This window comes from Coffea arabica, chromosome 1e (genome assembly GCF_036785885.1).
Source record: "Coffea arabica cultivar ET-39 chromosome 1e, Coffea Arabica ET-39 HiFi, whole genome shotgun sequence".
Classification (NCBI taxonomy): domain Eukaryota; kingdom Viridiplantae; phylum Streptophyta; class Magnoliopsida; order Gentianales; family Rubiaceae; genus Coffea; species Coffea arabica.
The window spans coordinates 32,077,118-32,149,206 of record NC_092311.1 but is presented as its reverse complement, the minus strand read 5'-3'; the positions used below and the strand labels follow the sequence as shown (position 1 = coordinate 32,149,206).

At 36.0% G+C, this 72,089-nt stretch overlaps 3 protein-coding genes across 25 annotated transcripts; 1 reads left to right on the top strand and 2 right to left on the bottom strand.

The window, feature by feature from the left end:
• The first annotated feature begins 32,315 nt into the window (after positions 1-32,315).
• Positions 32,316-40,855, top strand: LOC113701852 (ABC transporter G family member 15). The gene is made up of 9 exons (XM_027222710.2): positions 32,316-32,656; positions 35,709-35,788; positions 36,910-37,371; positions 37,928-38,050; positions 38,182-38,313; positions 38,534-38,827; positions 39,211-39,483; positions 39,579-39,686; positions 40,314-40,855. The coding sequence occupies exons 1-9, from the start codon at positions 32,335-32,337 to the stop codon at positions 40,674-40,676; spliced, it is 2,157 nt and encodes a 718-aa protein (XP_027078511.1). The 5' UTR covers positions 32,316-32,334; the 3' UTR covers positions 40,677-40,855.
• On the bottom strand, positions 39,153-48,309 carry LOC113701859 (probable GTP diphosphokinase CRSH, chloroplastic). Of its 23 annotated transcripts, none has more exons than XR_011816631.1 (8): positions 47,664-48,309; positions 45,972-46,904; positions 45,204-45,488; positions 44,592-44,749; positions 43,429-43,769; positions 42,995-43,045; positions 42,776-42,878; positions 39,153-40,703 (listed from the first exon to the last, which is right to left on the bottom strand). XR_011816631.1 is itself a non-coding variant. In XM_027222773.2 (4 exons), the coding sequence occupies exons 1-4, from the start codon at positions 48,282-48,284 to the stop codon at positions 44,642-44,644; spliced, it is 1,947 nt and encodes a 648-aa protein (XP_027078574.2). In that variant the 5' UTR covers positions 48,285-48,309; the 3' UTR covers positions 44,503-44,641. The 23 variants fall into 23 exon arrangements, 1 of the variants encoding a protein (XP_027078574.2); XR_011816632.1 differs by having other exon boundaries at positions 39,153-40,602; XR_011816625.1 differs by having other exon boundaries at positions 42,776-43,045.
• An 8,459-nt stretch (positions 48,310-56,768) lies between these two features.
• LOC140016708 (uncharacterized) lies at positions 56,769-57,275 on the bottom strand. The gene has a single exon (XM_072070298.1). The coding sequence runs from the start codon at positions 57,273-57,275 to the stop codon at positions 56,769-56,771; it is 507 nt and encodes a 168-aa protein (XP_071926399.1).
• Between the last annotated feature and the right edge of the window lie 14,814 nt (positions 57,276-72,089).

Sequence of the window (72,089 nt, the reverse complement as noted above, 5' to 3'; positions counted from 1 at the left end):
AACGTATAAGCTTCATGGGCTTGCAAAATTTTGGGCAGAAATGATAGCTAAACCTGTGAAAACTGGTTATACTCCCATGATCACAAATGATTGATGGATTTCTTACGAGCATAATCGTCACTTTGGGTTGTCATGAAAGAATAAGTCAACGATGGACTTTATTAGCTTGTAATGTGGCTTGAAACGATAGTTAAAAGAAATAATTTTCAAGGACATTGCACCGAAAATCGCATTTTTCTCAAAATCTCAGAATTTGTTTGCATTCTTCTCATCATTCACCAGGGACTTTCAGCATCAAATCTTTTCACATTTTTCTTTTGCATTCATTTCGCTCACTTTTCCTTTTTCTTTCCCTTTTCTCAAAAGTGCCCTCGCGGAGTTTCACATGAAGAGCAGTGTCAACCCCATACCCAGGCAATTCAGAAATACAGCTAAAATTTTCGGCATCAGAAATTTTCTTGACAGGGCCATTGCAAAGAACAGAAGTCAGGGCTTCCGGCTTTCGTAATGGGGTCAGGTGAGGTGCTTAGAAAAGTTAAGGCTTGAAAGCAGATTTCAAAAGTTGTTTTAAGTAATCTGAGACCGCATTGTTGTGCCAACCCTACTTTAGGGTTAAATCAGAATTTGCCCCAGTTTATTTTCACTTGAGGCTTTTTCACTTTCATTTTCTTTCTTTTTGACTTTTCGGCCTGTTGCCATTCTTTGAAACTTCACAAAATTTGCCCCAGTTTATTTTGAACTGAGGTTCTCTTTTCTTCTTTTGCTTTTGATTTTGTTGCTTTTCACTTTTCACTTCTTGAAACTTTCTTTTCAACTCAAACTCACCCCCAGTGTGGGGTTTGCGATTCTCAGGGGTTGCCAAACGAAATAATTTATTCTGATGGCTCAAAAGGGATAACTAGGGATAGAATGTTTGATTGGAAAAGAAGATGGCCTGACTTGTATTCCGTTCCTTACAATAACTCTGAAAGGAAACTTTCATTAATGCGAAATTTCTGGCACGTATCTGAATTAACTGACTGAGGAAGACCCTTACTCATTCATATCTATGAAGCATAAGTGATCCACCGGATAGAACTTGTCTTTTTTTTCTTTTCTCTTTTCTTTTCAAAAATTGAAACCCTGGTAGAATCAAATTTCCCCAATTCGCGGTTCCCTTTCTTTTTCCTTTTTTCTTTTTCAAAATTCCCCAATCTCCTTCCCCAATGTGGGGTGCGATCATATGTGCACTCGAAAAAACCACCAATTTTTGGCTCAAATGAGGATGCAAGGGATAAATGGTGTTTAGGTTGTAGAAATGACGGCCAAAGTATCATTCTTATACCTCATGACAACCGAAGTAGCGAAATGGTCATTGAAAATCCATTCTTCTTTTGATATTTGAAAATTTTTCAATGAAGGGTAGTGATCATTAAGACCCTTATTTGAAACGAAATTATTCTTTTAGAAGCTCAAATGGGAGAGCAAATGATAAAAATCTGTATAGGTAATGAAACGAATGCTTGAAGTATCATTCCAAATTTCCCAAACAAATAAGAATAATGCACATTTTTGCTTTCACTTAGATGTGAGTTGAATATAATTAGACACAGTGAAAATTTCTCAAGCAAAGATTGCCCCAACTTGCAATTCATCAATCAATGTGACTGATTTTTTTTTTTTTGGGGTTGAAAGATATCTCATTGGGCCTTTTGAGTGATCGCTCATCCTTTTCCTTTCTGACCACTCTTATTGTATAGTTTGCCAATCTAGTGTACGTAAGGATTTTAGAAAGCATACACTTATGAATTTTCAGGCCGGAGGTTGAGGAAATCTTCAATTTGGTCTTATTTCTCAAAATTCATCATAAAAGCTCCAATGAATAAGAATAAAGAATGAAATGTACATAAATTTACACAAAACAATAATTGTCCAAAACTTTATTGCTGAAAAAGTTTGAAACAAAATTTCTCATTCAATTATGGTACAAATGAGAAGAGAGACTTGTAAAGAGCTCCACATATACACTTTTTGTCTCTTTTCTTTTGGGAACAAAATGTATTAACAAATCAAATATACAAAATTTTCCTTTGGAAAACAATTACAACATCTCTCAGAGGCTTGGCGTAGAGCTTCCAGATAAATCATTTATGTTTCCGTTGTAGGATCTGCCCAAGAATCAAATAACACTTGCAGTTTTGACACTTTATTAGATCGAAAGTGCCATCAGATATAGAAAAATATTTTCCCTTTATTGAAGTATTTTTATGAATGCAGGGAAGGGGGGAAAACAAAAGAAAAATACCCAAAGTTAGTAATCAAAACCATAAAATTCGGATGCATGCCCTATGGTGGAACCCTTTTATGCCAAGGGTAAGCCTAGCATGAAAATGCAATCCTCTAGGGTAGGCACCATACAATACCTGATGAATCCGATCAACCGCTAGAGTGAAAAATGATTTGGAAAAATTTGGCCAATTGAAGTGAAAAGAGACATTTGTCCTAAAATGAGGGAAAAGTCCGAATGGATTGCTACTTTGATCGATGCATGGAATAATGTGTAAAAGAGATTGCAATGTCTCAATTAATTTATTCGGTGACCCTTAGACTTAAACCCTAAAAAGGGAAAAAACGGGTCAAATAGATTGGACAAAATTGATGATTTATTTAAAAATGACCAAATTGCCCTAAAAATAGGCAAACTGGTCAAATGAATTAAATGAAATTTGATTTATTCAAAAATTGATCGAATCACCCTAAAAAGGGTAGATTGGTCAAATGAATGAAGCTTGATTTATTCAAAATCGATTCGATTGCCCTAAAAAGGGGTGGACTGGCCAAATGAATGAAAGAGAGATTGATGATTTATGCAAAAATCGACCAAATCACTCTAAAAGGGTAAATTGGTCAAAGGAATTGAATGATTTTTCAAAAATCGACCGGATGACCCTAAAAAGGGTAAATTGGTCAAATGAATTGGATGAAATGAATTTATTCAAAAATGATTAGATTGAATGAATTGGAAAAAAAAATGGATTGGATAAGATGGATGATTTGTTCAAAAATCGATTGAATTATTCGCCCACCGGGTGGTTTCAAGAAATCATTACAATGCCTTGGTCTATGAGCCTCTAAAATCAAAATTTGGCCTCTACATTTATCGTCTCAACAATGAGGAATCATTTGTGAATTTTCTTCGAATTAATATCCTTTTACGCAAGGGAATTTTACCAATTTTGAGAAAATGGCCAAAAAGTGATTATTAGATGCTCATATTCCAAAAATTGCTTCATGAAAATGTTCGGATCTTTACCTTACCTTGTGCACTACCCCTTTGGATGGTACCAAATGTAAACGTGCAAGTATCTTTGGATTAAGTATCCGAGACACAAGGTGGCTTATTCCTAACGCGGGATCCCCTAAATGGCATTCCCTTTTTAGGGTTTATGCATGATGCCATTTATTAAAGCGATGTAAATATGTGACAAAGATGGCCTAAAGGATATAAATAATGCAACGGGGGAAAAGGTCTAAACATGAAATGCATTTATTAAATATAATGACTGAAATTTAAACATGTGAGTTATCTAGTGGGTGAGTCACTAAAAGAGTGCCAAAGAGGCCTCTTATTGCTATGGCTCATGAATGCAAGCCAAGAAAACAAAAGAATGGTTAGTGCAATTGATAGTACACATAACACATTGGGAGCAATTAAGAAAAGAAATACAATAAAAGCAAGTAAAAGGGGTGGAACCCCTTCCCTCGTGCCTAATGTGCTTAAAAGGGTGAGGTTGACTCTAACCTAGGCAAACTCTAACATGGATGCATGAGGCTGGGGCTCACTAATGCAACTAGACTCGATAAGTCTCGGCTCCCAAGCCTTCAGACCTAAAGGCGAAGGGTCATCACTCCCAGGGCCTTTGATCGGTGGCTCGAGTGATCCCTTAGGTAGCGCTATGGGCGCAGAGCACACCAGCCGCCTACCCAAGGCAATCGATCCTAATCCTACAGGGCGGTGTGGGATGGCGCCCACGAAAAATAAAAATAAAATGGGATAAAGCAAGTAAACGTGCACGTATGAAGTGTTCCCCTATTTTGAGGGAAGGGGTGAGAACCACGCGAGGCTCTAAAGGTGACACACCCCCCCAAATGCAATGCAAGCGCGAGATAAACAAGTAAACATACATCCAATCAACCAATCACACGTACGTGAGTGAGGGAATAGTTGGATACGCGCGCGAGGCAAAAGGCCTTAAAATAGAAAATGCAACCCTAATATCCAAATGCAATGCATAAAAAGGGTAGAAAAAGGAAACGAATGGCTAAGTCAAATGCTTGGACCCACTTAGGAAGTCCCCAGTGGAGTCGCCAACTGTCGCGCCCCACTTTTCGATAATGTGTGAATGTGTGTGAGTGATGTGTGTGTGAAGTGTGGTGTGAACGTGTGCAAAATGAAAAGTAAAAGGCCATGGGACTTTGGAAAGCGACGATTTGGCCAAATGAAATTTTAAAAAGGGTTTTTTAAATATGAAAACGGAGTCGCCACTTGGTATAGATTTGGGGTGTACCAAGTCACCCAAAAAGTGTTTTTTAAAGACAAAGTAGTAAAACCCTTTTTAAAACGACTCCTAGTCCACGTAAGCCAAAGAAAAAGGTTCGGGGGTCACGTTTGACAAAGGGGAAGGCAAGGATAGAATCCAAGGCACCCCTTTGACCTAGCCAAGGCTAGTTGCGCGACTTAACCAATTTTTTCTAATTTTTCTACCCAAGGTATGTATCGCGTATTGGATATGTCTATATGAATGCAAAAACCTAGACCTAGGGGGATTGGGGGAAATTTCTCTTCAAAGGTTGAGTGGTGCCAATCACATTAATTGTGAAGCCCAATAATGATCCTTTTGGAGAGGTCACACCTAAACCTAAATGACGTGAAAAATGAGTGGAATGCATGCCATGTGAAAGTGTGAGTTTGTGTGAAGTGAGAAAAATGATAAAAGTAATAAGATAAGAGTGAAGGTGTGCAAATGTAGATGAAAGTACTCGTGTGCGAGTGAAGATAAAATGCTCGTGTGCAAGTGAAGATAAAAGGGTTCGTGTGCAAGTGGAGACAAAAAAAGTGTTCGTGTGCAAGTGAAGGTGATAAAAAGGTGCATGTGTGCAAATGAGACGAAAGTGAAAGTGTAATGATAGAGTGGATTGAGAATGCATGAGCCTAGGGAATGCAAGCAAGACGGGTACGGGGAGACCTAAATCGTGACTTGATTTTTCCTTTGATAGAGGGAATATAAGCGTGCTAAGGCTTAGAAAAAGCCACACTCATCTATATCCCATATTTAAGGGGACTCTCACGCAAATGTACCCTAACTAGCATGAGATGCAAAAAATCCTAAAATGAGGGAAAAGGGGCTCGAGGAGCATGCCAAATGATAAAACTAAGAAAAATGCATGACATGTAGTGAACATGCAAATATGCACTAACAAAAAGGGATGGCCTAATGAGCCACAACTAGCATTGGACTAGTGTGGTGACGTACATTCATCCATTCCATTCATTCATGGTTATGAAAGCAAGTAGACATGCCAAAACGCTCGTAAACACGTAGCACGTAGCACTTAGCATGCTCGACTAGATGCAAGAGCCTACTAAAGCAATTAAACATGTAGCAACAAAAACAAGCAACCAAGGGGAAGGGGAAATGGACCAGATGCTCTCCGAGCGCTATCTATTACAAGCCAAGAGGTGTACACATACCCCATAAAAGCATAAAAGGGAAAGGGTGAATGGACCAGATGCTCTCCGAGCACTATCTATTACAAGCCAAGAGGTGTACACATGCCCCATAAAAGCATAAAAGGGAAAGGGTGAATGGACCAGATGCTCTCCGAGCACTATCTATTACAAGCCAAGAGGTGTACACATACCCCATAAAACTTAAATAGAAGTAAAAGCAAGTAAATGCACGCAAAGAGGTAAGGAAAGCGGAGTAGGCATGCGTATTCACATAACACGTAGGAGCACGTAGGGTCAAATGAAGTGCAAATGAAGGATAGAGTGTACCTCCCTTGAAGCGACGCCCTAACGTAGTGAAATTACTAACTTACCCTCCAAAATAATAAAAGGGTCAAGGTACCACTTTATTTAAAAAAAAATTAAAAGAAATGTGCAAAACAAAGTTCATTTGATCATAAAGTTCCTAAAGTCATGACTTAAGCGCAATTGAAACAAAGCATGGTAGTTAATTGAAGCAAACAAACAATGAAGTTGCACAAATTAAAATTACCAAGGACCAAATTGATGAAATTATTTAATTGATTGGGTCCTAATGCCTTTAGTTAGAAGCCAAGGGGTTGATCTGCAATTTTCCAGGTTTATTTCTTCATGCAAAGCATGCAATCACGTAGGAAAATTTTCTGCAATGAGATCAATAAGACTGCTGCATTCTTTGCTTCCCTTTCCAATATCGTGATTCAGATTTAGCCAAAACTTTTCTTGATCTAACATTCCAAACTTCAAACCAAACAACAAAGCATAAACTTGGCAGTCAAACAACCCAAAAACATAGGGAAAGATCATGCAAACATTCTGGAAAAATACACAAGAATGATTCGGCACTTTGAAGATTTCTGCATTTGAAGCTTTCTGCAAATTTTCCAGCCATGTCTCCTGCCATTCTTATGTTCATTTTAATGCCATTTTCATCCAGACCAAATTAGTATTTTTATCCTAACATCAAATGCCTTGATTCCAAAACAGCAAAACACAACAATCAACGCCCAAAACCAGCCGAAGGAGAAAAAGAAAAACGGATAAATGGAAGCATACAATGTTCTGAAAAATTTTCTGGTATTGCTTCTATCCATTCTATCATGCAAATAAGTTCATGAAACAGCAAGTTTCTACTCATTCATCCTCAATTAAACACGCAACTTCACTGAAGGGTTGGCACAAAGAAATAGAGTTGACCATTAGGGGGGGGAAAAAAACTAACAGCCGTAGAAGGAACGAAAATGCAGCAAAACCTTTTGTAATTCGGCACTTTGCAAGAATCAGTCTCCATGCTCAATCAAAACTAAATACAACTATGCAAACCTCTTACTTTACATCATGAAAACTTTCAGATTTAGACACCAAAAGCCGGGCAACAAGCATGCAAAATCCAAATGATTCAAGCAACTTCAAGCAAAGTTTACAAATTTTCTGCAACATTGAAATCTTATGTAATGCGGTCCTCCTTTCAAAAGGCAACAATTAGCATTCCAAGCAAAACAAAAGACAGACTGGAATCAAAATATCAAACACCAAACTTGCCATTCATTTTCAATACAAAGACTCAAAATAAACATGCAAATCTGGAAGTAAAAAAACGCAACTTCCCACTATATTATCCAAGACATACATAGCCAACAAAATTTGCAGCCAGCGGCAACCTCTTCGAACCCAAAACAAATACGATCTTATGCATCCTATCATCAAAAATCCAGCCATAAATCATGCATCTCCCAGAAATTTCCAACCCAGATTGTGCATAAAAATCACCAAAAGAAAACAGCCATGAACACTAGAAACGAACACAGCTAAACGCAAATCCCTTCTCCTCCAAGAACAAACCAGATTCACGGATAGAAACTCGCATGAAGAATGCAATCCAGTGCAAAGACTAAGACTTTCAGCATACAAACATAACTCAGCAACTTACAAACAAATCCAAAGTAAAAAAAATGTTACCTTTAAACCTTGACCGAAAGCTTGATGTATTCCAGAAGACGAAATCTTTGCTTCTTCGTCTCTCCCGCAGATGCGCTTCCTGATTCTTTGCCTTGCTTCAACGAATCCAAAACCTTCTTGCTGCCCAAAGTTTCCTGAACCAACACCTCTAAAACTCACTGCTTTTCTCTTAATCCGCCGTAAATCTTCCTCACTCTTTTATCACTCTTTCTCAGTCGCTGATTTTCTGCTTTCTTCAGCCGCACACTCTCTGTCTTTTCCCTTCTAGCTTTCTCTCTTTGTTTTTCTAAGTTTCGGCTGTCACCTCTCTCTCGTATGTCCTCCTTTCATTCACTCCCTCAAGCCCCTAGCCGCCGTTCCAGATTTCACTCCACACTCTCTGCCCGTCGATCCTCTCCCCCGATGAAGCTCCCTGGTTTTTTCTTTTTTTTTTCTTCTTTTGCTCGATGCCCTCTCCCCCTCCTGCGGCTGCTGCTGCATCTTCTATTTATATGGGGCCACCCCAACCCTAAAACTCCCATTGTCTCCTCTAAAATTGCAGCCAAGGGCTGCCCGAGCCCTTACTTGCAAGCTGCGTAAAAACGCAGCTTGCCATCGCGTATTCCCCCTTTTTTTTTTTTTTTTTTTTTTAAGTAATTAACATTGATAATAGTAAAAACAAATAACAAAAACAATTTAATTAACATTGGATGAAAAATAAACTAGAAACGAGAAAGTGCAAATTCCAATTCATCATCTTTTCATTTTCCATTTTTCCTTTTTCCTTTAAATAATGAAACTAAATCCTAAACAACTAAAACATATTTTTTTTGAACACTTTTCTTTTCCCTTTGAGAAATTCTAGCTAAAATGGATAAAATAACTAAAACTAAAAGTAAATACAAATAAAAATAGAACAAATAAAAACGAATAGTAAATAAATAAATAAATAATAAAACACCAAAAATTTGGTGTCTACAGTACTCGTACTGCCTCACAAAAGCATTGGACAAGTCAAGCCAAGTCTTTACTTTCTCGGGTTTTAGATTGGAATACCAGTCGAGTGCATCCCCCTCCAGACTTTCTGGGAACAGCCTTAGAGGCAGATTCTCGTCATCGATGGGCCTTCCCAACTTGCTAGCAAACAGTCGGAGGTGTGTCTTAGGGTTGCCCGTTCCATCGTACTTGTTAAATTTTGGGGTCTTGAACCCCACAGGCAACTGCACATTTGGGAAGAGACAAAGTTCATCATAGTCCAGCACTCCTTGCTTGTTTAGCCCTTGACTTTTCCTCATAAATTCGTCGAAACGGTCTAGGCGCTTGAGCAATTTCATATCAACAAGAGCAGAAGATTCTCCTACCTCTGGTTTAGCTTGGACAGTATGGTCTGGCAGTAAGGGCTCTGCGGTAGCATGTGATAAAAGGTATGTGGCTCAGGTGGTATGTTTGAAGTAGCTTGGGGTTGTGGGCCTTGCATGTGAATAGGAAAAAATGAAGGATTAGGAGGGTAAGTGTATGACAAATTTATGGTGGGATAGGTGAAAGTTCCTTCGGGTGGAATAGGGAAGGATGGAGTAACGGTGGTTTGAGTCGGAGGGATGAGAAATGGCTCTGACTCAGGCTGCCTGACGGGTACGGGCTCGGGTTGAACTCCGTTGCTAATTAGCTCGTCGATTAATTTCTTTTGGGCCGCCATCTCGATAGCCATCTCACCAAACTTAGTAAGCAATTCGGTTAGCTGAACCCCCAAACTCGTAGTCTCAGGCTGGGCGGTAGTAGCAGACCTATCTGATTGTTCCGGTTGTGAACTCATGTTTACACAACTCCTCTGGGCTCGACTACGGGATCGCGTTATGATGGGGTTTCGACAAGAAGCTATGTTTAAATATTACCTGAGAATTTTGAAAGGAATTGCCTTTAGATTTAGCCCTCGCTCAGCTATTCCAATAAAAATAAAGAAAAGGAAAAGAAAAAGACAAGAGTTAGTAAACATTCAAAAAATTCAGATGCATGTCCTATGGGGGAGCCCTTTTTGTGCCAAGGGTAGGCCTAGAATGATGTAATCCTCTGAGGTAGGCACGATACCATACCTGATGGATCCGATCAACTTAGTAACATTTGATTCGAAAAGTAATTCAAAAATTTTTGATCAATTGAATATTGGGAGACCTTTAAACAAAATGAGGACAAATCCGAATGAATGATTGGTTTTGGTTGGCACAAGAATTAGTACAAATTGATTTAACTTTGAGGAGCTTGCTATTGGAAAATTTGGAAATTTCTTAACATGGATCAAAATCTTAACCTATCCAAGCCGAATGAATGCACTTTGATGATTTCCTCAAAACAATTAGCCATTATAATTATAAAATCTGGCACCGAAACCCTAAATCGTCAAATGGATCGGATGAAACCGATAATTTATTTAAAATCGATAAGATTGCCCTAAGAATGGGTGAACTAATCACATGAATTGAGCGAAATTAATGATCTATTCAAAAATCGGCTAAATTGCCTTAAAAAATAGGTAAACTAGTCAAATGAATTCAAAAACGACTAAGTTGCCCTAAAATTGAACAAATTGATAAAATGGACTGGATGAAATGGATGAACAAAACGGTCCAATGGATTGAATGGAATTGACGGCTTATTGGTAGTTTCAAAAAATTATTGCGATGCATTAGTCTATGAGCCTTCTAAAATCAAATTTTGGCCTCAATTTATTTATCGTCTCAATAGCGAGGAATTATTTGTGAATTTCTTCAAATTAATGTCCTCTTCAATTTTGATAAAGTGGCCAAGAAGTGATTGTTAGACGCTCATATTCCAAAGATCGTCGCATGGAAATGATCGGATCCCACCTTACCTTGTGCACTACCCCTTTGGATGGTACAGGAAATATAAACGTGCAAGTCTCATTGGATTATATATCCGAGACACAGGGTGGTTTATTCCTAGCACGGGATCGCCTAAATGGCATTCCCTTTCTAGGGTTTATGCATGATGCCAGTTTATTAAAGCGATAAAACATACAATTTAAATGATATCATGACCTAAAGGACCCTTTATGCCAAGGTAGGCCTAGAATGATGTGCAATTATTAATCTATGAATGCAATATACCAACATCTTTAAACGTGCAATAGCCTATCTACAAGGGTAGGTTATAAAAGAAGGTCATGCCAGACCTCTTATTTGCTAGGGTTTGTGAATGCAATGAGGACAAAACCAAGAAAGTTAGTTCAGCCAGATAAATACACATAACACATTGTAGCAACGATAAAGCAATAAAATCAATACGAAGAAATAAAGCAATAAAAAGGAAAAAGGGGTTGGATCCCTCCCCTCGTGAATAGTGTCCCTACCAGGATAAGGCAGACTCTACCCTAGGTAAACTATCATGGATGCATGAGGTATTGGCTCACTAATGCATCTAGACTCGATAGGCTTTAGGTCCCCGAGCCTTCAGACTTGGAAACCGAGGGTCATCAATTCCAAGGTTCCTTGTCGGTGGCTTGAGCGATTCCCCAGACATTGCTACGCACACATCGTGTCACGGCTACATGTCATGAGTGAATCTATCAAAAATCCTCAACCTTCGACTAAAAGCTAAAGGCTATGAACCCAAAGCTTAAAATGGAAGATTGAGTGACCCCTCGGATCAAGCTACGCACACATCGTGTCGCGATCACCAGTCCAAGTGAGTCGCCTAAAAATCCTAATAGGGTGGAGTGGCGTGACAAGCCACTAAAAGAAAATAAATAAGGGGTGAAAAAATTAAAGCGTATGCACGTATGCTAGTGCTCGTTTGGAGGGGAGGGATCAAGAACCAACGCGAGGCTCTAGGGTATGTCTCCCACCCAAATGCAATGCAAAGCGCGAGATAAAACAAGTACAATATACATCCAAACAACCAATCATACATACGTGAGCGAAGGAATAGCTTGATACGCGTGCGAGGTAAAAAGTCCTAAAAATGGAAAATGCAACCCTAATATCCAAATGCTACGCATAAAAAGGGTAGAAAAAGGAAAAGAATAGCTAAATCAAATGCTTGGACCCATTTAGGAAGTCCCCAGTGGAGTCGCCAACTAGTAAATCCAAATGGTGATATGCAAGACAATCGCTACAAATGCAGCATTGACTATTGGACAGAGCCCCCGGGGCTAGACCATCTGATCTTGGGCTTCTTCTGGAACTTCAAGGTCAAGTGGTCGAATCCCACTTAACTCCCGGTGCGCTTGGGGTGGCGGTGTACTTGGGCGCAGGGGATTAGTCGAGCCGCCTTCGGGTCTTGACCCGGACACCCCTGTGTTGACAAAAAAAAAAAAAAAAAAAAGACTATTGGACAGACATGGTGTTCACTAAGTATATATCTCGTACAGTATGCTTTTGTTACAAGGGATTAAGTTTGTAACATATGGTTGTAAATGAATTTAGCTTCTTCAAACGATAGCTGCAGGCCTTGTTATTCTATAATCTCCGTACCAATAGTCAACTCAGGCATTTTGTTTCTATTATTTAGCTGTTGTACCTCCAGCTTGTGCACAAAATTTTCACCCCACAGACAATAAGAATCAGGTGGATGATACATCAAGAATGAATCAATCTTATATTGTTATTTATGTGGATGACGTACAACTTGGACAACAAGCTCTATACCCAAATTTTGCTTTATTTATTATATTTTGTCATTATCATCTCAAGAAACACTTGCAGCACATTAATTATTTTGTTTATTAAAAATAGTATACAAAGGTGTCATCAGATTGTAACTTTTACTTGCTCATAAGTCATACCCTTGTACAAATTTTAAAATAAAAAATAAAAACCCTTGTACAAATTTTACATTCTAGCCTACGAAGTTAGCGAGCAATGGCTTGATTCTCTGATTTATAAACCTCGCCATGCATTAAGAGATTTCTTGAATTCAGCATGTACTCTCATATAATTTTTTGAATTTATGAAATAAGCAAAACATTTGAGTGGTGATTTTCTACCAAAGAAGTTATTCTTTAATGCCTTTTTTATCTTTTTCTAAAAGATAATAATACCTTCACCCTCACAAATTAGTTGCTTCTTTAGAGATGGTCTCCAAATTTAAGCATGTTTTTGAAATTTAAGCATGCTTCACCTGTTAACAATTTGGTTACATTTTTTTGAAATTGAGAACTCCATCTATTGTGTTGAGCCAATCCAATAAACTTATTAACTTCGATTTTTTGTTTTGTGAGCTAAAATTTATTTCAACGTAGCAAAATGTACGTTACAATCATTACAATAAAACTAATCCACAAAGTGGTATTAGTCAAATAAAACAAAGCAACATAAACAAACAAAACATAACCAACAATGTTTCAATGAAACCATGACAAGACCGATATTGAAAAGACGAAACAAGTTTCAACCCGCAAAGTTATACCAAGGCAAGAGAATATGAATATAAATATAGCACACCTGAATGAGTAGATAAAGGAGAAATATGGATTTAGACAAATTCCTTTTCTAATTTGACCACATTCGCCCGAGTTTAGACTTATATGAGCATTTGCTGGACTGGTCAAACCATGAACTCTGTCTGATTAAATGACTCAATAGTTTTTCGTGTCCATAATTGAGCCCGACATCGCTCATAGGTTAAGTCGTTCTCCCCGACAAACTGATCATTAAGCCCAAACTGAGTTTCTAATAATTTGATTGGATAAGCACCAAAATAAGTCAAATCTTAGGGGTGCCAGTCGGGTTTTTATGAGTCGGATTTTAGCAAGTTCAAACTCGACTCACAAGTTATATGAATTTTTGGATTTTAGACTTTCAGTCTTCGGGCTCATATTAAAAAGATTTAATCTCAACTCACACTATTATATGAGTTTCACGATCAAAACGGATTTGACCCAAACTCATAATCATATATATAATTTATTTTTTATAATTATGAATTAATACAAATTTACATATCAATTATCAACATTTTATGTCATAATATGTACTAGTATTCAAGGTACACACTAATGTATGTGCAACTATAGAAAAAATATTTGTGAAACATTTTGAATAAATTCATTGAAATCATTTTCAAGAAATTTGGTTTTATATTTTGAAAATACATATGTAAAATATTAACCAAAAAAGAGTTATAAAAAGTGGTTATTTGGTAGTTATTCATTACCATAATTGGTAGTTGCTAATTAAAATTAAGATTTACTAAATAAATTGAAAAATTGAATGTGAAGAAAATACATATTACTTGGTAAAAAATCATACTAGTAATAGGTAGTTATCAAAGATAAGTAGACTTTTATTTATACCAAAAGTTCCATCATTATCAAGGGTGGTTTAAGAAGTATATAAAGTGACAGATTTTTGTTTACCCCAAACCCCCTCCTCTCCCTTTATATGTAGTATAAATAATTGTAAATTATAGATATTATTATATATTTTTTACATATATAATTACACTCATATATGAGCCAAGTTTTAGTCAGGGCTAAGTCTAGTATTGCCCAAGTTCGACTCACAAACTCTATCTGACCCAATTAAAACTTAGGCTTAGTAACCTTTTATTCAGACCGAACAGGTCGAGCTCGAATTGGCCTGACCTCATTAACAGTCCTATCAAATCCATTTAGCCCTCAGCTTGGCCTACCTACAAGCTTGGCTTAGCTTTGACGACCCTGTGGATCTTTATTTGTGTCCCAATTAAATGCTTTTTGCTAAAGCCAAAACCTAGCATTTCCTTCCAAATATGCAAGAATCTTTATCACCAGATCAAAATCTTGGCTTGTTAACAAAATATCCATTTTTTTATTAAAAAAAAAACCCAATTTCATGAATGAAATTACTGGAAATTGTCAGGCATGGTTTGATTTGTATCATAGAAATCAACATTAATGTTAGGATAAACATGCACTAGAAATAACAGGTTGCAAATTAACAGATAAAATATTTGAAAAATTTTGAATAAAATATCCATTTAATTAATTATATTTACGTACTTTTTTTCTTGTCAAAATTATATTTATGTACTTGATGTACAAAAACTGGGAGATTTTCGCTATGTATTGTTTTAAGTGATCGCCTCTAGCAATTGCTGAGAAACCCTTCTCACTGGGAAGATCATTCTAATTCTAAATCCTCAGAAAGATCAAAAGTAGGGGAATACTTTAATGCGAATTGTCGGTTACATACACGCCTCCTGACAAGTTTGCCACAACATTGGGTTCAATGCGGCCGACTGACCCATTAAAGAAACAGGAATAGTTCTGGTCACCCAAGCCCAAGGGACGGCCTTTTTAACTCAGTTGATCTGTTTGGTATCTTTTTTGTGGAATGTTAAAGCCGACAAGGCAATAACCCCCCTCTAACCAATATTGACTTATTACTGGACATGTGAAGTTCTATAATTGAAGTCAAGACTCAACTTACTTAGTAAGGAACATTAATTAGTAAGGACATTAGTTTTTTTTTTTTTTGGTCAAATGACAATATCTACTTTACTTCTATTTCTACTCCTATTCTAGCCTATTTTTGGGGGAAGGGGGAGGCTTAACTGATCCAATTGGGAAAATTGACGAAAACTGAATCACCACTGGACCAGACATCACGTACTTATATGAATTTTTGGAGAAGCCACATATGATGGCACAATGATGGGAGGCAAGGTTCAAGGTTTGAATTCTTAATCTCCCATCCCACCAAGAATTGAAGCCACATTAGTTGAATGACTGTGAAATCCATAGTCGTCCCTCAAATCCTTCTCTTTTCTCATTCTTGTGAGGTTTGGAGTCTCCCATTGAACAAAAAATGAAGTTCTATAATTTAACAAACAAACTGAGTGCATATTTTGCATTTTATGAAGGATACAACAACTGTATCATTGACATCTCTCACAACCTAGTCATTTGTCACCCCATACACCTGCCAATTTTTTTGGGTGGGTATTAGTCTATTGAACTTGGAATTATTTGGTTTAGAATTATTGTTGGTTTATTAAAATTTTTAAGATAGGTTAATTGGAAGTCACATCCATATTCCCTACGAAAATATATTAGGTGCTAAAAAGTGCTCGGCACCCAACTTTGGTTTATGAAAGATGTTTTCGTTAATTTGTGCTATAGTTGCCGTTTTTTTCTTTTCTTTTTTTAAAAAAATTCATCAATAGATGTTGGAGATCATCCAACACGATGTGTGATTTATATCATTGTAGGTTAAATATATACCAGAACATATTTATAATTTAACATATACAATAGATCTGAAAAATTATGAACATATTTGAAAAATTTTAAAAAATTTAAAAATTTCTTCTGACAAGATAAATCGCTACAACTCACTTTTATCCATGTTGCAATCATCAGATTTGCTAACCAATGGCTTTAGATTTCAATAATGATGATGAGATCTATCAAGATAGACCCAACATCTAAAAAGATATCAAAATTGACAACTAGATCTAAAATAAATTTAGATCTAACAACAAAATAAAATAAAAAAAGAAGAAAACAACACAAAAATTCTCACTAAAAATTTATGGGAGAAACAAAGAACTCTCACTAAAAAAAATTTAGAAGAAACTTTATTAAACAAAAACATGAAATCCATGGAAGGAAGACCACTCCTCACAAAGCCAGGCTGTCCTGCTGAAACAAGGTTTTACAATTCACATGAAAAGAAGTTGAATTCAAGAACTGTTAGTTATTTTTTCATCGGTTATCCCGAAAGGTCCAAAGGATATCGATATTATTGTGCTAATCATCATAATAGAATAATGGAAACAAATACTGCTAAGTTTTTTGAAAGTGAAATTTCTAGTGGGAGTCATGATGTAAGGGAAGTGAAATTGATTCCTAAGATAAAGGAATCCAATAATTCACTCATTATAGAAATAGAAAAGAGTGAAAAAGAACTTAATCTGCCACATAATGAGTCAAATCGTGGCATCTCAGATCCCACTATTGAAAGCACTAATAATCATTCAAACACTTTACGAAGGTCAAAAAGACAAAAGAAAAGTGTAATTTTGGATGGTTATTGAGTGTACCTACAAGAATTTAGCGATATTGGCATTGATGAAGATCCGAAAACGTTTTTTCAAACCATAAATAGTAGTGAATCCAATAAATGGTTGGATGCTATGAAAGATGAAATGGCATCCATGAAAGCTAACGATGTCTGAGAATTGGTCAAATTACATAAAGGATTTGTACCTATTTAATGTAAATAGGTATTTAAAACTAAACGAGACTCTAAGGGTAATATTAACCGATATATGGCCAGAGTTGTAGCAAAAGGATTCGCTTAAAGAGAAGGTATTGATTATAATGAGATTTTCTCTCCTGTATCCAAGAAAGACTCATTTGTCATTATGGCCTTAGTAGCTCATTTTGATTTGAAGTTACAACAAATGGATGTAAAACAAATTTTTTTAAATAGGAATTTGGATGAGAAAATATATATGAAACAACCGAAGGATTTTGAGAAGCAAGGAAGAGAACAGTTAGTTTGCAAATTTAAAAGATCTATATATGGATTTAAGCAAGCCTCTTGGGAATGGTATTTTAAGTTTCATGATACAATCACGTCCTTCGGATTTTAATAAAACAAACTTGATGAATGTATATATTTGAAAGTCAGTGGGAGTAAGTTCATATTTTTTATCTTGTATGTTGATAATATTTTGCTGGCTACTAATATTTTAAATTTATTGCAAGAAACTAAAGAATTTCTTTCTAAGAACTTTAAAATGAAGGATATAAATAATGCATCCTCTATACTTGATATCAACATCCATAGAGATAGGTCTAAGAGAATTCTTGGTTCAACTCAGTGGACTTATATAAATAAAGTTCTTAAAAGGTTTCACATGCAAAATCGTTCAACTACTCCATCTCCAATCATTAAAGGTGATAAACTTAGTCAAAATCAATGTCTTCATAATGATATTAAGAGACCACAAATGTCCCATATTCCATATGCTTCTGCTGTTGGTAGTCCAATGTATGCCCAAACTTGCATGCAGCCCAATATTAGTTTTACAGTTGGAATGCATGGCAGATATCAAAGTAATCCAAGTATAGATCATTGGAAGGCCGCTAAAAAGGCGATACAATATCTTCAATGTATTGAGGATCTGATGCTCACCTATAGGCACAGAGATCATCTAGAAGTTATCAGATAATCATATTCATATTTCATGGTTGCCTTGACAGTATGAAATCCACCTCTAGATTTTATATCTCAACCCATAATGCTTTACTGTGACAATTCCGCTACTATTTTCTTTTAAAAGAATAACAAGTGCTCCAATAAGTCCAAGCACATTGAATTGAAGTATCATGTTGTCCGTGAAAGAATTTAGCAACAAAAGGTGTCCATTGAGCATATGTAGACAGATATGATGCTTGCAGACCCTTTAACGAAAGCATTGACACCAAATAAGTTTAAGGAATATACTAATTCCATGGGTCGTACTCAATTTGTGTAATTTGGACACGTAATTCTAGCACTTATTTTTGTATAAGAAAAGGTTTTGTGTATAATATGGTAAATTAAATAGGAATAATTTGGACCATCAATGGACTTTGAATGTTTAATCCTCCATTTCTTCCTCATTGAATTTATCTACATACAGTTATTGAAATTGTGATACATGGAAGGAATTGTATTGTAATATTTATACGTGACTGCCATGATCCATTACAATAATTATGTAGAATAAAATTATTTTTTTTGTGGTGGCCACCATTTGCTTGTCTTTATAACATTTATGTGATCATTTGTCCAAGTGGGAGAATGTTAGATTAATTACTTATTGTGCCCTACATGACAACATAAATGTATAAATAATAAAGTGCCACATACGTGAAAGAACAACTACTTGTATCGATAGGATCAAGGTATCATGACCAAAGTCATGTACCTAATTATTATGTCACAAAATTCAATGACCAAAGCCATGAATCTAACTTAAGTGATAAATGAATTTATCCATATATTTATGAAACTTCACATAAATGAATGTATATATATTTGTGACCGTGTATATATATCCTTGAAACAAGTGATTAATGATAAGATTTATCTTATCAAGTAGGAAAAATTAATGAGTCTTATTAATAATCAATAAGGGGATGGGTCACTTGTGCATTTATAAATAGGCTCTTGGTCCCTCTCTCCACTCAATTTTTGTCTGTGAGAATTATCCCATCACTAGAGCATACATAAGAGAAAGTAGCAGGGGGAGATCAAGACTTAAAACTATACAACTCCAAGTAGATACATATTCAATGGTATGTCATAATTCTCTTTATTCATGATTTGTAAGTCAGGGTTGAAGATCTTAATCTTATCTTCTAACAAACACTTGTTGAGATAGTTTCAAATGTTAGTTTTTTGGTAAGTTAAATTAAATTTGGAAAAGTATCTAAATGTAAAAAAAAAATTAAATGCTAATATCTGCATTCACATGATAAATTATGTATAACATATGGAAGATTTTACTACGTTTGCGCCTCACCTCCTTTTATTAATGTTCAAATATGTGAAAGAACACCTTGAACAATAACAAGATGTCTGAGTAGTGTTACTGACTTTTGTTGAATGTCGCATATACCTCAATACAAATAGTGCGAGCTATAATTTCAATAAAAAACTTTTAATGCAGATCCAATTTTAATCTCTAAGCAGGACGCAAACTCAATTACATGTTTAATCGAACAAACGATTTTCTATGTTTACTCATTTAATCAATAGAAACAAAACATTAACAACAGAACCAGATGCTATTGCGCTCAATTCAGGTTAATTAAAATTCCTTAAGAACTACAATAAAATGAGTAAACAAATTGCTAAAAACCAAGAAGAAAGCTCACTTTATAATAGTTGTATGTATTCCAAACCACGAGTGCAGTGACAACATGAACCTTCTAATTTTGGTGACTTTGATACTAAGAATGTACAATGGAAAAAGATATAAGCCTTTAATAGCTAAGCAAGACTTCCACCGAAAAAAAAGAGAGAGACAGAATTGAACACATATATAACCAGTGCCATTGAATATAGTCTATTTAGTTCGGTGGTCAAAAAAAGAGTCTTAGAGTCTTTAAGTTTCATGGTTCAAATTCTATGCTTGGCACGTGAAGGTAGGAAGGACAATTGGGGAGTGGGGGGTTGGGAGGGTTAAAAAAAAATGTAGCCTATTAGTATGTTTATCAAGTTAATTAGAAGAGAATATAAGTCAAGTGCCTAACACTATATTTAGTGAATTGTCAAAATCAGTCCTCTATAGCAAATGCTATTATTAGAAAACAAATCGTACTGCAATGGTGTGTATGAGAAAAGAACATATGTCAAGTGCCTAACACCATATCTATTGAATTGTCAAAATCAGTCCTCTATAACAAATAATAATATTGTTAGAAAGCAAATCGGACTACAAGGGTGTGCAACTGTGCATGTATGTGTATGTGGGAATGCATGCGCGCACATGCCTATACATAAGATATGTATGTGTCTATTTAAGGTTCTTATAAAGTGAAATTAATTTAAAAATAAAAGGATGTAGTATCTAACTTCATTGCAGAAAACATTATGTCGGGTTACCAAAAAAAAAAAAAAAAACTTCAACAGCAACGCTATGAGCAATTGTGTAAGACTTGAAAAAATACACACGCTTGCGCGCGCACACAGTTTTTACCCGATGTAATGAAAAAAATTAGATAAGTGCAGGTCAAGCAATTAAATGAAGAAAATTTTACCCGAGGGACTTAAGGATAATTTTTGGTAGTAGGGTGAGGATTATATGATAATTTTGATCAAGCCCTAATCATAAGCGAAGAATAAACCTGCGTTTTTCATCTTCTCTCTCTCTTGAATAAAAAGAGAAAAGCACGCCTAATTCTTTCAGTTCAAAGTGACGAAGAAGGACAGGATTTGGCGAAAGAGCGGACTATCAAGAAGAAAGCAAAAAGTTCCACTGATAAATTTTTCAAGAAAGCGTTTCTACTTTCACTGCAGTTTTGGGTACAAAGTTATTAGCGAGTCTCATTCATATGTTAGGCATCCACAGTCGCAATAATTTAATGCAACATTGCTTGAGTAACCTAACACCCCTTATCGATTAAATTGCCATTCAATTGATTATAAAGGAATTGAGGCAAATAGGTTACTGTATCCGCATTCATGGGTTATTCTGAGGATGGATTGTGGTCTTCACGTGCTTAGTTAGGTTGGGTGGTATTAATTTATTAGTCAATCACTTCACATTCATCTTAGTTCTCTTTGGAAATTTCTACCAAATGTGTACCACTGTTAAAGCTGGAAGAAGCGAAATTGCATTGCATGTGTGCTAACATGATTGGGGGTGATTAGTCATCCTCTTAGGTAAGCTAGGATTGAGCAGTATCATGGTGAAAGTGAAGGTGAAAGGTAACCAGTAGGGTGGTCAGTACTTCTAAGCAGTCTTTAAACTTAGGTTCCAATTTTTCATTGGGTTGACTTCATGGTTTTTCTAGTGCAAAGAATTTGAGGTAAGTGGCCTGTTCCTAACCAGTGTTTTCTTAAATGTATAAATTCATTTCGACTAAAGCTGTTATCGGGAACTTTGATTGTTCATGTACTCCAGAAAATGGATCATGTATGTAATTGTTAATTGTGTGACTTGTTTGGAGGCGTTAATTCTCGTGGATTTGCTGTAACCTATATTCTGTGGTTGGTTGATAAATTGATGATTGTTGAGCCGCAAATGTTGATTAAGTTGAATTAGACTTTTTCAAAATTGGCTATGGCAACCAAGCTATATTGGGGTTGGAACTTGGAAGAGTGAAGTCTAACCTATGACCCAAATTCAGAGGGTTAAGCTTGACTCCTGACCCAAGTTGCCAGTAGTTGTTGTTGAGTAAATTATTAATGGGACTTTTGTTGTGCTCTTAGTTGATTAATGTTGTACTCGTTTATTGAGTTGTAAAACTTTATTCTGTATACTATCTTAGTATATATAATGTGTATACTAATTGATCCAATTGATTAGGAGCTTGGTTGCTTACTAAACCGTGAACTCACCCCATGCTTTCACTTTTTTTTTTTTTTTTTTAAATCCTCAGGGATATTCCATTGGCGGCATTGGAGTAGAGTGGAGCAACGTAGAAGCATTTTTTTTTTTCATTTATTCATAGTGATAGTGGTTGAATAAATGTATTTCCTTTTGTTAAAGGAAACAATATCTTTTTATTTGATTATTAGACTAAGTTGAATTATTTGGTTGAAACATTCGGGAATTGATGTTTCCTTTAGAAGTTGGATAATATTCTAGACACACTTTTACATATAATTTGGTGAATAAATTTTTTCAGCTATTGGACAAGAAGGGTTATTTTATTGGAGTATAGATGCTCTATTCCAAGTTTTTGGTTGTGTAGATAAATGGTTAGCCTTACACACTTGAATAGTATTGGCGAGGGTGTGTGATGGTTGTTATGTCCTTATTTGGGGCATGACAAATTGCTACCCATCACTTGGCTACTTTAACAAATGAACCTTTAGAGAAAAACGAAGACATTGATGCAATACCTATTGGCAGATCTAACCACAAGAGGGACCTTCTCTAAGACTTCCATATAGATAAAAAGCAAACGGCAATCTTTTTTTTTTTTTCCTTTAAGTGTAAGTAGTGGGAGGTCTCGAATCTGAGATTTTTCACTTATATTCTCTCTTTTTGAATCATCCAACTCATTTCTTCTGCAAGCAAATGGCAATCTTAAAACAACTAATCACTGAAAATTTCTAGAAAGAAAAGATATTAAGGGAGATTACGAAAGGATAGTGCTCTTCGGTTCCGAATTCAGCATTTACCTAAAAGAACCGATCTCATTTTTTGTAATACCCACCAATTATTTTCCTGATACCATAATTGAAACATACACTGTTGACATGTGACAGCACTTAAAGAAATTCTATATTTTTAAATATAGGAATTACATATGGAATTGAAATGTCACATACAGATCTAAATCTATATTTTTAAACTTGGATTAAATTAGTTAGTTTGACAAGTTGAACCGAGAACCGAATAAGTATTCGGTCTGAGTCCTCCTTAAAAGTTGCTTAAAACTAATTCGGTCAAACCCGATAAAAAATCTGGTTAAAGTATGATTTAGTAAAACAGGTAAGAATTGGCTTTTTTCATTTTTCCTTCTTGCTGCTTTTTTGTTTCAAAAAACAAATTTCCTTTACCCTACCGAGATTTCATCCCTTGCAAACCCATTTGCTTAAAACTAATTCGGTCATACCCGATAAAAAATCTGGTTAAAGTATGATTTAGTAAAACAGGTAAGAATTGGCTTTTTTCATTTTTCCTTCTTGCTGCTTTTTTGTTTCAAAAAACAAATTTCCTTTACCCTACCGAGATTTCATCCCTTGCAAACCCATTTGCTTAAAACTAATTCGGTCAAACCCGATAAAAAATCTGGTTAAAGTATGATTTAGTAAAACAGGTAAGAATTGGCTTTTTTCATTTCTCCTTCTTGCTGCTTTTTTGTTTCAAAAAACAAATTTCCTTTACCCTACCGAGATTTCATCCCTTGCAAACCCATTTCTTTCACGCCCACTTCTTCCTCTTCAGTCAGCCAGCCTCGATTCCATCAAAACCAACCTCACATTAGTTTCTTAAACAAAATTTAATCATAGATCTTGTACCAAAACGCATTGTTTTGAAAATCGGATCGGATTGACTGGTTCGATCGTTGGACCACGAACTGTTCATAGCTTCGGTCTGGTTGATACTTTGGGTTGGTTAGACTTAAAAATCGGTACGAACTGTACAAATTGGATTGAACCGTTGAACCAACAATTTTTTTATTTTTGTTTATTAAATTGAAAAAAAATTAAAAGAAAAAAACGAATAGGTTTTCCATAACCCTAAAGACAAATTATTAAATGTCACACCCACTCACTTTCTTCTCATTTTTTTGCCTCTTATCAAATTTGTATCAAGTTTGCTGACATTATCTGATTTTTTGTAGTGATTTGATCAATTCAACCTTTGATACTTGAACCTAACCTCGTTTGAGTCATTGTCCAGTCTAAATTTCAAAATACTAATCTATATTGGATATCATGCATAAGAAGTGCCCTTTTGATTGAAAAATTAATCGCACGTACAATATCGAACATGTTGCCATTCTCCAACAACTTACGTTAATTCGGAAAACTATTAAGCAAATGGATCATACCAAGATCATCCTGGAACATACCATTTCTTGTAACATACTATAAACTACTAGCTGATGCAAATTTCAACACTTGTTAGAGAATACTTTATTAAGTATAGCAGTTGGTAAAATTAGCCTATTAGCTGATTTATTATCGTGCATATGATAATATATACAAAAATATAGGACAACAAATTATTAGGAAGAAAAACTTGAGAAAATCCACGAAAAAAGACTCAGTATCTAAGTCAGGACCCCAATTTTGACTCTAAAATTTAATCTATTGGATTTCGAACCATTACTTACATATTAAGTGTCTTTTTTTCATTTCTTGAACCAATGTGGGACATAATTTTCTACTCGTAAACCTAACACCTAACAATCTCTCTCTTCATGAGTAGCCCTTCAGATTAAACCCAAGTTTGAAACTCTATTGAACTAGAACATCCGGTGAAACATGTAGTTCCATTAAACAGTGTGAAACTTGTAATTCCATTAAACAGTAAAATTGAAAATTGTATATTTCTAAACGCTATGGTATTGTCACCAATCACTTAATTTCAAACAGTTAGCTAGAACCCAAACATAAGCTCTGATACTACTTGTTACAGAAAAAAAACTCAAGAGAATTCATCAAAAGAGTCCGATATATAAGTCAAAACCCAACTTTGACATAAAAAGTTATTTGGTCTCAGACCTTTACTTATATATTAAGAGTTCTTTCTTCATCTTTCAAGCCAATGACAATTCCCTATTCATGAACCTAACACGAATAAGTTTCACCGAATTAGTATTTGAGCAAATTTTTTTACGACTTAAGGAAAAAATGTGCATGTTATAATAGGAATTTTTTTAATCCTTTTTATTTGTTAAACATATTCACTCCTATTGTTCATGGACACAAGTAAATTTTAGAACTTCATTCCAAATCGATATAAATCCACTTGTATATCAGAACTTTTTAAATCTGTTAACTATTTCTAATTGGTTTCTAGCTAGATTAAGGGAACAATATTAAATATCAAAACTTTTTCATGCCACCAAAGAGCACTTACTTTAAATCTTTTACTGAATTGTTGTGTCCTTAAAATCGGATTAGGTTGGCTGGTTCAGTCAATTGATTTAGGAATCAATTTGTTGTTCATTCTGACTTTTTTGAAAATTTAGGATGGTAGAGACCTTGGTCAAATTAAAAAAAATTTAGGATGGTAGAGACCTTGAGCTTAATCTAAAAAAATTGAAAAAAAAAATTATTTATTTTTTCTTATATTGTACCTTTTTGTTTTTTTGTTTTTAAATTTTCTTTAGATTCTCTTAGCTTGAGTTTGATAGTTAAAATATACTATTTATTTTTTGCCTCTAGATAATTTAGACAACTAAAAAATCTCTCATGCACTTTTATTTTCTAGTTTCACTTACAATTTTAATTTCAATATTTTTTCAAGTTTTAAATGCATTTAGTACCCTTAACATTTCATACAATTTGTATTTTCTCCCTTAAAATTATTTTTGTTACATTTTCTTCTCTTGACTAGCGTTCAATACCAATGATTTAGAAAAAGACATTAATGCCCTCATATTAGCCTATCAGTGGAGGTAATACTCGAAAAAAATATGATTTGTTTTCATTTTGAGAAAAAAATTTCTTTAAAATATGATCTCAGCACTTGAAAGAACCACATACCTCTGGAATTTACTCGAAAATGTAACTATATAATAATTTCATGTTAAAAAAAATAAATAATTGCCAAAAAAGAATATTATGTAATTGTGGGAGTAGGGTTATGTTGGGTGACGAGATGAGAGGAATTGTAAGTAAGAAATTTTGGATGTGTGTGTGTACATGTCAACAACATGTGCATAGAAGATTTTAGCACATTTGCACCTCATCTTCTCATTTCAACTGTGATCTATTTTTCTTCAATGGAAGTGAACATTTTGGCAATATAGTTCATGATTTTCCAAAAGGAAAACGGAAAAAATCAGTGCCAAAATTGGGTGATAGGAGAAGTTTGGGTGATGAGAAGAAAATAGGAGAAAAATGGAAAACAGGGCAAACTTGGAACTTTGAACATTTTTTTACGATCAAACCTGCACTTGAGAGAGGGGGTAAAGTGGTTGCGTTACTGCTGCAGAGGTTGCGTTAGCTAGTTCTTCGGAGTTGTTGGCTTCCTTATCAAGGTCTCCAGGTCAGGAACAGGTCTTGGCATGCCCTAATTTGATTTCGTCCGAGGCTAAAGGTGATACTTCTGTGGCTACTGTTACAACTTCATCTGCTACCTTTGTGAGTAAGGGGTTGGGAACGCAGCCGCTTGTAGAACCAGCGATCACTACTGACACAGCTGTGGTTGTTACTGACCGGGTTGCGAGCTAGGAGGTAGTGCTTCCTGTACCTATGAGCTTGCCTTCGTTGGTTGATGATGGTATTCAGGCGGTGGCTACTGGTATCATTCACGACTTAGCTGGTCGGGTAGTGGAGGAAGAATCTTCATCAACGGAAGAGGGGAATGATGAGTCAGAAGGTGAAGATCATGATATTGCGGCCGACTTACCCAGTAGCGCGGGTTGTCTCTCTCCTCGGTTCCCAGGGTCACACGCGGGTGTACCTGGTTGCTCCCAATCTTTGCTTGAGCCTATGAATATTGATCAATTAGCAGTGCTTGAGCAGGATATTCAACCAACTAGGAGTCGTGCTATACGGGCTAAGTTCCCTTCAGATAGAGAGCTCAGGTCGGTAAAACAAAATTCTCAAAATTCTTTTCACTGCTTATCTAATGATTAATGCACTTTTCTGGAACATTCGTGGGATTTCTAAATCCCCAAATTTTCAAAGATTGAGAAAATTAATTGTGATGCATAAGCTGTCGGTGGTTGGAATTTGTGAGCCTAAACTTTCGACATATGACATTGAGTCAATTCGTATTCGTTTGAATTTTGATCATGTGGTGTCTAACCTATCAGGGGATATGTGGGTCTTCTTTAGCTTACCTTTCTTCTCTGTGGTCGTTGGGGATTCGGATCAACACTTATCCATTTCGTTTGGTCATCCACAATGCTCGTGTCCTTTTACTGTTTCCTTCGTTCATGCTAAGTGTACTGCTGTGGAAAGGAGGCGATTATGGCATGCTTTGTTAAGTGACAAGCCTTGCCAAGAGCCGTGGTATATTGTGGGAGATTTCAATCTTATTCTGTCTACGAATGAGAAAAGGGGTGGCCGGCCTTTCCAGCCATCTCAGGGATCGGAGCTATCCCATTTCATAGATGAGGCTGGTGTGTTTGATACAGGTTTTTCTAGGTCCAGTTTCACTTGGTGTAATAATAGATCTGGGCGAGCAAGAATCTGGAAGCGTCTAGATCGGGTATTAATTAACATGGCCTGCTTAAATGCTTCGGCCTCGTTGACTGTTTCCCACTTGGTCCGGGAGCCTTCCGATCATGCCCTGCTTCTCATATCCTTCTCTACCCGATTGGACAATAAACCTCGCACCTTTAGATTTCTCAATATGTGGACATCTAATGCAAGCCTGCTGGATGTGATTAAGGTGGCTTGGCAAGTCGAAGATAGTGGCTCGCCTTTTTTTCGGGTATGGACCAAATTGCGGAGGGTCTCCCGAGCCATTCAACTTTGGAACAAGGAGACGTTTGGTGATGTGTTTCTCGTCGTGAGGAGGGTTGAGGCAGCGGTGGCTCATGCCGAGCTTCAGCTGCAATCAGATAGCTTGGATGAAAACGTTGTCGAATTGCAACGGTTAAGAGCCGAGCTGAGGAGGGTACTAGCTCTTGAGGAGCAATTCTGGCAACAAAAGGCCAGGGTTAAGTGGCTTCAGCAGGGGGATAAAAATTCTAAGTTCTTTCACTCGGTGGTGAAGCAGCGGAGGTATCATGCAACTATTCACAAGATTCGAGATTCGCATGGCACTTGGCTTACAGATGATGACTCCATCGGACTGGAAGCAGTGAGGTATTTTGAAGAATTGTTCTCGGAGGATTCTAGTTCGGATCCCCGATTGATCCATGTTATTCCCAACTTGAGCTCCGAAATTGATAATATTTGTCTAGAAGAGGCCCCGTCTCTAGACGAGGTTAAGAGTGTGGTCTTTTCTATGGATGGTGATAGTACAGCAGGATCGGATGGTTTCACAGGAAAATTCTTTACTTTTGCCTGGGAGGTGATAGGTCTTGATGTCTACCAAGCGATTCTAAGTTTCTTTTGTGGAGCAGAACTTCCTCGATTTATTATAGCCACCTCAATTATTCTTATTCCAAAGGTCCTGAATCCTCACTCTTTCTCTCAATATCGTTCTATTAGTGTGTGTAACTTTTTGAATAAAGTTATTTCTCGAGTTTTGGTATCACGGTTAACTCCTATTCTACCTCGTATTATCTCTCCTCAGCAGAGTGGGTTTGTGCCGGGTCGAAGTATGTCTGATAATTATCTCCTAGCTCAGGAGTTGATATCAGACATCGGGAAGAAATGCAGGGGTCGGAATGTGGTGCTTAAACTTGACATGGCCAAGGCATATGATAGGATGTCCTAGGTGTTTGTTCTTAAGGTATTGCGTCAATTTGGATTTGGGAAAAGATTTATTGATATGGTGTGGCGATTGCTATCAAACGTATGGTTTTCGGTAATTGTTAATGGTGTTTCACATGGTTTTTTTAAGTCCTTCCGGGGACTTCAGCAGGGAGATCCTCTATCACCGGCGCTTTTTATCATTGGAGCTGAGGTTTTGTCTAGAGGGTTGAATTTGCTTTACTCGCAATCAAAATTTGTGGCATACAAATTGCCGCGACACTGCCCTGCTATTTCTCACTTGGCTTTTGCAGATGACGTTATAGTGTTTGCCAATGGGTTGGCTTCTTCGCTAAGGAAAATTATGCGAGTGTTGGAATTGTATCAATGTGCATCTGGCCAATTGGTGAATACTAGTAAGAGTGGTTGTTTGATTCATCCCAACATGTCACTGGCTCGAAAAAGCGTCATTGAACGGATTACTAAGTTTTCTAAAAAAGAATTTCCGGTCCGTTATTTGGGTTCTTCATTGTTTACTGGTCGGTGCAAGAGAGTGTATTTTGCGGATTTGTGCCAGCAAATTGTTGCTAAGGTGCTCTCCTGGAAGAACCGTCTTTTATCATCTGGTGGTAAGATCATTTTGATCAAGCACGTGCTGTCGAGCATTCCCCTTCACCTGTTGGCGTCAGCGATACTTCCAAAATGCTCCTTCCGCATGATTGAACGAGTCTGTGCTAATTTCTTGTGGGGAACGACTAAAGACTCAAATAAGTTTCACTGGATTAGGTGGAGAGATCTATGCTATCCTCCAGATGAGGGTGGTGTTGGATTTCGGTCGATTTATGACACTTATCGGGCCTTTTCATGCAAACTGTGGTGGAACTTTAGGAATGGTATCTCGTTATGGGCTTTATTCTTGCGGGCCAAATACTGTCACTTTTCTCATCCTTGTCAAGTGTCCATGGTCTCTACTAGTTCTGCAACGTGGCGTCGCATGTTGGATATTAGGGATTTACGAAGCTATTCATAACGTGGAGACCTTATAATGGCAATTGTCATTTCTGGTTTGATAACTGGACGAGCTCAGGTGCTTTCTACCTTAAAGTGGAGATGCAGGAACATTTGTCCTTTCAAAATTTTGTAGCTGATGGTATATGGAATAGGCAGTTGTTGGCTCAAGTTTTACCATCTGATATAGTCCAGGCTGTGATGAAGGTGCCAGTCCCTTATTCTTTGTCAGTGGGTAGAATGGTTTGGACGGCTTCGTCGTCTGGACGTTTCTCAGTATCCTCGGCCTTCCAAGAGTTGAGGGAGGCCAAGCCATCCTCTTTCATGTATAGGCAGGTTTGGCATCCGCACCTACCTCAAAAAATTTCCTTCTTTATGATGCGGTTGTTGCGAGGACGGTTACCGTTGGATGATATTTTAACTAAGCTTTTTCTTCACTTACCATCCAAATGTTTTTGCTGTGTGGAGTCTAGTGTTGAAACCCGACAGCATGTGTTCATGGATGGTGAGGTAGCAAGGGCGATTTGGAAGTTTTTCGGATCTCTCTGTGGTATTACATTTGGTCAGGACCACTTAAGAGTGTATTTGGCGAATTGGTGGTACAAACCTACTAAGTCTGAGAGGTTAAAGTTTGTCTTTCGACTCTTGCCCATTTTTGTGTGTTGGAATTTGTGGAAGGCAAGGAATTCAGCAGTGTTTGAAGGAATTACCAAGGATGCCCGATCTATCTGTGGAGCAGCTTTTCAAAACTTGAAGGATGCCTACTGGTTGCAATTTGGTGAATTTAATCAGGTCAAGACTTGGCCTCAGTTCTTGGGATTGGTGGAGCGGCGAGCAGAAGTGTTTAGGATTCGTCTGGTTCATTGGCAATCTCTAGTCTTGGGAACGTTTAAGCTAAATATAGATGGGTGTTCTAAAGAAAATCCGGGTCTGAGTGGTGGAGGGGGGATCCTTAGGGATGTTTCGGGATCCTTTATCTTTGCCTTCGCAGGATGCTTTGGCTATGGGACTAGCTTGCAAGCTGAAGCTAAAGCGTTATTGCTTGGGTTGCAACTGTGTGTCCAGAGGACGATGGTCAGGCAGCTGGTTATTGAATCGGATTCAAGGTTGTTAATAAAGATTCTGACGAATAATTCCCAATGCCCGTGGTCAATTAGTGGTGAGGTCGAGCAGTGCTTCACACTTTCTAAGGGGAGTATACAATTCAAGCATTGTTACCGACAAGCCAATTAGGTGGCAGACATTCTGGCCAATGTCGGGTGTACCCTGTCTGAGTCGATCTGTCTCTATGAACATCTAAGTAGTCTCCCAGGGATAGCCAGGGGCGAATATCGGTTGGATAAATTGGCTTACCCATCTATTCGAAGACGTCGCATTAAGTAAGTTTCTTATTTTGGGCTTGTATGGATGAGGTCAGGTTTATGCCCCCCTCAGGAACTGATTTAAAGTAATAAAATTGGGACTGGCATCCCAACCCCAGCTCTGGGGATTGCCAAAAAAAAAAAAAAGAGAGAGAGAGGGGGTAAAGTGCAATAAAAAGTAGCGTTAGGGGAAAAAGGATGAATTAGACCAAACTTTGCAGCGGTTTAGTGCATTTAACCCTTTTGTCAATTATGGTTAATAGTATTCGTTGTAAACCTATCCACCTTTATTTAAAGTTTAAAAATATTGCAGTATATATTTTCTCTGCTATTTTATTTTATATTACTAGTATTACAATGAGTGTGTTTGGATTGAGATGATCTGAGATAAAATAATTTGCTTTACAAATTTCAATTACCTTTTTATCTCACATATATCATATTACAAAAAGTATTACAGTAATTATCTCAAATAAATCATCCAAATAAACTCTTATCCAGACAAACTCAATGTTTTGTGATGCCATTAGTTGGTTTTCTAATATTTTGAATCTCGATCCAACCAGTCAAATCTGTTAACCTTTTCTATTTTACTCCGGTCCAACCGACCAAACTCATTAACCCCCACATTGGACCTGTGTTTTCAAACTCGGACCGGACCGGCCGGTCCGACCGGTTAAACCGGGAACCGGTCGAGTGTCCGGTCCGAGTTGATCATCAAAACCGGAAGATTCAAAACCCGGTCAACTCCGGGTTTGATCGGTACAGAACCGGAAAAACCGGTCCAACAGGAGCTTTTGTAAAAAAAGTTCAAACTTTTTTAATATTATATTTTAGCCCCCTAAATTGTGAAAACTTATTAATATACTTCAAATATTTCATACTTTATAAATATTGTCCTAAAATTTGATGTTATTTTTCAATTAAATCCATAATTTTAATTTTAAACTTGTTAATGTTTATTAAATAATATAAATTGTTACTTGATTGTTCTAATTTCTTTGTATTTTCTTGTTAAATATATTTGAAACATCAAATATATATGAATATACCTTTATTAATATCAATATGTTATTGGATATTTTATATACAATAATTTAATTTTTAAATAATTTTTATTTATGACGTCATCCGGTTCGACCCCTATCGACCCCCGGTCGAACCCATTGACCCCTGACCCCTGACCTCGGCCGAGTCGATATCCGGTCCGGTTCTGAAAACATAGCATTGGACTAGGCTAGATTGACCAAATCTGTTAATCTTGTCTTACATTAGACTAGAATGGATTATACAAATATTATCGTTGTGACAAAAAAAAAACAAGTTTGTTTTGTTAGCATTACGAGGCATCACTAGACTTCAAACCATCTGCAAGTAATAAAAGCAAATTTTTCTCGTCACATCTTCTCCAATCTCCACTACACAAGCTTTATCACAGCATTGAATGGATTAGATGTTTGGTACCAGTATTAATTCTTATTCGACAGCAACATTGCTCGGGGACCAAAAATGAGGTGGCTTTTATCATGTGTACTGGCCATCACTTTCTACGTTCTATATAACCATGAGAGTTGTTCTTCCTCAGTATTACTTTCATGCCTTGAGGCCCCCAAAAAAGAGTTGTAAACATATGGAGATTGAAACAGCAACTGCAGCTAGGGTTAGCAATGCAGATCTTGAGAAAGGGGTTTCATCAGAGCATGATGGAGATAAAAGTGCAGCATATTTGGTATGGCAAGATCTCAGTGTTCTGTTGCCAAACTTTGGGAACGGCCCTACTAGAAGGTTACTCAATGGCCTCAATGGCTATGCTCAACCTGGTAGAATCATGGCTATTATGGGTCCTTCTGGTTCCGGCAAGTCCACCCTTCTTGATTCATTAGCAGGTCCCTCCCTCTCTCTCTCTCTCTCTCTCTCTCTCTCTCTCTCTCTCTCTCTCTCTCTGTGCAGAGTTTGTGTGCGTAAATGGGGTGCATTTAGCAGGTCACATCTTCACAGTTGTTCATGCACACAGTTGTTCTTTTACTGTGTATAATAGAACACCTGTCTGGTCATCTTTTTTGCTTTTCATTTGGCAAGTTCATCTACTTCATCTCCCGTTTTTCTACTTCAAATACTTGAAAAGATGTGGTTTCACATATTCTGAAAAGGCTGCTGTTCTTGCTCTGATGTATATAATACTGTTTTTGGTTTGACATGCTGTCTTTAAGATGCAAGAATTCAGTTGTACCCAAAGCATGGCTCCTAGATGGTAAGGATTTTTTCTTTCTTTCTTTCCTTTTTTTTTTTTTTTTTTGTATTTATCTAGATGGTAAGGTGAGGTAAAGAAGATCCCTTCTACCTAGGCATGGCCATGGTTCCACTTGGAACCGGGAACCGGACCGGAACCGAACCGTTTGGAACCGGACCAGAACCGGAACCAGAACCGTGGAACCAGAACCGTAGTAGAACCTTGGATAAAGGTTCCGGTTCTGGTTCTCTAAAAAATAGAACCAGAACCAGAACCGCCGGTTCCAGAACCGTTAAAAAATTTAAAAACAATTAATATAAAAAATAATAAAAGTAGAGACATCATGATGACCTTGGTCATCATGATGCCACCACAATTTTTGCTCTCAATTTTTGCTCTCGGGGCTCCTCCTGACTTGCACAAAGGTCCTCAGGCTCTCAACGGAAGAAAGAAACAAAGCAAAGGATAGAAAAAAAACAAGAAAGGTGGCTGCCTGCTAAATTTGACAAATTGGGGGTTAGGGTGAATTACAAGTTTACAACGTTACAATTCAACGTTGTAATTTTGTCCAAATTTTCAATACAACGTTACAAATTTGGAATGTTACAATACAACGTTCCAAATTTTTAATTTCATTTTGTCCTATAAATAAGACTTGAAATTTTATTTTCTACTACACCAAAATCAATCTTCTCTCTTCCATCTCTAAACTACTCTCAATTTCTTCATCTATTATCTATTTATTATTTCGTACTTTGTAGAATAATAATAAAATTAAAATATGATATTTATTTTGTATTTATTTTTTTACATTTTATTTAAAATTTTAAATATATTGTTATATTCGTATTAAAATTGGTAAGGATAAGAAATTAAATAAAATTGTATATAACCATACGGAACCGGAACCAGAACCAGAACCATAAGGAATCGAAATCAGAACTATGCGGTTCTGGTTCTACCTTTTTGAAGAACCAGAACCGCCGGTTCTGGAACCAGAACCAGAACCATCTTATATGGTGCGGTTCTGGTTCTACCTCTTTGAAGAACCAGAACCGGCGGTTCTGGAACCAGAACCGTTGGTTCTGGAACCGTGGCCATGCCTACTTCTACCTAATGAGAAAAACAAAAGATAAAATCCTGGATCCCAATCATTCTACTTTAACCTTCAGTTTATCATTTTTCTGTACGTAAAAGTTACATTCGAGGAGAAAAAAATTGTATCAATTTTTGTGATCCAGCTAATTCATGGGATAAAGGGTTGAAAAATCTACAATGGGTTGAAGACGACCCCATGTTTGGAACTTTTCCCAGTGCAAAAATGCAGACCTGCTCTTTAATGATTACAATTTTATTTTTAGTCATAGACAGAAGAGAAAAAAAATAGAAACTACAACTAATTCTTTTTTTTTTTAATTGCAACTAATTAATAGAACATCTTACCAAGTACTGTTATTCATAAAGTATCTCAGCTGGAATATAAAACTTTAGTCACCGACCAATTTTCCTCCACAGTATAAACTATCAATGAAAAGCAATCTAGAATAAATGCTCAACATATATACCAAATCCTGTAGAAAAAAATGTAGTGGTTTTTTGTTATGCTTTGGATGAAGTATTGTAACATCTCTTGAACTTATTTTTTTTATATAGGTATAGTTAGTGCATTTGGCATATAGGATACACATTTTTGGAAATCAGAAGAACAAAATACCTAGTATTTTCTAAGTCATATTTTAATTTTACTCTCTTTTGGCAGAACATTTATTTCCATTTTACATGAAAGTTTTTTAAAAGGAAAATAAAATAAAATTCTTAGCTATAAAGCAATAGGAAAACTGCCTTGAGATCTTCTAGATGGGTTACCACAAATTAGAGAAGAGATCTGCCTCAACTCAAGAATGGAAACCCTCATTCATTCTGTGTATGAACTATGAAGCATAGGCTTTAACTCCTGCACATGCAGCTTAACTATCCAACCTTTTGAAGCCATGCTACTTTTATACAATGAAATGGTCCGATAAAAATCTTAAAGAAACAATAATGAATCAACGGCGGACAGTTGAGGTGATATCCCAAATTAAAGGGCAACAGAGGCAGGGTCCACTGAACAACAAAATTAAAAGTGCAATTAAAATTAGAGTCTTGAAGGGGGGTGGGCATAGATGACCAGGGCATGCAGTGCATTTATATGTGTGCTTATTACCTTTCCGTTTACATGTGTACTAAATTAATGCTGGAGAATGCAAATAAGGTACTACGTCGTTTAAAGTAATTAATTCATTATTTCTATTTGAGGGGTTGAGTTAGGTTGTTCAGGTGAAAAATAAGTGCGAAATTTTGAATTCAGCCTTCTACTCACACTTGTATAGGGTTTTTTGACGGATTTTCTATGACCACTTGTTAGTACGCACAATTTATGCCAAAATTGGGTGTTACATTCGTTTCTTTTAAGTCTATGACATTCTATTTTCTCTTGCATTTAGATATTTTACTTATTCAACTTCAATTTTTTCAAAAACAATTAACATCTACTGCTACTCTTAAATGGAACTAATTAAATTTTAAGAGGCCATATGTAATTTATATGTATGTGCATGCTTGTGTGTGTGTTCCTAATTAACTATATATGTTTATACTAATATGGTTTGAGGATACATTTTATTTTATTTTTTTCTGAAGCTAATTAATGGGTGTTCCTAATGCAGGTAGGCTCTCCGGAAATCTTGTTATGACTGGAAATATTCTTCTGAATGGAAGGAAAAGGAGGCTTGACTATGGTGGAGTTGTAAGTAATAGTGGGAAATTACAAAATAAGTTCTTTGTTTTACCATCAACTTGCCATCCCACTAAATCGAAAATTTTAATAGAAAATTTGATAGACAAAATTTTTTTTTTAAAAAATTTTTGATAACTTCTTATTTCTTTTTTTACTTTCCTGGAAAAATAAAAAGACTGAATCATGAAGATTTTACCTGAATTTTTATCATAATTCCCGTATAAAGATCTTTCTTTTTTTCTATTTTTTTTTTAAAAAAATCCAACCTCGTTGGCATAAATTCAACTTCGACCTGATGAGATGATAAAACAAAAAGAGTTCAGAAAGTATTCAATTTGTCTCATATATACAAAGAGAACAGTCTTTTGCAGAAGAATAAGCCACCTCCCATACTGCCCACATGGTTAAGAAATGAATAAGAGACAACTACAATAACATAAAAAAAGTAACAATGTAACATGAAAAAAGTAACAATAATAGCTGATGACAAAAATCCCTCAAAAACTAAAATAAAAGCAAATAGATGTCTTTAATCAAATCTAAAAGATTTAAGACATTAATTCCTTTCTGCCATCCCAGTTTCCCATTCTATACAACCTTTGATAACAGCATTAAAAACTTTCAACTACACGTAGACATAGCATGTGTTATGCCCGTTACAAATCTTGAACTTTGGGCCAACTGGTTGAAAAAATTGTCCATCAATTTCTGCCTATTTCTTGTTCTTTAAATTCTTCTTTAAAAAAAAAAAAAAAAAACATTTTTACTGAGGTGTCAACAGACGACTGTGGACCTAACAAGAAATGTGTTGACGAATTATTATTCTAGCCCCTTTACCTCGATCTATTTTTGTGTAAATGAAAAGAAAAAGACTATTTTGCACATTTCTATGTTTTTTAAACACATTTGTCAACTGCCACGTTATCTTTCCAATCACCATTTTATTCTACCAATATATCACATTACAAGAATTGTTACAATCAGTAACTATTTAAAATTTGTCTAGATAATTTTCAATCCAAACGCACTTCACAAAGAGTTTATTTTTTTCAAATTTTACAAATGGATGTAGTGAAAATATTGCATTATTATGCTCTTTAATCTAATGCCTATTTTTGGACTGTCGTCAGGCTTATGTGACACAGCAGGATACATTCTTGGGAACCCTAACTATCAGAGAAACCATCAAATACTCAGCACAACTGAGGCTTCCAAGCAACATAAACAAAGATGAAGCAAATGATATCATTGAAAAAACAATCATGGAGATGGGTCTCCAAGATTGTGCTGATAATCTCATTGGTAACTGGCATTTAAGAGGTATAAGTGGAGGAGAGAAAAAGAGGCTAAGCATTGCCTTAGAAATTCTTACGCAACCACAACTATTATTTCTTGATGAACCCACAAGTGGGCTGGACAGTGCCGCAGCTTTTTTTGTGACTCAAGTGCTCAAGAATGTTGCCTGTGGAGGGAAAACAGTAATTGCTTCCATTCACCAGCCAAGCAGTGAAGTTTTTACACTTTTTGATTATCTTTTTCTGTTATCTGGTGGTGAAACCATTTATTTTGGTGAAGCAAAGATGGCTGTCGAGGTATAATATCCTTTATCTTTGTTATACCCCAATTCCTTTCTTCTTCTTTTTTTTCTTTCTTTTAATCTGTTCCTTCTTTGAATTCAAAATAGTAACATAGGAAAATTGTAAAGGTACCACACGAACAGTGACAAAGTTAGGACTCGGGCTAGGAGACCACTAAAATTTTTAAAACATATTTAATCATTATTTCAATAACAGATAGCAAAAAAAAAAAAAAAAGTTTATGTATGTGTGTGTATATACAGACATACACATATATACATACACACATATTTACATATATAAATAAATAAATATACACACATATACATATGTACACACTGATACGAATGTTATCGTACCTAACGGCATCATGTAGCCCTCATTGGACGTGTAAATTGTCCATTTACACATGGAGTAAACACGAAAAGATTAGAAAATAATTATCAAAACAACAAAAATATTATTATTATTATTATTATTTTGCTTGTTTTTGGTGAAAGATCATCTAGGAATCCAGCTTTTTTGCATTGATGCTCAATTGCTTTTTTTTTTTTTTTTTTGCCCTTTTCAGTTCTTTGCTGATTCAGGGTTTGATTGTCCAAGTAGAAGGAATCCATCTGATCATTTTCTTCGTTGTACAAATTCAGACTTTGACGATGTCAATGCTAGACTGATGGGTTCTCGTCGTATAAGTGTACGTAAATGGTAGCGACTTTACTCCCGTTATTTTCTGCTATCCAATTTTCCCATGAATACTACCATTAACAATTGTACAAGTTAAAAAGAATTGTATTATCCACTCTCCTTATACCCTTTTTTTTCCAGGAAAATTACAAGCCAAGTGGTCTTTTATTGGATATGGCAACAACAGAGATCAAGGAAAAGCTCATCCAGAAATACAAATGCTCAAAGTATGCAGCAATAGTGAAATCTAGAGTTCAAGAAATTTTAATTATTGTAAGCTTTCACATTCACTAAAACCTCCAAAGTACTGTTTTTTCCTTTTCTTTTTTTGGGGTCCCAATTGCCCAAATGGTCCATCTTAATTTGATTTAACGTGTTCAAATGATAAATCAATCCAAGAGGAAACTCTAGTTCATTGATTAGGCCAAATTTAAGTTCTCAGTAAATAGTATTGGATATTGCAAATGATGGAATGGAATTGCGACTGATACAGGTATCACAGGAAGGCCTAGAGATTGAAAAAAGGGGAGGAAGCCAGGCCGGATGGATCAAGCAATTTTCAACGTTAACAAGAAGATCATTCATAAACATGTCTAGGGATTTTGGTTATTATTGGTTAAGAATAATAGTATACATAGTGGTATCAATTTGTGTTGGTACTGTTTTTCTTAATGTTGGCACAAACTATTCTGCAATCTTGGCAAGAGGGGCTTGTGGTGGATTCATATCAGGTTTCATGACATTCATGTCCATAGGAGGCTTCCCATGCTTCATTGAAGAAATGAAGGTAAATGATCTCATTAGTTGAATTAATTATGATAAAATCATGCTAAATTTAAACATTTTCTTTTCCTCCCACTAACACATTGGTAACAATTTACAGCATTGGTTCTGATTTTTACTTGTGAAGAAATTGGAACATTGAGATTTTCCTTTCATTTCAAAACCTTTTGAAGTATATAACCCTTACTTTAAAACAAGGATTAATTACATTTAAGTAGCGCTTACCCTAATTTTTGTTTCTTCACCTCAATTAGCATGTATTAGCTTTTTTACAGGAAAAAGTCTTGTGTTTCACTTTAGCAAATATGTTAAATATAGGAAAAGTTAAATTGATTAGCAGATTAACAAACAAACTGCTTAAGATTTGCCATTTGATGTTTGAAGCAGATATTTTACAAAGAAAGACTCAATGGGCACTATGGAGTTGGAGTGTTTATTCTTGCAAACTTCATCTCTTCACTACCATTCTTGACAACAATGGCTTTCAGTTCATCAGCCATCACCTACTTCACGGCGAAATTCCGGTCCGGCTTCTTCCGTTTTCTGTATGCAGCCATAGACCTACTGCTCTCCATTTCTGTTGTAGAGGGCTGCATGATGGTTGTGGCTTCTCTGGTTCCAAATTTCTTGATGGGACTCATTGTTGGGGCAGGATTTATTGTAAGAACACTAACTTGTTCATGATCAAACATCAGAAACTTTTCACCATGGTTTCTCTCAACCCCCTTTCTAATCTTTTCTCGTGTTAATTGCAGGGAATTATGATGGCTACGGCTGGCTTTTTCTGCCCTCTGACTGAACTTCCAAAGCCTTTCTGGCGCTACCCAATGTCCTATATCAACTATATGGCATGGGGTCTACAGGTAACAAGTTTTGGAATTACACTCTGGAAGTTTGTCACAGTAATATGTTTTCTACTTTAAAACAAGACTAAAATGTAAATCTTACCCAGTGGAAAATGCTTCTAGTGTATAAAATCGCCATGTGCCAAATAGTACTTGTTCTTATACAAGTAGTACCCATTCAATACATATTAGAAGTAGCTTTTGTTGACAAGGCACTAGTTTGAGTGAGAATAGGCATTACTTGGCACATGCAGATTTCTCTTAGTTATTGCAGTTTAATTAAGTGATGATATTAGCAATCCATTTATTGTTACTGGCACTCCATTCCCTTTCCAAATTATTTTTTTTTAAGAGAACATATGAAGCAAGTCAAATGCCATTAACAATAAATGGAGCATAGATATGGCTAACCCTGTTTTTACTTTTTGTAAGTGTAATTCATGGATATTCCAAAACCAGAAAGAAGATGAGAGCACATTTATCCCCATGTTTACTACTGGATAGATTTATATGTAGTAAATGGTTCACTACTCTAAAGAAAGAAAACAGAAAACACACCTTTCATTAGGTTAAAGCTAATCAAATCCAAGAAGTCATGCAGCCGCAAATCTTGTTGATATAATATTTGTTTGGTGGATATAACAGGGAGCTTACAAGAATGACATGATTGGGCTTGAATTTGAACCTCTTCAGCCAGGAGAGCCAAAATTAAAGGGAGAATTCATCATCACAAAAATTCTTGGCTTTTCACTAGATCATTCAAAGTGGTGGGATTTGGCTGTTGTTCTAGCCATATCCATATCATACAGGATGCTGTTCTACATCATTCTCAAGTTGAGGGAGAAAGCTTTACCCATGATCAAAACAATTTATGTGGAAAAAACTCTGCAACATCTCAGCAAGAGGCCTTCATTCAGGAAGACACCACCATTACCTTTTCCATCAAAGAGACACCAAACCATCCATTCATTATCTTCTCAAGAAGGTCTTAGTTCTCCAATTAATTGAAACCAGAAGCTTTGACTATATCTTGTCCTACGATATGATTAAAAAATCACACAAACTTCACTCCAACTGACATTCTTTTTGTCTTCCAGTTGGATAGGTAACATGAAAGAAGTATATGCTTATACACCATTTGAGATAAAAAATTTTATGCACCATTTAAGGTGTTACAAACTACTAAAGTATGTGAAGTTTTCAGCATATTCTTGTCCATGCATGTTCAAAGTTTACTAATATTCTTGTATTGTTGGTCACATATCCTGTCCTCCATCCCAAATTTTTCATCACTCTTCTATAATCCAACTTGTCAGAAATAGCAAATTAATTAGATGTCAGTGTTTTTCTTTCCAATCGTGCCCAGGGGAGTATCCAGAAGAGTTAAGGTCAAAGTTAACTTTGACTTCTTTAAGATGATGAAATTTGGACAACTGAAATGGACAAGCAGGGAACTTTCAATGGGATGGAGGGCTATCAATTGATATCGATTTAGTTTTAATTCCGAAAAAGGGCATTAGGTAAAGGACTTCTTCTTGCTTTTTTATTTAGTTGACTTTTGAGGAACCTAATTTAAGAAGTAATCACTGTCCCAATCTTAAATTTTTTGACAATCGCTTTTTAAGATAATAGTTTGCCTGCTCAAATGAAGTTAAAAACAGAGGTGAAAATCAGCTTCAAAAAGTGCATTTATAGGCAGATGACCATCAACCCCAATGCTAAGTAAATTCTTGTATTGTAGATGCAATCAACGACAAGTTAAATTACAGTTTCTGACCCACAAACGTATCAAGCAGTGAAGTAGATGAGTAAGGAGTAATTTAAAAATTGTTGGTTGGTCAAGCTGGAAAGTTCAGTGTCCAGATTATTTGACCAATGCGTACAAGAAGAAGAATGCCAACCACATTGCGATTCAATAGAATCACATTTTATGGCCCAATTTTAGACAAAATTCTATCGTTAGTCTTAAAATGATTTCAATAGTATCACATTTGATGACCCAACCTTCATTGGCACCTTCTAAGCAATACAATCAATATTGGTGTTCCTTAAAAGCATCCAATCTCAAAATCACCTAAATGTTTTACTATTCTAGAACCTTGTTTGGAACCCAAGTTTTTTGCCAAGTTTGTCTGCTACAAGTTTTTTAAAAACTTTAGTTACAGTAATCTCAAAAAATTTCTAAAAATTTTTAAACTATACACTTCAAAATATTCAAAAATCTACACATTTCAAAATTTTTTTAAAAAACTTCTACAGTAAGCTACAGTAAAGTTTTAGACAAACTCCCAAAAAACTCATCTTCCAAACAGTAGACCATACAACTCAGCAATTGTTAAGTTGTCAAATCAAATCATTTATATTACTTGGTCAATCAACAGTTGTTCTCAATTGAGATGAAACTTGGTATGTTGTTCGGCCAGTGAAGATGTTTATATGTTTCAAAGGTCACTTCTGAAGCTTGGGTATATGCCAATTTTGAACTGTCAACCCTATACTACAAAGTGAATTCATTCCATTTTTCCTTTTGCACTGAACACCTTACAGTATCAGCCGCACAAACCTTGGTTAACAGGATACAAACTTGTCAGTTTTTCCAGTTTTGAGAACAATGCTATTTCCAGCTGAAACTGTGGCAATTTCCATGACAGGTCGCATACACTGATCTCTAGCTACCACAACTAGGCCGTCGCAATTTTTCAGGCTTGCAAACATACAACCCCCAAATCACTGGGAGAGGAGTCCTATGATAACTTGATGTCTATGAAGCTACATGTCTAAGACTATGAAGTTCAAATTGACATGTGATGGCATTCATAATAGTTTGACGTGGAAGGTATAGCCCAACAAATCAATAAAAAAAAAAACATATTTTCAGGCATTTCTACTCCACCCCTCTCTCTGCCACAACCAAGCAAGGCATAAACCCTAAGCTGAATTATTGAACCAGCATTTACACAAACAACAATAGTCAAGGACAGAGGACATGGAATCATTTCAGACATACTCATAATTCGAGAATCATAGACTACATTTAACAATGAAGCCACATATCTTTCTAAAGATTCTCATTACAAATATAGAAAATATCTGACATCAATGCATACCTCAAGCTTAATTGACTATTTCAGCAGCTTCCACAATTTTAGTACCTTGCTCTTTTATCACTTTAAAGCATGGGACACATTCTGCATGGACCCCAAGCACTACCTGTCATCAGAAAGGAAGTCTGTATTACATAAAATCCAACCAGAGAAATTAACCCCAAACCACTCTCATCTTGAATGAAGAACACAAAACCAAGCTAGTAGAATTGTTGCTCCTACTTCTCTTCACTCTTCCTTTTCTCCCTCTCTTTGACTCATAAACCAACAAATCTGCTCATTATTGACATGACACAAAAATTAATATCGCATTCACATCAGCATTAAAAAATAATAAAAAGACAAATTTAAAAAATTCTTTATAAAATAGTATCATATTAGCAAGAGAAACCGCATAGAAGGACAAAAAACTCTCCTCAGAAAACAAAGAACAACCAAGAGATTCCTAATGATCTAAAATGATCTTCCTCAATCTTCGCCAAAAATGAAAGAAATTAACATCTGAAAGCCATCCAGACGAGCTATAGAGTTTAACAACAGGAAATTCAGGAAATTGATTAATACTCATTGCTGTTATTTTATTAAAGAATAATTATATGAATGATCTCAAGAAGTCAAGTTGGCAGCACACCACCAGTCTTAAAAGAGAGATTTACCCATCATCAAGTTACAAGACCTTCAATCTTAAACCATCTTTCACTTCCGCATATTTTAGTCAGAATTCAATAAGATTTTATAGCTAATTTTTCTTTGCTGGACAGACCATTTTCAACTCTGACATCAAGGCTATGGATCTTCGATCACAGGTCTTGGCACTATGCGTCCGCCAAAGTCCTCTGGAAAAGTTCAAAATCAAGTCCAAATTTAAACTTGACACAGCAATTAGGTTAGTTTGGAAGAGCATACACTGAAGCAGCTGGGAAACAATGACAGTCATAAAAATCCTTTAAGGCGGTGCCTTGACATACTGCATTCTTGAAGAAAGATATCTCGCTTCCTGCAGGGCAGAATTAACATCTAATACATCATCTATGGCATTAATCATTATTCTCAGTATTGTATGGAAGAAACTAACAAAAAGTTTAAATAACTAAAGAAACTAGTATAAAATTCACAAGCCTGAAGAGCAATTGTGCATCAAGAGAAACACCTTACACATACAGGCAAATCAGAATGCTACTCCTTTTCAAATGCAAAAACACCAAGTACAAATTTCGAACTCAATCAAAACATTTCCCTCATATTCAACATTTAATTATATACCTCATACTCTGGTCTTTAACCAGTATTTTACTTGTTTTAGAGAAACTAGTAAAAAGGAACACTGTAGAGAGATAACTTCTTTCCCCCTAAACAATTAATAAACAAATGGAAATGCATTAATGAGAAGAAAACCCACAACTATAGATAAAATTACTAAATGTTATCTCTTTCTTGTCAGAAATTGAAAGAGCAATATACATGGGGTGGCTTATGGTCCACAAGTAAACATCACTGCAAGAAAAACATTGATCAGCAATAAACCCCATTCAAGAAATTGCAAAATAAAAGAACAAACAGAAGATAATTGAATCCCTGAGAATCATATATGACATAAAAGCGTATAACATGGATTCAAAATCTCTAACTAGCTCAGCCACAGAGAGAGAGAGAGAGAGAGAGAGAGAGAGAGAGAGAGAGTGCACTTTTAGGACCCTCTATTGTTAGTGGGAGGTCCACAGCTTAAAATATGAGTAAAATTCAAATCGTTCTGTTTACTTATTCATTATGACAAAAAGCCCTTCAGGGACATAGCAGCAGAGTGATTTCTAATATACACCTGTAGCTGTACAAGCAAGTCCTATTTGTTACAGACGTGTCTATGAGTTGTTAGGTGTATGCCTGAATCACACCACTGCTATCTGATATTTGGAGCTTCTCGTCTAACAAGGTCTTGTACTGATCATCTCTAGCATCTAAATTGCGCATCAATTCAGCCTGCAGGAAGAACAAAGAACATTATCAGTAACTATTGATATCATGAAATCAACTAGCTGCAGCAGAGAACAAAGTTAATTCACCATGACCTCTTCAGATGAAAATAGATGTTACTTAAACCTAATTAAACATAATCCAGCTAGGTGCAGAATGGTGCACCCAAATACTAGAAATGTTTACAAGATGCTCCCACATCAAAAGAATCCTGGTCATTCATCCTCTCTGTACACAGTTTTTTTTTTTTTTTTAACAAACATGACTTATGATTGATACATAAGCAAAGTGGAAAAGTAATTATATTTTATGGCCCCAAGCAAGATTGACAAGTACACGTGGTAGCATTCGGTGTCATGGAGCATAGCAAAACAATAAATGCACCAGCAACGCCCATGAAGAAAAGTAGTTTTCGTCTTGGTACCATCATTACCCTAAAGCAAATTTTTGCAACATGTACCTGCTTCTGAAATAAATCAAACTCATCAGAGCTCAAAGAACCATCACTATTTGAATCAAGAAGTTCCATCATCTCCCGAGCATCTTCTCCTTCAGCACCTAGCTCTTCCATTACTTCCATAAGTTCTTCAATGCTGATTTTACCATCACCATCCTTGTCAAGAAGACAAAAAACTCGATCTCTACGGTCAATCTCAAGACACCTAGTATTAGCAGACGGGAGGTCTTGCAGGCGCATTGCTGCAAATTCAGCTGCAGCTATCATGATCGCCTTGAGACGCTTTGCCTGAAGGATCACGAAGCAAAATATAAGAATATCTTAGATGTGACTGCCAATTAATTGGCTAGAAAAAAGTAATATTCAGAAGAAGTAGAACAAATGTCGTTCAATCTTCTGCAGAGGCTCTAACCCGCAGAACTGCTAGCACAAAAGAGGTGGGATAGGTCAAAGTTGGAGTCGCTTTTCTTTTATTTAAACAAGTCACAATGAAAAGGCTGGAGCATTTGAAGTAAAACCAACAGCACAACCGTTACATAAGCAGGGATTCAACGGAGATTACATAAGCAGGGATTCAACGGAGATAGCTTTAAAGTGCTGCATGCAGAATGGCATTAGTACCACTAATGTGTGGCTAAATAATTGACTTAACAGCCTAAGGAGTCTTTCTTGTTTCCATAACTATTTTGAGAAGATACGTGCTGGTTAGACATTTTATACAGAGGAAGTAAGATCAGCTCTACATCTTTTACAATAGATCAGACAGCTTACCTCTTCAGGATCAGTAAGGCCACTCTTATACAGTGCATGGGAAGCCGTACCATCAGCTGCCAACATGTCCATCTCTGCTGTCCGTATCTGTATTTCCATCATCGGTCTATGCCTGCCATTATCACTGATATCAACAACCATGTGCAAGCTCCTGTACCCATTTGCCTTTGGCCTGGCGATGTAGTCTCTTGACCGACTAGGAATCTCCTTCCATAAAGACCGAATTATTTCACGAGTTCTGTAGCATGCCTTTTCTCCAAGTTGTGATGAATTAACTTGGGAAGGACTTAAGATTACTCTCAGTCCTAAGATGTCGTACACCTCTTCAGGCTTGCGTCCATCTCTCAAAAGCTTCTTCATGGTGCTATAACGACTTTTGGAACGAGCTTTGACAGAGATATCATCAACAATTTCTGTTAATATTGGATCCGACCTCAGGGACTGAAGCAGCTGCTCCTGGTAGATGTCTAACAGATGCTCGCTTCCACTGGTCTGGTGGCTCCCCAACCATGCGTCCACATAGACGTAAGAATAAGGAAACAAGTAGCGGAAGGAAAGATCTTCCAGCTCCAGAGACAAAATGTTGGTGGACAAGGCATGAGCTAAAGGGGCATGTATCTTCATGACCTCGAGAGAAATTAATTGCTGCTGGTACCTGGGAAGGTAATTGAGATGGCGCATGGAATCAAGCTTGAGAGCAAGGTCAAGTATTAAGGCCCTGGAGTCATAGCAAGTGAGACAATATTTCCTTAAAGCAGCAGCAGAATCATCATCTAGGATTTGGACTTTCGAATAAATGTTGTTGAGGCGTAAGCTCTCGTGAAGCAAATGAGCAGTACTGGTACCAATGCGATCCTTGACTTGAAAGAAGGACATGGCACCTGCCTCTAGAACTTGTCTCAATATACCAGCAGAGATAACTTCAGCATCCATCTGTTAGGGATTGCAGAAAGGGGAGAAAAAACTGGTTACAAAGGTTTCAAGGCCCTGGAGTCATAGTAATCCTTTTGGTCACAGGAAACAACAATGACATTCAGGTGTTTTATTGTCGTTTAACCTTTTAAATGGAACTGGAAGTATCAAAAGGAAAAAGGATGGAGCTTTATATAGCAGTATTATAACCTTCGTTTTGCAAGGTCAGTCCATCAATCTCTTCTGAAACAAATAACAGTAATAATACTAGTGTACTGGATACAATTATTCCCATGAATATTATATTAATCTCTAGTTTCTTGAGCCAAAAAAAAAATTTGCACCTTTTATCTGCCTTCCAATGTTTACTAGTAGAGTTTGACAAAAACAACTTCAATGAAATACCACATTGTCTAGTCTTGTTCCTCTCACCCCAGCTTTGAGCTACTCCATTTGAAAGCTTCCCCTCTCTCCAACATCTATCTCTTTAAATACAGTCAAAAGCCACCTTCTACAAACCCACAGACCATTTCACGCCATTTAACCATTGAAGACCCATACACAAAAAGACAGACGGGAACAAGCACACTGGTCAACAACTGTCTCCATTTACATAATCTATAATATGATGAATGAATCATAAAAAAGATTAAACTATGAGTCCTGCAAGCAGGATTTCCACAATATGCTTCAAGAATAGTTAAGTATTAATTTTAAAAAAACCCAGAAATAGTAGCGAATAATAGGGGGAATAGCAAGTGATTGGAAGGGAGAGGGAACCTGAAGATCGGCGAGAATGAAGGCGACAGAGAGGGCTTTGGAGAGAGGAGGGCGGTGGCCAGGAGGGGTCGGAGGGAGGGCCTGGAGAATAGGAATTGAAAGCTTGAGAGTCTTGAAGAGCAAGCGAGAGGAGCTGGTGGAGAGATTACTACTGCAATTGCTATTGCCATTGCTGCTGCTGCTGCTGCTGTTGCTGTTGCTGGGCTTCATCATCGTCATCCGGTGAGTCAACTGATTAAATGCCCCCACCAATTCAGCCACCATCTTCCCTCCTGGCTGTTCCGGAGTGCCCACAACCCGGACTGGCACCGGAACTCCCCCTCCTTCCTCCACCGGAACTCCTCCTCCTGCTCCTGCTCCTTCAGTCCTAGCAGCTCGGCCCCGAGAATCAAATGAAACCCGTACAATAACATAATTTGGAGCTGCTCTTGTCCCTGTTGTTGTCGGGAGAAGAGGGATTGATTTCGATTTCGATTTTGTTTCCAGTAGGCAGGCGTAGTGGGGGATAGAGCGGTGACAAGTGACCCCAACCTGCATTTTTATTGGACTCTGCCACTCCACAGCTATTGCAATTCTTCCAGCATTTTGGGCAGTAGTAAGAGATTTGTGCCCGCCCAACATTCGTTAGGCTAATAATACGTATTGTGAAATGAAAGGGGAATAAATATTAGGAAAATGTTATGCGCACTTCTATTTTTGTTAATCATACTCTGACTATTATTTTAATTATATAATTTTTATTTATTAAATTATATGATAAAACAAATGATGAGAGTGTAAATAATAAATAATTGAGTGCCCTAATATTAAGTGATTAAATGGAAGGATGCGAAATAGTATATTTTGTCAAGTGGAAGGAGTAAAAAATAGTTATATAGTCACTATTATCGTCTATGTTTTGAAAGTCGGACCACACAATAAGTCGGTTAAGGTTAGGAGTGACGAGTGAATAGTATCGATCAGAATCAGATTCATCTAAAAAATCAAATGACATCATCATGATATCATATTTATATTTGAATAAATAACACATAAAAAAAGTTACAAATATATAGTTATTTTCATTTTCATCACATACACAAAAATAATTATAAATATATTAGTTGTTTCATTTTCATCACATATTTCTTACACATCAAAATTCTTAAAACATAACTAAATTACAAATCGAACAAATGATAAATAATATCAAGTACTTGAAAAGAATTTTAAATAAACATAACAATCAAGTTATAAATTAATTTGTTAATGATTCTTGAACAAAAATTGAGACATATTCGTACAAAACACACGAGCCAAGTTGCACAAAGAGATTATAAAGAAGTTTGGGAGTGCATTTTACAACTGTTCAAAACATAGAGGGGTCAAAACAATATACTAGAAAAATTTTAGACTTTATAAGGCAATTCCTTATCTTTAATCATCTTCTCCAGGTTCACCATCACACAGGTTTCCAGCAGTCCTCTCCCTTCATCTCTTCTTTGTTTCTTTTTTAATGTTTTGATGATTTCCAATTTCTGTTAACGTTCTTCAAATAGGCATGACCTTTCTCTCTATCTTTATTTTCATTCTCTTTTAGTGCCTTCCTTTTTTTTTCTCGTTTTTTGTTTAGATCTATGGATCTTTAGAAAATAACAATGCATAGATTTATAGATCCATTTTCTCTCTTCTTTTCGTGCTATTTACTTGAAACTTTTCCCTTGTGATTCAAATATGTTATCAACTAATTGCTTAAGAGATGAAAGTATAGCTTTAGGGATGAAGAAATTGCTGGAAAAAATGATATTAGCAATGAAAAAAGATTTAGAAAAGAAGAAGAAGAAAACTCGAATTTTTTCCTGAGTTTTGGACTAGCAATTTTTCAAAATAACTCGAACCGGATGCCTGGTCAGTTCTCAATTCGATCGATCAGACTAGATGGTCCAATTTGAATTTTAAAAAATAGTGATTATCAAGAACACTAAAAACTATTGTATGTAAAAGGGATTAATAAGAGTAAAATACTAATTTAGTCCCTAAACTATTTTAATAAAGTCAAAATAGTCCCTAAACATTATTATGGATCAATTTAGTCTCTTAATTATTTTTACAAAGCCAAAATAGTCATTAAACTTTATTATGAGCTAATTTAGTCTCTCAAATAATTTACTTAAGCGAAAATAGTCCCTCAACTATATTTATGTCCTAGTTTTGTCCTCACTTTGCCAATCCACTAAATGTATGAACTTTCTACAACAAGATCAGGGACATGATAGGAAATCCATTCATTTTTCTTATTTAAACAATGCAAAAATAGATATTTGTTGGGAAACAGACAAGAAAATTGAATATTATAGAAAAAAAAAAAACATAAAGCTTCTTATGAAGGAAAAAAAGAAGAAGCACATACTCAAAATAAAAATTCACATGGAATCAATTTACTCCATTAAATGAAGAAAAGAAAAACACGACAAGAGTGTGTAAACAATTTGAAAGAAATATTAACACTAAGATTATCCTTTTAAGAAATAAAGTTGAAAAAGCTTGCTTTCTATATGATTAAATTTTGTTGCAAATTTTTCGATAAATATCTATTGTTTAATAAAGAATATAGGTCGATTGCCTATTTTGCCCTTGATTGTTGGAGCAAAAAGTTAATTAGGCAAATCAACCTAAAAAGAAACAAATTGACCGTGTAAATACAGTTAAGGGACTATTTTGATTTAAATAAAATAGTTGAGGGACTAATTTAGCTAATAATAAAGTTTAAAGACCATTTTAGCTCTGTTAAAATAGTTGATAGACCAAATTAGCTTGTAATAAAATTCAAGGACTATTTTGACTTTAACGAAATAGTTTAGGGACTAAATCAATGTTGTGCTCATAAGATTAATAATTATGTGTGCATTTTTTCACACAAGAGTGGAAAAGAAAATTTGCATTCTATGATTGGGCAAATTACAAAGCATGAAAGCATAATTTTACATCTTTGGGAAGAGCAGTAGTAGTCTAATAATAACTATTATGTATCCTATGAATATCTAGGGCTGAAAATTCCAACATTGGTTGAACATCTAGTTTCCAAAGTGGGATGGCTAAGAGGTTAGAGAGTCCTTGTGACGACCGCACCTCTTCCAAGGGCATAACTTAAGGTATCAGCGGGCCGCTTGCCCAACTCTTTCTAGGACTCGATAACAAACCATAGAATCAAACCCCAATACCCAACCTTATCACAAAATACGCTAAATAGAACTAATACATATGATTGTTTGCCAAAGCAACTTAAAATACAAAAAAAAAGATTTTAAACTTACAATTCCCATTCAAAACAAAATAGTACCCTAATCACTTAATCTAACTAAAAACAAAAGTTAAGTGCTAAATTTCCAAATCACGAACCAACTCTGCTAAGAAAAATAAAAGGAAAGGCATGAGCTTGCACCCAGTGAGGTTTAAGAAGGACATGCAATTTAAGAAAGCAAATAATCACATATTTAAGCCAACAAGAAATATAAATGAGAGATTTCATATGAGCACATCATTAAAATCAATATAACAATCATGAAGGATACTGAACACTGGCCAACACTTGATCAATCAGTAATTCAAGTAGTTAACACTCCGTCAACTTTCATGTCCATGTAGAATCACCACTTCACGCCGCTCTGTCCACCTTTCACCCCTTACCGGGCCCGCACGCCAATAAAATTTCAAGAATTGGTATTACTCGAGTATACCCAGGACAGGATGGATCCAACACATATACATTGCCCAAGGTTTGCTAATTGAGTTGACCAAACCCTTGTCGGCTCAACCTCGAATAACTAGCCGTTGGATTTTGGGGCCCCTACATATCAATAATATCATATCAAGTTCACTTATAGCAATAACAATTCAATAGAGTCAAGTGCGATAAAGTACACACTCGCCCGTTCATAAACAACTTCAAAAGAATGACAGTTCATAGTCATATCATTCTCAAACTCATTAACATATCAAACATTTATATAGTGCTACCATGCACTTAGAACACTCACCAAATAGCACTTAAGCGTCTACAGAAGGATCTCCTACACGCTCAAATTGCACCCTAGCAAACAATTACAACATATAAGTGAACCCTTAGTGTTCACTAAATCAACTCACTTAAGTATGAAAACTTTGTTTTCAAATTAGTCGACTTTAGTGTCCTAGACACTTCAACCCATTTAGGTTTTAATATAGACAATTCAAGTGAAAATACAACTTTCCAATAGGGGAAAAGCATTTCAAAAGTTCAAACAAGACTTTCCACTTTTACAATTTTCTAGCAGGCAAATCATAGCAAAAGTTCACTTTTCAATTACTTTCATTCATAGCTTTTGTCCCAAAATCATCTTATACACAAGAATCACAGTTTAATAGGGTTTCTTGAACTAAATCGACCAAAATTTCCTGAAAACAAGGATCTATAGTCAAATCAATCTATAAAATTGTCAACTACTAAACTTTTGGACAAAATCTTACTTTTCCCCCTTTTTAACTTCAAAATTTGGATCCAAAATCATTATATATACCAAGATCAAGTTCCAATAGAACCTTTTGAGCTAAAATCCATCCAAAAACCGTTTTTAAAATAACAAAATTAATGTTGGAGTTTTAGCTCACAATTTCGGCCAATCTTAGGCCATTTTTCAGCTTTTTGTAACCTTGCTTGTCCCAACAAGATAACCCACAAAACCACTTCATTTTTCCACAATTTTTTGAACATACTTCAACCAACATACATAGAATCAAGTAGCATCAATTCTCCTAAAAAAATTTCTGATCAAGTGTACAAACAAGCCTCAAATTCAAGGAAAGAAAAGCTGAAAATTTTGCCCATGATAATTGGCCATCTAAACCAAAAATTTCAGCATACATACTCTTCAATTTTCACCAACAATAATCATAAATCATATTCAAATCCTCAAGGGTTTCATCAATCATTAACCCTAGGATATCAAGAGACAAAAATCCACCATAAATCACACTCAAATCCTGAAGGGCTTTATCAATCATTAACCCTAAGATATCAAGAGACAAGATTCCACCAATTTCTAGCCAAATATACCAAGATTTAAGTGAAATAAGATCATTGAAATATCTAATACTAAACTTCCATAAAACTTTCAAATACATCATAGATTTTTCATAAATAGCATAAATCCACCAAGATTTAGTCCAAAGTTGCTTGAAAAATAAACGAATGAAGTAGATTAGCCACTTACCTCTTCAAAGTTTCAAACCCTAGCAAGATCTACCCAAGATGATGGCAAGATCAACCCCTAAGAGCTTCTTTCTCCCAAAATCTTTCAAAGGTGCAAGTAGGTTGGTGGAAGAAAGCTTGGATCTTCAAAATTTTCAAGAAGAGTGAAGTTTTCTCTCTCTCTCCCTCTCTCAAGTTCGGCCAGCCAAGGAGAAGAAATGAAGGTCTCTTGGTTGTTTTTTGATCTAAAATACTAGTCACAAGAAAGGTTTCTCCAAGTCAACTTTGAATAGTGTCCAATAGTGTTGTGACGACCCCACCTCCCCCTAGGGCGTACCCTAGGGTTTAGCGAGTCGCCTACCCAACTCTCGCCAGAACTCACTCACTCGTATCTCAAGCATACATCCATAGACGATATATAACATCGCAATTCAAACTTATAATATACAAGGATGCACAAACCAAGGTACAAAACTTCTATATACCCAAATACTTCAAAGTGTATGCAATTCAAGTACAAATTGCCCTAGTCGAGTGATAGCGCGAGTACAAGTCAAAATTTAAAACAGCTAGACTACGCTAGTCTGTACACGTCTCACACCTCGCTCGTACCCCTGTAAGGAAAACAAAACTAATGGAGTGAGCTAAAACTCAGTGATGTTCCAAATATCAAATTGTCCATCAAATAAAGTAAAAGTAGTATGATAGTGAAATAGCGAGCAAAACAAGTCAAGAAATGAGTAATAACACTTCATATAGCCAAACAATAAATATTCTGCATTTCACATATAAGGATACAGTTGCTCATATATCGATTCCACCATAGCTTGATCGATAGGTAGTTGACATTCCGTCAACTTTCAAGTAAGATAACTAGTCCAATAGAACACCACTTAACTCCAATCTCCGTCCACCGACTAAACCCCTTACCGGGCCCGAACTCCACAATAAACACTGGCAGTAATACTCGAGTATACCGCTTAGTCAAGGAGATAACACTCCGCTCCACATCACTAACTACCCAGGGTTCGTTATCTAATCGACCAGACCCTTGCCGGCTCGACTCGACTAACTAGCCATAGGGTTTTTGGAATTCCAGGTAAGATATAATTCATATGCATGTATATCAAGTCAATTGAAATCGATGAACAAGGATAAATCACATTAGGGCAAGTGCGTAAAGTACACTCTTGCCCTATCAAGTCACTTATGTATCATGTAATAACATTGGTCAAATGTTAAACACAAATGTCAAGTTCAATCAGATATTTGGAAGCACTCACCAAAATGTAGTGCTTCTAGTGATCACTTCTAGGTTGTACTCCTGGTTTGGAGTCCAAATCTGCGATAAAACATTGTTTAAGAACTTTGAAAATCGACTAAGATTCGATACTTTAACGTTTCGTTTAACAAGAATCAAGTAATTGAAATTTATTTAGAGAATATTCGTAAAACTCTTGCTCGCTTTTCAAACTGTAAGACTTGGTAGCAATTATACCTGAAAATATCATTTGAGTCGAAAGAACGAGAAAAAACGTATTTCTATTAGTCGTTATTTCCATTTTTTCAAGGGTACAAGGTCGGCCAAGTTCCAACTTATATACCTCAATAAAAGAAGATGCAAATATCCTAGATGCTTCAAGTGATATTCGTTCTCAAATCCTTACGCAAATCGCGAGTATATCTACCTAACCCTCGAGCGCAAATTTGGGCAGCACGCCCTTTGTATTTACCTATTTTCTAGTCATTTATGATTTCATTCTTTTCCTCAATCAGTCCTAAAATCACACGCAAATAGTCTCATTACAATAGCCGTTCAATAGGCTCAACGTCATACAATTACAAAACCATGCTACAGAAATGACCGGAAATAAGGTTTAAGGCAAAAAGTAAAAGACAGGTTCGACGTCTCTTAGCGTATCGGTCACAACCGAAGCTACGTTTATCGGATTGGGGTGCAATTTATACCATTTCGAAGTTAAGACAAAGGGCTACAACTCTGATGAAGACCACTCAATCCAGTTCATAGTGTATCCAAGTCAAATTCATCGTTTACAGAACCAGAATTTCACCTTCAGGCTGGTTAACAGCGCTGCGTTCAACTGACAATAACTCAGGCTACAAAAGTTCGATTGAGGTATTTTCAGAGGTGTTGGAAAGTTAAAACATAACACTACAACTTTCATGTTTTGACCAAATGCTAATTCAATACGGATCAAGGTGAAAAAATGCGACCAGAATGGTGAAATGTCAAAACTGTCCACAGAGCTCTACCTATGGCAGTCAAGGGTATTTTTATCTTTTCATGTGCTACAGTGCTCGGATTGAGCTGAAATTTTGTAAATAACTATAAAATATCATTTCCTACAACTTTTATGGTTTGAACTGAGTCTAATTCGGCCTCCATCATGGCCAAACAGAACCGGTTAGAACAGGGTAAGATGAAAACCCAAATCTGAAATTTAGTGATTTTAAAGTGTAAACTTCACCTTTCTAGTTTAAACCACTACTACAACTTCCTATACAAGATTATAAACACCATATACCATCCAAACAATAAGAAATATAAGTGAATTATTTAAAACCCTAACTCAAAATTTCAGCACCATAAGCATCAAAACCCCTTAACTAGGTATCACAAGGCAAGAATACAAGTTACTACATAACTTCAACAAGACTAAGGGAAAGGAGGAAGATGAACAACCATAATACCTCAATAAAAGGCTAGCAAGAGATATCCTTTACCTCCTTGAAAAATTTAGCTCCCCAAGCTTCCTAAGCTCCTAATTGAGAAGTTAATCGGTTTAGTTTCCTTGATTTCTCATTCAAATGGATTAAGCTCAAGATGAAATGGAGTTTTCTTCCTCTTGCTCTCTCCCTCAAAGCTCACGGCTAGAATGCTGAAATAAGGAGCAATGTGAGTGATTTTTGGTGATAAATATGGAAGAAATTGGTTGTCAACAACTTTTGGATGACCGGCACTTGTCGCCATGAGATTAACTCTCAAATTTTTTTTCTTTTCCTTGTGTTTTTCTAGTCAATAATTTCGATCACTATGAGCTAAGAAAGGGGCTGATATTTCACACTAATTTCAATGATGTTTCATGGTAAGAAAGTGGTGGTCAAGTTGTGTTCAATCGGTAGTGAACGATACCCGTCGGTTTGAGCCGATTTTTCTTAAATCGCGTATACTAGGGTTTTATCTTATAATTCACTAATTTATTATTATCACTTCTAATCACATACTTAATATCATCTAAAACTCACTCTTAATCACCAAATTTGATACACACTCCGTACCGAATAGTCATACTACGAAAAGACGTAAAAACCTTAATTTGCGATAACTTAAAAACGAAAGGGAAAACCCTTAATTCTATGTTCATTTGCACTTATTGTGGGGTGATTGGGTAGTAAGGTTGTTATAAAGTAATAATTTTCAAATAAAAAAGGATTTTTAAGGAAAATATCAGGAATTTTACAAGTCCTCACAGTGTCTTCCACTTAAACTTTCTTACTATCACCCTTAGTTTTTCTAATCTTCTTTTAACTCCCAAAATCTTTCTTAACTTCACTAATATCTCAACTTACATTCTTCTAGGGTTTTGGCCAAATTCACTAATAAGTCGCAAAATCAACAATTTTTAAGAAATTAATCGCTCGAAGGTTAAAATACGCAAATAAGAGAAACTCGTTTAACAATTAACAAGTAAATCACTAAATGAATGCAAACTTTATAAAAATATAATTTAAATAAAAAATACAAATAATTGGGAGGTGAGAAAATAATTTTTTAGGTCATCACATCCTCTTCCCCTTAAAAGAATTTCGTTCTCGAAATTCTCACCTGGCCTAGCGAACAAATCTGGATAGTTCTTCCGCATTTCCTCCTCCATCTCTCAGGTCGTTTCTTCTACTCCATGATTTCTCCACAGGACTTTTACTAAAGGGATTTTCTTCCTTCTTAACTCCTTCACTTTCCGATCCAAAAATTGTACTGGTTGTTCCTTATAAGTCAATGACTTATCAATCTCTGAATCCTCAGGTTGGAGTACATGAGTCGGATCTGGGTGATACTTCTTAAGGAGGGAGACATGGAAAACATCATGGATCCTAGAAAGATTTAAAGGCAACTCCAAGCGATATGCTACACTTCCCACTCGTTGTAAAATCTTAAACGGTTCCACATACCTCGGCTTGAGTTTCTTCTTTTTTCCTGTCATGATACTAGTTTTCAATGGTGTAATCTTAAGGAAAATTCTATCCCTGACTTCAAACTCTACGTCTTTTCTCCGATTATCTGTGTAGCTTTTCTGCCGACTCTGAGCTGTTTGAATCCTTTGACGTATAATTTTTACCTTCTCAGAAGCATCTTCAATCCACGGTAATGTTGTTGGATCCACCATTTTTTCCCCTACTTCTTCCCAATAAATTGGGAACGGCATTTTCTCCCATAAAGAGTCTCAAATGGAGTCATTTGGATAGTCGAGTGATAGCTATTATTATAGGCAAACTCTACCAAGATTAGGTATTACCCCCAACTTTCTCCAAAATTTAAAACGCAAGTCCTCAATATATCCTCAAGGGTCTGAATAGTCCTTTCCGATTGCCCATCAGTCTGAGGGTGGTAAGTGGTGATAAAATTCAACTTAGTTCCTAAAGTTTCTTATATCTTTTGCCAGAACCGTAACACAAATCTAGGACTCTGTCTGACACTATACTGACGGGCATCCCATGTAACATCACAATCTCATCCAAGTAGAGCTAGTTAATTTCTCTAAAGGATACTTCATATTAATCGACAAGAAATGAGTAGTCTTAGTTAAACGATCAACTATCACCCAAATTGCATCAAAATCCTTTTTAGTCCTTGGTAACCGCGACACAAAATTCATGGTAATGTGCTCCCATTTTCACTCAGGTATTTCGAACGGCTGCAGTAATCCTGAGGGTTTTTGGTATTCTGCTTTCACTTGCTGACAAATAAGGTAGGTCTGGACAAACCGTGCTATTTTCCTCTTCATATTATCCCACCAATACAATTGCTTCAAGTTTCTGTACATTTTATTACTCTCATGATGTATTGAATACTTTGAGCGGTGAGTTTCTTTTAAAATTTTCCTTTTTATTACATCATCTTTTGGTACCACTACTCGATTTCTAAACCTTAAAACTTCGTCGAATCCCAAGCAAAATTCTAAAAGTTCTCCTCTTTGCACTTTCTCACTCCACTTATAAATCACAGGGTCTCATTTTTAAGCTTCCTTAATGCGTTCCAACAAAGTAGACCTCACCATTATGTTTCCACAAATTACCTTTTGATGTTTAATTTTAGGATTCCACTCACAAATCCTTTCTAACGATTGCCATTCTTTAATCATAAGCTTGGCTATTTGAACTTTTCGACTTAGTGCATATGCTACTACATTAATTTTTTTCGGGTGATAATTAATAGTGCAATCATAGTTTTCTAAAAATTTCATTCACCGATGTTGCCTCAAATTCAACTCTTTTTGGAAAAATAAATATTTAAGACTTTTATGGTCGGTATATATCTCAAAGGTCACTCCATATAGATAATGCCTTCACTTCTTGAGGGCGAAAATCACTGCAGCTAACTCCAAATCATGAGTCGGATAATTTTGCTCGTGGGGTTTCAATTTTCTAGAGGCATAAGCTATTACTTTTTCTTTTTGCATTAATACACCTCTTAACCCTTCTTTCGATACGACTGTATACACTGTGAAACCATCTTTTCCACTTGGCAGAGTCAAAATCGTTGCACTAGTCAACTGCTTCTTCAATTCATGAAAACTAACCTCATACTTGGTACCCCAAATAAACTTGGTATTTTTCTTGGTTAACTCAGACAATGGCCTGGGAATCTTGAAAAAATTTGGGATAAATCGACGGTAGTAACCTGCTAAACCCAAGAAACTACAAACCTCAATAGCATTTTTTGGTTGTTTCCACTTAGATACCGCATTCACCTTTGCTGGATCCACAATTATTCCATTTTTAGAAATTACATGCCCAAAAAAGGATATTTCATCCAACCAAAACTTGCATTTACTAAACTTAACATACAACTGATGGTCCTTTAGGGTTTGCAATACTATCCTCAAATGGTATTCATGATCTTCATTTGTTTTCGAATATACCAAAATATCATCGATAAACATCACTACAAACTGATCCAGATAAGATTTAAAAATTTGATGCATTATATCCATAAAAGCTGTTGGGGCATTAGTCAATCCAAAAGACATCACTAAAAATTCGAAATACCCGTATCTAGAATTAAAAGCAGTTTTGAGTACATCCTCTTCTTTAATCCTTAGTTGATAGTACCCTTGTCTAAGATCCAATTTAGAAAACACCACAACTCCTTGTAATTGATCAAACAATTCATCTATGTGAGACAAAGGATACTTGTTCTTAATAGTAACATCATTTAACCCTCGATAATCGATGCACAATTTCAAACTTCTATCTTTCTTCTTAACAAATAAAATTGGAGCTCCCTAAGATGAATCACTCTTGCGTATAAATTCTCGCTCCAGTAAATCTTGTAATTGCAACTTCAATTTTTTCAACTCAACTGGTGTCATCCTATAAGGAGTTTTAGAAATAGGCGCAGTCCAGGCAGCAAGTCAATTTTAAACTCCACATCTCGCTCAGGTGGTAACGAGACCAACTTCTTAGGAAAAGCGTCGGAAAAATCTTTTACTATTGGTACATCTTTTGACTTCACTTATTCCCCTGGGGTATTAATGAAGAAGGCTAAATACCCTCGAGCTCCTTTACTTAGTAATTTTCTAATTTGAATTCCTGAAATAAGAGCTGATGAGACTAATTTTCCTCTCACATCCAGCTCTAGTGTTGCTTCCTCCGGGATGCACAATTCCACAACTTTCATCTTACAATCCAACCGAGCATGTTATTGACCTAACCAATCCATTCCCAAAATAACATCGTATCCTTTAATTAGTAAACTTATTAAGTCAACCAACAACTTACGCTCTTCAATCCAAATCTCGCAATTTCTATACACCAAATTAGAGGTCAAGCATTGATTCCCCGTGGGTGTTCGAACTTCCAAATCATAAGGCAATTTAACAAGTTTTGCATCTACCCCACTCATAAAATCAGATTTCACAAATGAATGAGTTGCATCAGGAGATATTAAAAGCTTAGCTAAGCGATGGAACACAGGGATCGTACCTTTTATAACCTCAGTCGAGTCAGGGATTTGTTGATGATTCAAGGCATAAATTCTAGCCAACACTTTAGGTCTACCCCCTCCTGAACTTGTTGGCTTAGTATTAGGCTTCTTTGATCATTGGGTGTTACTTCTTTCTGAAGACATAAGCGGCATACTAGAAATCTGATGTTCGACATTTCCGTAGTGTAAACATTTTTTTCCTTTCCTTCAACAATTGCTCTCAACAAGATCCGACTTTTCACAATACCCGCAAGGTGCATGGGAGGTTACTCCTTGACCTTCTTGTGAGGTATTTTTTGACTGGGCTGGACCACTTTGACCTCTTCTCGTTGGAGTCACTCTAGGTGGTTTTAACATTTTAACTCCACTATCCCTTTGCCGACCTTAAGAGGCAGTATGCTCTTGATAGTTTGCCCTAATGTGCCGCTTGACACATTTCTTTTTCTTGCTTGAAAGATTTTGACTTGAACCCTTGCACTCTCGACCCTCTGAGATTTTTCTAATGCTTCGACAAAGGTATCAATCTGAACTGCTGCTAAAGTCTCCTGAATCTCCACATTTTGCCCTTGTACAAATCTCCTCACCCTTTTTCGTTCAGTCATGACTAACTCTGGAGCAAATTTTGAAAGCCTAGTGAATTGAGTCTCATATTCTGCCACACTTAAATTGCCTTGTCGAAGTCTTATAAAGTCATTCTTTCTTTTCTCTTGAATCAAAGGAGGAAGGTACTTCTCGTTAAAATCTCTCACGAAATTTGCCCAAATTCAAGGGGTCTGATTTCTCTCCCACTTAATTCTCACAACATTCCACTAAGATCGAACTGCTACCTCAAATTAGAAAATGGCGAAGGTCACTTGCCACTCTTCAGTGTAATTTACGGCAGTAAAGATGTCGATCATCCTTTCGAGCCAACTCTCAGCTATCTCAAGGTCAGGTCCTCTCAAGAACTTATGTGAAAAAAAATTTTGGAATCATTCTAAAGCTCTGTCTACTCCTCCCTCAAGAACCCCAGGTTGAATCACGGGTTCTTGACCCTACCTATCCACTATCCTCTCCAAGAGGTCAGTCATTCAGTTGATGGCTACGGCCACTTGGTCATCCACTTCAGCCCTTGACCCTTGATTTTGATCGACTACTGATCCTTGATCACCCCTTTGCTTTTGGGGTTGTTTACGTCCCCGACCACGACCACGATCTCGATCTCGACCTCGACCATCCATGGTTTTAATGCAAGTCTAAACATGCAAAAATAAAATTTAACTACATGCACATGCTATAACACCAATTAAAAGTAAAATAAACATTTCATTCATGATAACAAATCATAGACATGTACATCTGACCAAAAGAGTTTATAAGATTTTCCAAATTAGGGGAGATAGACCAAAATACATAAAATATAGCATCCCAAGCTTCATCAAAAGCACAAAATATCAAAAGAAACCATATCTATCAACTGTTACCTATACACAAAAGGAAGGACTTTCGACGTGCTCTATCCTAGTCTATAACAGAGCCAGTAGACTCGCTCTCATGAGTAGAATTAGCTGCATTTCCCTCTCTAGGGGCTCCACCGCCCTAGCCTCCCACAGGTGCATTAGCGTCGATCACCCCATGGAGTAGCGCCCCCACACTCGAAGATGATACCCCCAACTCGATCCCTGACCTCTCTGACAACCCTAGTGAGACGGCCATTAACTGCCTGCAGCTGCTCTTTAAAAGTATTCTTCCTCTCTTGTTCCATCAATATGTCTTCTCGGAGCTCCTGAATCCTACAACCTGCATTCTCATGATGCCTCTCATCCTCTGAATCTCAGTCTGAGCTCTACTGTTGGCTCCAGCTAACATCCTCCTCTCATCATCTACGGTTAGGACCACTCATTCAGGATACGAGTAGGTCCTCCAACAGTCACAGGGTCGAATCCGACGTCCAAGTCCCTCTCGATAAGTGATGACTCGATGTGGCCTCGCTGGATCCTCATTATCATTGTTTCCTCCTTCCATGTCATACGAAGAAATTTAGACTTACCTACCAAGTTTAAACCCTAACACTTAAAAATCAATACTTAAACAATTCCTAACTTAACAAGTCATTCTAGCACTCTTAGTACTTCATATCTACAGGGCTTTCTATTCAGTCCAAATTACCCTGAAATCTAGGCTGTGATACCAGTTGTGACCACCCCACCTCTCCCAAGGGCGTACCCAGGTATCAGCAGGCCGTCTGCCCAATTCTCGCCAGGACTTGATAACAAATCATAGAATCAAACCCCAATATCCAACCTTACCACAAAATACGCTAAATACAACTAATACATATGGTTGTCTGCCAAAGCAACTTAAAATACAAAAGAAAGAGTTTAAACTTACAACTCCCATTCAAAACAAAATAGTACCCTAATCACTTAATCTAACTTAAAACAAAAGCTAAGTGCTAAATCTCCAAATCACGAACCAACTCTGCTAAGAAAAACAAAAGGAAAGGCATGAGCTTGCACCCAGTGAAGTCTAAGAAGGACATGCAATTTAAGAAAGCAATTAATCACATATTTAAACCAACAAGAAACATAAACGAGAGATTTCATATAAGCACATCGTTAAAATCAATATAACAATCATGAAAGATACTGAGCATTGGCCAACACTTGATCAATCAGTAATTCAAATAATTGACAGTCCGTCAACTTTCATGTCCATATAGAATCACCACTTCACGCCGCTCCGTCCACATTTCACCCTTACCGAACCCGCACGCCAATAAAATTTCAAGAATTGGTATTATTCAAGTGTACCCAGGATAGGATGGATCCAACACATATACATTGCCCAAGGTTCTCTAATCGAGTTGACCAAACCCTTGCTGGCTCAATCTCGAATAACTAGCCGTTGGGTTTTCGGGTCCCCGTTTATCAATAATATTATATGAAGTTCACTTGTAGCAATAACAATTCAGTAGGGTCGAGTACGATAAAGTACACACTTGCCCGCTCATAAACAAGTTCAAAAGAATGACAGCTCCTAGTTATCAAGAGCAGAGGTTATGGTCTACTAATTGTAATAATCAAGGGCAGCTAATTATGGGATCTGTTCTATCATAATTGCAAAGATTATGGCTGAAATTATGGGATCGGCTCTACCATGTATATTAGTTGTATATTAGCATATCTGTAATTAATATATTAGATAGGTAGATATATTCTTATATAGAATAGAATGTATAGAGTTTCTATTTAATGGAAAAGATGCACAAAATGTGGCATTCAGCCTTTGATCCAGAAAATTGTCATGGTATCAGAGTTGGTTATATGAATTTCTCCGCCTTTCAAAGTTTTTTGATTTGCTATTCTTCTTGGATTGATTATTTTCATCAATCATTTGGTTTTAAGATATCCTTTTGGGTCAATCATATTGTGGTTGGCAGTCTTTCTTCAAATTTATATCTTTATTTTTTGTGAATTTTTTGAAAGAATATCTATGAAAAACTCTTTGGAAAAAACACATACGGAATCTTTGACCATCAAGTTCACTGGAAGAAAGTATGCAGCATGGAAATTTCAATTTAGGATGTTTCTAAAAGACAAAGAGCTTTGGAGTCATATTGGTGGGTCTTCTACAACACCTAGAGATGGAAAAGAACTTAGTCAATGGGAGGCAAAGGATGCTAGAATTATTTCTTGGATTCTAGCATCTATTGAAGCTCATATGGTGAACAATGTACGCTCCTTTAATACAGCAAAGGAGATGTGGGATCATTTGAAGCGTATATATCATCAAGATAATACAGCAAGAAGATTTCAGCTTGAATTGGAAATTAGTAACTACGGCCAAGGTAACCTCTCTATTGAGCAGTATTATTCTAGATTTCTTAATTTATGGAGCGAATACTCTGGTATAATCTATTCTAAGGTACCAAGCGAAACCTTAGCTGGTATTCAAGCAATTCATGAAAATAGTAAGCGTGACCAGTTTCTAATGAAATTGAGGCTTGAATTTGAAGCGGTCAGAGCTGGATTGTTAAATAGAAATCCAATTCCTTCTTTAGATGTATGTCTTGGTGACTTGTTGCATGAAAAACAGAGAATGGTTACACAAACTGTCATAGGTGCATCGAAGGAGATATCTGAAATTGTCAATGTTGCCTATGCTGCTCAAGGGAGTAATCGCGGAAAGGGACAAGTACAGTGCTATAGTTGCAAGGAACTTGGATATATTGCACGCAATTGTGGAAAGAAATTTTGCAATTATTGTAAGCAAAATGGACACATCATCAAGGACTGTCCTACTCGTCCTGAGAATCGGAGAGCCCAAGCCCTTCAAGCTACTATCCAAGACTCTAACACTATTGGTTCTACATCTACAGCCACAACACTTACTCCAGAAAAGGTTCAACAAATGATTTTTTCAACATTTTCTGCTCTTGAACTTCAAGGTCAAGGTAAAATTGTTTCTGCTCCTTGGTTAGTTGATTCTGGAGCATCAAATCATATGACTGGTTCACCTGCATCATTACAAAATCTATGGCAGTATACTGGTACACAAAATATTCAGATTGCTAACGGCAGTAATCTTCCAATTACAGCCATTGATGATATTGGACCTTCTTTTCATCATGTATTTGTCTCTCCAAGGTTGTCTACTAGTTTGATTTCTGTTGGTCAGATGGTGGATAATAACTGTAATGTACGTTTCTCTCGTGATGGTTGTCTTCTGCAGGATCAGGTATCGGGAAAGGTGATCGCGAAGAGGCCTAAAGTGTGCTGATTATTTCCTTTGCAATTTTCAGTTCCTAGAACTTTGTCTTTGGCTTCTATAGTTGTTAACAATAAAGTTGAAGTATGGCATCAACGATTGGGTCATCCAAATAATGTCATTTTATTTCATTTAATGAAACGCGATTTTCTTGGGAACAAAGATTAGTGTTCTAATCATAAATTGTCTTTTGATTGTTCTACTTGTAGACTAGGGAAAACTAAAATGTTACCTTTTCCTAGTTATGGTGGTCATGCTAATACAAGTTTTGAGATCATTCATAGTGATATTTGGGGTATTACTCCTATTATTTCACATGCACAATATAAATATTTTGTGACATTCATTGATGACTATAGTCGTTTCACATGGATATATTTTTTGCGCACTAAAGCTGAGGTATTTGCTGTTTTTCAAAAATTTGTGACTTATATAGAGACACAATTTTCTACTTGCATTAAGGTTTTACGTTCTGACAATGGCGGGGAATATATGTCACATGCCTTTCAAGCATTTTTGCAACAGAGAGGTATTCTATCTCAACAATCATGCCCTTATACCGCTTAACAGAATGGGGTGGCTGAACGTAAACATCGTCATTTATTGGATATGGTACGAACCTTACTCTTGCAATCTTCAGTTCCATCTAAATTTTGGGTAGAAGTTTTGTCCACTGCAGTTTATTTAATTAATCGTCTACCTTCTCAACAGTTAAATCTTGATTCTCCTTATTATCGTCTTTTTTGGTGTACATCCTGATTATGGCAACCTACACACATTCGGATGTGTTTGCTTTGTTCACTTACCTCCTCATGAGCGTCACAAAATTATAGTTCAATCTGTAAAATGTGCTTTTATGGGTTATAGTACAACTCATAAAGGATTTTTGTATTATGGTACTATTGCTAATCGTCTACACATTTCTAGAAATGTGATTTTTTTTAACATGAGTATTACTTTCCAAACCATGTTTCCTCGTCTGAAGGTGATGTTCTTCCTAGCTTTGATAATATTGCTCCGCCAATTGAACGATTTAAACCTGGGATTGTTTATCAGAGACGACAGGCTTCTTCATCACAACCTCTTCTCGACTCTGGTCCAGTTCTTGCTCCAACCACTCTTAGAAGGTTTCTACGTCTTAGTCATCCACCTGGTCGGTATGATTTCTTTGCCACTATAACTGACACTACAGTTCCTACATCCTATTCACAGGCAGCTAAACAAGCATGTTGGGTGAAAGCTATGAACGAGAAACTTCAAGCTTTTTAGGAGAATCATACTTGGGATATTGTTCCTTGTCCCGATGGTGTTAAGCCCATTGGTTGTAAATGGGTGTTTTCTCTTAAATTGAAATATGATGGCTCACTTGAAAGATATAAAGTACGATTAGTAGCTCTTGGTAATCGGCAAGAGTATTGAGTAGATTATGAGGAGACCTTTGCTCCTGTGGCAAAGATGACAACAGTTCGACTTGTTCTAACTAGTGCTGCTTCTAAGGGCTGGTCATTGCGACAGATGAATGTTAAGAATGCCTTTTTACATGGCGATATTCAAGAAGAGATTTATATGACTCCACCATTAGGATTATATTCGACACCTTCTTCTAATGTTTGTAAGCTAAAACGGTCACTCTATGGTTTAAAACAAGCTCCACGTGCTTCGTTTGATAAGTTCCGTTCTATGCTTATTAGCTTCTCATTTGTTCAGAGTCAGTATGACTCCTCTTTGTTTCTTCGCCAGACTGATAAGGGACTTGTTTTACTTCTGGTATATGTTGATGATATTGTTATCAGAGGGAATGACTCTGAATTAATATCGTAACTTCAGGAGCATCTTCAACATTCCTTTCATATGAAGGACTTAGGTCCTCTACAGTATTTTTTGGGTCTAGAAGTGCAATCTATCTTAGCTGGTATTTTCTTACATCAGCATAAATACATTTAGGAATTAATTGCTTTGGCAGGCCTCCAAGATGGTCGGTCTGTTGATACCCCCTTGGAAGTAAATGTTAAATATCGTCGTGATGATGATTTTCTCTCAGATCCCTTTCTCTATCGACAATTGGTGGGAAGTCTCAACTATTTAACTATTACTCGGCTTGATATTTCATTTGTTGTACAACAAGTTAGTCAATTTATGCAGGCGCCTAGGCACCTCCATCTAGCTGTTGTTCATCGCATTATTCGTTATTTACAAGGCACTTCCTCTCATGGTCTTTTTTTCTCCAGAAATTCTCCTATTCATTTGGTAGCCTATAGCAATGTTGACTGGGCGGGTTGTTCGGATACTAGACGTTCAGTTACTAGTTGGTGCATGTTTCTTGAAAATTCTCTTATTTCTTGGAAAAGCAAAAGGCAAGATAGGGTGTCTAAATCCTCTATTGAGTTAGAGTATCGTGCTATGTCCTCTGTATTTTCTGAGATCATTTGGCTTCGAGGCCTCTTAGGTGAGCTTAGGTTTCCTCAACTTGCGCCTACTCCTCTTCATGTTGATACTACCAGTGCTATTCACATTGCTACTAATCCTGTTTTTCATGAGCATACCAAACATGTTGAAGTTGATTGTCATTCTATTCGCGAAACATATGATGATCATGTCATCTCTCTTCCTCATATCACCACTGATCTTCAAACTACTGATATACTTACTAAAGCTCTCTCTCGACATAGACACAATTTTCTGGTTGACAAATTGATGCTTTTTGATCGATCAACATCAATTTGAGGGGAGATATCAATGGCAGAGGTTATGGTCTACTAATTGCAATAATCAAGGGCAGCTGATTATGGGATCTGTTCTATCATAATTGCAAAGATTATGGCTGAAATTATAGGATCTGCTCTACCATGTATATTAGTTGTACATTAGCATATCTGTAATTAATATATTAGATAGGTAGATATATTCTTATCTAAAATAGAATGTACAGAGTTTCTATTTAATGGAAAAATGCACAAAAGGTGGCATTCAGCCTTTGATCGAAAAAATTGTCAATAGTCATATCATTCTCAAGCTCATTAACATATCAAGCATTTATATAGTGCTACTATGCACTTAGAACATTCACTAAATAGCACTTAAGCGTCTACAGAAGGATCTCCTGCACGCTCAGATTGCAACCCTGGCAAACAATTACAACATATAAGTGAACCCTTAGTGTTCACCAAATCAACTCACTTAAGTACGAAAACTTTGTTTTCAAATTAGTCGACTTTAGTGTCCTAGACACTTCAACCCATTTAGACTTTAAAATCGACAATTCAAGTGAAAATACAACTTTTCAATAGGGCAACAGCATTTCAAAAGTTCAAACAAGGTTTTCCACTTTTACAAGTTTTCTAGCTGGCAAGTCATAGTAAAAATTCACTTTTCAATTACTTTCATTCGTAGCTTTTGTCCCAAAATCATCTTATACAAAAGAATCACAGTTTAATAGGGTTTCTTGAACTAAATCGACCAAAATTTCATGAAAACAAGGATCCAAAGTCAAATCAATCCATAAAATTGTCAACCACTAAACTTTTGGAGAAAATCTTACTTTTCCCCTTGTTAACTTCAAAATTTGGATCCAAAATCATTATACATACCAAGATCAAGTTTCAATAGAACCTTTCGAGCTAAAATCCATCCAAAAATAATTTTTAAAATAACAAAATTAACGTTGGAGTTTTAGCTCACAATTTCGGCCAATCTAAGGTCATTTTCTAGCTTTTTGCAACCTTACTTGTTCCAACAAGATAACCCACAAATCACTTCATTTTCCTACAAATTTTTGAACATACTTCAACCAACATACATAGAATCTCATAATTCTCCTAAAAAAATTCCAGCTCAAGTGTACAAACAAGTCTCAAATTCAAGGAAGGTAAAGCTGAAAATTTTGCCCATGATAATTGGCCATCTAAACCAAAAATTTCAGCTTACATACTTTTCAATTTTCACCAACAATAACCATAAATCACACTCTCAAGGGTTTCATCAATCATTAACCCTAGGATATCAAGAGACAAGAATCCACCATAAATCACACTCAAATTCTCAAGGGTTTCATCAATCATTAACCCTAAGGTATCAAGAGACAAGATTCCACCAATTTCTAGCCAAATATACCAAGATTTAAGTGAACCAAGATCATTAAAGCACCTAATACTAAACTTCCATAAAACTTTCAAATCCACCATAGGTTTTCCATAAATAGCATAAATCTACCAAGATCTAGTCCAAAGTTGCTTGAAAAATAAAAGAATGAAGTAGATTAGCCACTTACCTCTTCAAAACTTCAAACCCTAGTAAGATCTACCTAAGATGATGGCTAGATGAACCCCTAGGAGCTTCTTTCTCCCAAAATCTTCTAAAGGTGCAAGTAGGTTAGTGGAAGAAAGTTTAGATTTTCAAAATTTTTCAAGAAGAGTGAAGTTTTCTCTCTCTATCTCTCCCTCTCTCAAGTTTGGCCAGCCAAGGAGAAGAAATGAAGGTCTCTCGGTTGTTTTTTGATCTAAAATACTAGCCACAAGAAAGATTTTTTCAAGTCAATTTTAAATAATGTCCAACAGTGTGTTCCACTTAAACTTTCTTACTATCACCCTTAGTATTTCTAACATTCTTTTAACTCTCAAAAGTTTTCTTAACTTCACTAATATCTCAACTTACATTCTTCTAGGTTTTGGCCAAATTCACTAATAAGTCGCAAAATCAATAATTTTCAAAAAATTAATCGCTCGAAAATTAAAATAAGCAAGTAAGAGAAACTCGTTTAACAATTAACAAGTAAATCACTAAATGAATGCAAACTTTATAAAAATATAATTTAAATAAAAAATGCAAATAGTTAGGAGGTGAGAAAATAATTTTCTGGGTCATCACAGTCCTTCATTCTAATTGCCAAATTTGTAAAGATGAAAAACAAAGGATGTTGTAAAGGAAAAAATGTATATGAATAGATTTTGGTAATCAAGGTAAGAGATGCTATAGCATTTATATAGTACTGAAGATATTATCCACGCAAAGTGTGCATAATATTTATTAATCAGGGGTTATAGTTTTGGTTATAAAGAAAAAATAATAGCACTTATGTCTGTGGATTGGAAGAGGATTCGTTGTCGTGAATAACCAAAGTGCTCGTTTTTCCCTTTTTCTCTTGGTCTTCCTTTTTGCTATCAATTATTGATAAGTGGCTCTAAAAGATGGAAAATCTATGATAGAAAGTAATATGTTTTAGAATCCAGTGGCCATTGAATCATCATGTAAGCATCGTCTGACAAATTCTCTAATCTTTTCATCTTTAGTTTTTCTAATGGGAACAAAATTCTGGCTACCATAACTATTGATCGGATGGCTATTTTCATTATGATACTAGTAAACAGGTTTGTTCTAGATACCCAATTCGACATTGCCAACAATAGTATTTTTGGTTACAGGGTTGCAAATCATATTTTTCAAATTCTGCAAAGCGCCTTGCGATGTCATCATTAGTTGTCATTTTGTGTTCTATAAAAACATAAGAAGAATTTTCTATTAGTATTTGTAATTTAATATTGCTCATTTATTAGATACTAATCTAATAAACTATACAAACTTGTTAATGGATAACAAAATAAGTATTTGTTCTGTTTTCTACGAATTTGGTAGCTGCTTCAATCAGGAGGGATATAATGTGCTTGCCAAAAAGATATGAAGACCTTGTGGAGAGCATTGGCAACAGATTATATAATTGATTCAATATTGGTTTAGATAGTACAAGTTTATAGGAATATTAGTATGGAGTTAATTAGATAAAGTAAGAAATGATTGCAAATTCCAATATGTATAAGAGATTAATTGTCCATAGTATAAATTTTGTATATAATGGTCATTGCTATAGCAAATTTAGCTTACAGCTGTAGGAATTTATTATCTATGAAAATAGTAGACTTTCTATGTTAGAAAACAATAGAATCTGTTAGGAACAAAAAATTGATGTTCTTTTTATCCTATAGCAACTTAACTATGTGACATAGGTAACTTTTTCCTAATTAAAGTGTGTTATATGCATGTGGAGAAGAAAAAACATGATATGTTCTTTAAAGCATAGATTTGCGTACATGATGCTGATATAAATTTACAAGTTGAGATTCTCTGTAAGTAGATGTAAAAGTTAATATAGATGCATTTTTCTAGAAACTTTGCCACTAATTGATGGAGATGTGAAAGAAGATCTTTATTGAGAAAGTTTTTAGTGACAAATGACTGCTGTTTTTACATAGTATCACAAGTGAAAGATAATGTATTCATGGTTTCAAAGCTACTCTGAAGTTGTTGTTTGTTAGATGGATAATAATTATAACTGAGGAGTCATTTCCATTAGAATAATATCTATACAGTCTAAATGGAAGAATGTGTAACTTGTAGCATTATATTTTTTTCAAGAAAGTATGAGTTGTTGAGGAGTAATTTGATCTTTTTTTTCTAAATTGCCATAGAGCTAAAGAAAAAACTTCAGTTAGTAATGTCATCTTTGGAGGGAATGCTACGGATTCTATATTGGATGTTGTGCAAAAAAAAAGAATGGAAAAGATAGTAGCTTAGTTCAAAAAGGCTAATGAAATTATAGGCTGGTGCTTTTAAGTAATATAGATTTATGAGCTAGTAGTCATTAATTTTTTTGACCATTTGGTTTGCTCATTGTCTAGTATATGGAAAGATTATATGTACTAGTGTATGTTACTGCATGAGTTGCTATGTTGGCATCTCCTTGTAACCATCAGATTTTAGGTAAGTCAAGTAGACAAGCAAAATATGTCCACAAAAGCCTACATTTTCATTGAATGTCTTTCAATAGCTTTCAATGGTGGATAATAGTGGTAAACTTTTTTTCATTCATAACTTTGAATCCTACAAGTAGGAACTTATAAATAAAATATGCATAGTATTTGTGGTACCAAAGAAAAGTTTTTTAACCCAATTTAGCTTGTAAATTTGCATAATAAAGCTGTTAATGGACTTTGGTATAAAGACTAATGTTTTTCCCACTTCTAATAGATACTTTTCAAAAAAATGATTCCCAACAATTAGTAAACTATCTTGCATGTATCTTAACTTCGAAAGCTATATATCCTATTTTGCAAAGTGAAAATTGGAGTCTTACTCCTATTCAAAAAATGATCGATAAATCTTGAAATTTTCTACCAACAACCACAAGATAGAACACATAGTTGTAATTTATATAGTGTTTTAATAATTGGCTGTTGTGGTTAAAGATCAAAGGGTA

What these genes read in the sequence shown, in the direction of transcription:
- LOC140016708 (XM_072070298.1), bottom strand. Translation starts at nt 57,275, where the DNA reads ATGGTGGATCCAACAACATTACCGTGGATTGAAGATGCTTCTGAGAAG.
- LOC113701852 (XM_027222710.2), top strand. Translation starts at nt 32,335, where the DNA reads ATGAGAGTTGTTCTTCCTCAGTATTACTTTCATGCCTTGAGGCCCCCA. An exon ending in CCTTCTTGATTCATTAGCAG is followed by an intron (nt 32,657 to 35,708) that starts GTCCCTCCCTCT and finishes TTCCTAATGCAG; the next exon opens with GTAGGCTCTCCGGAAATCTT. An exon ending in GGCTTGACTATGGTGGAGTT is followed by an intron (nt 35,789 to 36,909) that starts GTAAGTAATAGT and finishes GACTGTCGTCAG; the next exon opens with GCTTATGTGACACAGCAGGA.
- LOC113701859 (XM_027222773.2), bottom strand. Translation starts at nt 48,284, where the DNA reads ATGTTGGGCGGGCACAAATCTCTTACTACTGCCCAAAATGCTGGAAGA. An exon ending in GCCTTACTGATCCTGAAGAG is followed by an intron (nt 45,489 to 45,971) that starts GTAAGCTGTCTG and finishes GTGATCCTTCAG; the next exon opens with GCAAAGCGTCTCAAGGCGAT. An exon ending in TTGATTTATTTCAGAAGCAG is followed by an intron (nt 44,750 to 45,203) that starts GTACATGTTGCA and finishes TTCTTCCTGCAG; the next exon opens with GCTGAATTGATGCGCAATTT.